The sequence below is a fragment of the Protopterus annectens genome, chromosome 10.part0, assembly GCF_019279795.1.
Source record: "Protopterus annectens isolate FY-2018-M chromosome 10.part0, PAN1.0, whole genome shotgun sequence".
NCBI classification, from domain to species: domain Eukaryota; kingdom Metazoa; phylum Chordata; order Ceratodontiformes; family Protopteridae; genus Protopterus; species Protopterus annectens.
This window is the reverse complement of record NC_056744.1, coordinates 976314492-976386580: the sequence shown is the minus strand read 5'-3', so window position 1 is coordinate 976386580 and position 72089 is coordinate 976314492.

The window sequence follows — 72089 nt, the reverse complement described above, 5'->3', positions numbered from 1 at the left end:
CATAAACCTCATCATAGGCCTTCCTCTTTTCCTGAAACCTGGTAGCTTCATCCTTAGCATCTTTTTCCCAATATACTCAGCATCCCTCCTCAGCACATGTCCAAACCAACGTAATCTTGCCTCTCTGGCTTTGTCTCCAAACCTTCCAACCTGGGCTGACCCTCTAATATACTTATTCCTAATCCTGTCCACCCTCATCACACCCATTGCAAATCTTAACATCTTTAACTCTGCCACATCTAGCTCTAACTCCTGCCTTTTGCCACTGTCTCCAACCTATATAACATAGCTGGTCTCACTACCCACTTGTAGACCTTCCCTTTCACTCTTACTGGTACTTGTCTGCCACAAATCACTCCTGACACTCTTCTCCACCCAATCCTATATATCAGGTTGCATGAACACTTTAGAGCATAAACAAGTGTATCTTCCTATTGTTTTAAATGACTTGACATCAATTTATTTTTTCATAGTCATGCAATATTTGCAACTGATACACTTGCTACAGGGATATGTATCCCTGTCATTTAAATTAATAATTCTAACTTCTGAAACACTAAAATTACTGTGTACTAAATAATCAAACATATTTTGCCTCTTTTATAAGAAAATACAAACCAAATCAGAGATAGCCACCCAACAGCATAGACCCAGGCTTCAGATGATTGTTACTGTTGGAGACCCCCAACCCCATGTGCAACAATGGGAAAAAGGGGTTGCAGATGGATGGATAGATAAGAAATAACAGACATACTAGGAGATAAACTTTTTAAATTATCTTCCTTCACAATACTACAAGCCTTCATTACAATTTGTTTCAAATATATAGGGAGCAAATCATATTCCAAAACATAATATCACTTATTGATGTCCTTCTATTCCCATGTTATAGTATTCATAACATGAGGGAGATCCCTGCCTAGGTAACCCAAACTTCCAGCCAGTATACCAATGACTTAAGCTACTGCAAGGTACATGCAACATTGCACATAGAATAGCTGATGTCAGCCATAAAAGTGACATCTGCAAGTACCATGATCAGAACTTCTCTCCCACCAGTCGAAACTACAGCTTCCACCATTCATCTGATTGCCAAAAGTTTTTCTACTAATTCAGATAAGCACCCTATTGGGGAAAACCTTATTACACTTTTGCTACTGCATGCTTGATAGAGGTTAATGCCATCCAAAAAGGGCAAGTGCCACTGTGGAAGTCAGATTCCACACAAAGACAACCATGATCAGTGTCTTGTCTGTCTGGGTTCCGATCATGACTACATGTCCTGTGCCATCTGTCAGGTGTCCATCCCTAAAACACTCTGCAGTCATCTGGCTGCCCTTAATATATATCTTGAAAACCAGAGACTAAAGTAACTAGTGCTTAGTATGGAAGGTACTCTAGGTCCATCAGGTGAGCCCCTGAAAAACAAGATGGAAAAAGGTAACGCCAGAATCTTCAGCTTCACCTCTGATCCTGGATGTCCCCCTTGAGTCCAGTAAAGGCCCATAGATACATACAGTGTCGGCTCCTCCTCCTTTGGTGGGCACTGATTTAGAAGCTGTTAGGAGGGTTCCTTCAGCACATCCACAGAGATATTGCAGAGGTCCTTTATGGATGGTAAGGGGGAACCACAGCTTACTACTTTAAATGTTCCTTGTAGTACCTCTCCTCCCCCTTCCATTGAGGTTTTGCTGATGTCAGGTCCAGAGCCAAGGCCAACATCAGCCCTTTTATCCCAGCCTAAGGTAGGCCTTCCTGTCAAGAGAAAATGCAAACAAAAACATGTCTCTCCTAGTCAGGAGTCTTCCCCAGACTGGCAAGCCTTTTCTCAAGGGATTTTGAATGCCTTCCTGGCATTTAGGCCTTCCACTTTGCAACCACAAATTCCAGCATGTCCTATTTTCCCTCCACCTAGGAGTACATCTGCTGAACAAGAGACCTCCGAAGAAGATGAATCATCTCCAGATGAGTCCCTGGCCTACTCCACTCAAATAGACTCTCGTCTGGGATATGCCTCCTCTGAAATTTCAGATATACAGTGAGAAAATCATATTCCAAAACATAATATCATTTATTGTTATCCAGCTCTAAGTACTTCTTATTTGAAAATAAGTCAGACTTACCACAAATGTTCTAGTATGCTTCTTCATCATTAAGACTATGACTATCTTACTGAATCTTTAGCTTTAGAAGTAGATTCTTTTTTGAAGCTATGTGTCCTTTTTTGACTGATTCAAAGATATATAATAAAATGGGAAATTATGAGAATTTTAGTAACCCTGCCATCAATAACTAGATTAAAGATAGAATGACCATTAACAACAATGTTTAGTCCAGCTGATTGAATAATTAGTTCCGTGTCAGTTAAGTGTCTAGTAATGTCACAGATGGAGAGGCCTAGTAGGTTGACACTGAAGTTTTTGATTTGAAGGAGGCTTGTTTTTTTAGAGAAAAAAAAGTAGATAATTGCTTGAGAAGCTTAACACAGATGATCAAAGTGGCTGAGGGTAAAGTATACTAGGACTATGACAATGTGTTGGCTTAGAGTTAGGTCAATTGTTGTGTGATAACTTATCCATAAGAGAAGAAGTCGTAATGGTAGTATATGCAAGACGCTTATTGTCTACAAATATTTCTGCCAGAGTGATCCAAAGATAGTATTTAAGCTAAGAAAGTACAGCATTATACTCTGGGATTCAGGTTTCCACCATGTCGTATAAATGGTTGCCACAAAAAGGTTATATTGTAATAACATGCTAAATGTAGTCAACATTATTATTTATTCCTCCTACATTTATTAATCCAATATTATGACCAGAATTGTTATATGGGAATGGAGTTAGTTTTTTTAGTGCTGATCTGTGATTTATTGAGCTTTGCTACATTAACAGGATTTTGTTTGAATCTATTTACTTTGTGTCACCTGGGATCGGACCTGCTATATCAATTGAATTTTATCTGCCCTTGTTTCATCTGAGTCTGAACCAGTCAGCAGGTGAGTTACTTGGGATTGACTGTTGCTGATTTTATACCTAATGGTTGTGATGGCTGTATCTATTCATACCACTGCTTGCCTGACTTAGCTACCATTTGACTTGTATCTTTCAACTGCTTGGCTGTTTTTCCTTTGTAGACAGTTTCTGCTTCCCCCATTAAGGCAGGGGCTTGCCTAGTATATAAGAAGGTTATCACAACATCACTCTGCTAATCTGGCTGAATGATTTATAAGACAATAAAGACTCCCTTTAAAAATAAAAAAAACAGTTTAATTCTCACTTAGAATTTGAAATTAGTGCTTTCATCCTGTTTAACAGAACTTCGTCAGATTCAATTAAAACAAGATGAGCAACTTCCTTTTATAGTTTCTAGAAACAGAAAATGACATCATACTTCCCTAAAACACTTCCTGTAGCAAAGAATAAAATAAAAAATAAAAAAAATTACAACAATGAAGGCTTCCCTTACAAAAACCATAACATATCTGAAGTGGAATAATACAAAAATGAAATAAGCATGAAAATGAGTTATAATTAATCATTTTCAAGAGAAACACTTTATATTATAGCCTCTAATACTGGCTTTAGTGCAATAAAATCATTAAGTCCTGGGGGGTTTCAAGCATTTACTTTTAGCTGCCAAAAATCTTCTTTTTCTATTAATAATAACTTACAATTGTCACCCCTCGGGTTAATGTATACCCTTTCCAAAATGGCAAATCTGAATGTATTACAGGTGTTACTTTCCATGTGCCTGTACAAAGCATTTTTCCTGTTTTGTTTCCTAATTTCATAGTAGTGCTCGTAAATTCTGTTTTTTAGGAACCTGTCAGTTTTCCCAACATAAAATGCCGGACAGGTAGAGCACATGGCCAAATAAACTACACCCTTTGTACTACAGTTCCCATACTGAAAGATGACCTTAGTCTGATTCATATTTTCTAACTGTATTTCTCCTTTGAGATATATATATATATATATATATATATATATATATATATATATATATATATACTCACACTGATAACAACAGTCACACGTCTTGGTCCCCTTGTCTCATGCATACTCTCCTTTATTCTTACTGTCCTCTAAGTTAGCCTTAATAGTCCTACCTGTTTTATATACAAAAGTTGGGCTATTTCCGAGGAATTTATAAAGTTCAGTGTCACTCCTTGGTATATTCCAGTTCTTTGTTATCACTTCTTTTACCATAGGAGAATAAGGGCAATATTTCAAAACCATAGCTCTACTAAAATTATTTTCAGATGCATTTTCGTGTACGGGGGTAAAATCCGTTCCCAATAAGGGTTTGTACAAAGTTCACCATTTAGACAAAGTGTAGTCAATGGTCTCTCTAATACATTTCTTGGGTACCCCCTTTCCAAAAACATACTACCCACTGTACCTAGTTCTTTAACCGCTTCAGTATAGCCCAATGTCATTCTTGCTGCCCTAATACATTGTCCTTTAAGTATGATTTTTTTCTGTGAATAGAGATGACAGCTATTAAATTCCAAGTAAGAATTACTAAAGGTGGGTTTACGGTGGATGTTGGATTTAAAACCTCTGTCAGTGTGTGAGATGTAACAATCTAAATAAGCTAAACCTTCCAAATCATAAGTGTGAGTGAACTTAAAATAGGAACATCTGTTGTTAAGATATATAACAAACTTCTATATCCTCAGTTTCTTCTTCCCATAAAATTAATACATCATCAAGGAAACGTACATATAGTTTGAGATTCTTTTTGAAGGTACTATTAAATACATGTTGATGTTCCCATTCAGTTAAAACTAAATTCACAAATATGGGGGCACAAGAGGCCCCCATAGCAACCTCTTTTATTTGCTTAAAGTATTCACCCTCATAAAAGATAAAGTTATTTTCTAATACAATAGCCATAAACTCTAATGCAGTAAATATCTTAACATTGTCTAAATTGGAGTGCTTAACCATTGACTGGTGAAATCATTCCAACCCCTTAACTTTGGGTATGGAATTAAATAAACCCACTACATCAATGATAGCAAATTTTAAATATTTGTTCCAAAGTTCATGTTTCAATCTCCCTAAAAAATCCTATGAGTCTCTGAGTATGTGGGGGATATTGTCATATGTGTGTTTTAACCAACTATCCACCACTACACCAAAAGGGAATGTTTTGGACTTACTCCCAGAGACTATCGGTCAGAACGGGGGATGTAAAATGTCTTTATGCACTTTAGGCACTCCAAAGATAGTGGCTAAGACAGGATGTTTGACTTTCAAAAAATTATAAGTGTCGAAAGAAATTCTTAGGTCCAACAAAAATTCTTCCAGCCATAAATCAATGCATCTGTGCATTATATTGATCTCATTTAATGAAATAGTTTCATATACTAAAGCATTGTTCAAAATATCGTGCATTTTGTTGGAATAATCCATCTGATCATATAACACAATCCCCCTCCATTGTCAGGTTTCATTACCTGACCTCTGTATCATTACATATCTTTCAAAATAAATCTCTTTCTGTTCTGTTTAAATTAAAAACTTTATTATTTTTACCCTTTAACTCTTCTAGAATTCATAAGAAGATTAGTTACACAGGCTGGGACTTTATAGAGCTGAGCTGTGATTTTATTGTACTTCATGGAGTCCTGCTATACTAAGTGGATTCTGTTTGCTTATTGCATTTGTTTCCCCCTACATTTAAATCTGCTGCATTTGCACCAAGTTTTGTTTTACTCATAGTACCATGATAGTTAATTTTATGCTCATAGCTTAGAATTATTCCACCAAGTTGTGTTGTATTTACAGCACCACAATAGTCAATTTCATTCACTTAGCTTGGAATTATTAGGTATGAAAATAGTTTGGGGGCACTTCCTGCTATTTTTTCTAAAGTCTTTTTAGTTAAAACTTAAACTAGTTACGTGCTTCATTCTCTTAATTGCAGGATAGTCTTTCTACTTAAATGTTGTTGTAGAAAGAACCAGCTCATGGTCAAATGGAGCCCTTACAGGGTAATAGACCGTGGCCTCAATAGCATCCTTTCACTTGGTCATTTCTCCTCAGTTACCAAAAAATAGTGTTGAAATAAATAAAGACAGATGATACCCTACAAAGTGATGTCCTGCAATGTATTGATGGTGACCTGTTTACCAAAACCAAACCACAAAGGGAATCAGAAGCAGTCAGTGTATATGGACATTTGTCAATACCCCCAAAACTATTAGGTTATATAATTTTCTACAGAACATGTTTACCAGAACCACTCCACCAGCTGCACATGCTCACATAACATACATTATATTTTCATAACACTTTAAAAGTATTATTTATTTATTAACCAGGATAGTCCATTGTGCAGAAATGTGCCCCTTTTCAGTAGAGTCCAAAGAAGAAAATCTCTATTTCATACAAGTTAAGATTACAATTACATTTTTCTTGTACATAAAGCAAGGTATAATTGTGTACTGTTTCATGAACACTTGAGATTACATAGTTTAGTACAGAGATTACAATGCAGATATATTCATTTATAAACATTTCATTAAAGACATATACAGTGGATATAAAAAGAGTACAAACCCCTGTTAAAATCTCAGGTTTTTGTGATATAAAAAATGAGACCACAATAAATCTTTTCAAAACTTTTCTCACCTTTAATGTGACCTATATCCTGTACAATTCAATTGAAAAACAGAAATCGGTTAGGGGAAAAAAATTAAAAAATAAAAAACGTACAATAAGCTGGTTGCATAAATGTGCACACCTTTAAACTAATAATTTGTTGAAGCACGTTTTGATTTAATTACACAATTCAGTCTTTTTGGGTAGGAGTCTAACTGCATGGTACATCTTGACTTGGCAATATTTGCCCACTCTTCTTTGCAAAAGTGCTCCAAATCTGTCTGATTGTGAGGGCATCTCTTGTGCACAGCCCTCTTCACCCCACAGATTTTCTATAGGATTTAGGTCTGGGCTCTGGCTAGGCCATTCCAAAACTTTAATTTTCTTCTGGTGAAGCCATTCTTTTGTTGATGTGGATGTATGCTTGGGGTCATTGTCATGTTGAAAGGTGAAGTTCCTCTTCATCTTTAGCTTTCTAGTAGACACCTGAAGGTTTTGGGCCAAGAGTGACTGGTATTTGGAACTGTTCATAATTCCCTCCACCTTGACTAAAGCCCCAGTTCCAGCTGAAGAAAAACAACCCCAAAGCATAATACTGCCACCACCATGCTTCACCTTGGGGGTGGTGTTCTTTTGGTGATGTGAAGTGTTGTTTTTGCACCAAACGTACCTTTTGGAATTGTGGCCAAAAAGTTCAGCCTTGTTCTCATCAGACCATAACATATTTTCCCACATGCTTTTGGAAGACTTGTATTGTTTTCCAAATTGTAGCCAGGCCTGGATGTTTTTCTGTGTAAGAAAAGGCTTCCTTCTTGCAACCCTACCCCATAGTCCAGACATATGGAGAATATGGGAGATTGTTGTCACATGTAGTACACAACCAGTACTTATCAGAAATTCCTGTAGCTCCTTTAGTGTTGCTGTAGGTCTCTTGGCAGCCTCCCTGTCCAGTTTTCATCTTGTCTTTTCATCAATTTTGGAGGGACATCCAGTTCTTTGCAACATCACTGTTGTCCCATATTTTCTCCACTTTTTGATGACTGTTTCCAGTGTGTTCCATGGTATAGCCAATACTGTGAAATTTTTTTTGTACCCTTCTCCTGACTGATACCTTTCAACGAGATCCCTTTGATGCTTTGTAAGCTCTCTGTGAACCATGGCTTTTGCTGTACAGGCAACTGAGTAAATGTCAGGAAAATCCTACTAGGACAGCTGAACTTTATTTGGGGTTAGATAGTGGGCAAACTGTACATAAATGCCCTGATTGGAGAACGAGCATTCTCCAGCAGGGTATTAATGTACAAGTAATGCCTACTGAGAAGAAAGAGTCCGCCACTTCACGACTGCTTATCAAGCCTCTGTGGAGCTCAGACTGAAGAAACGGAATGGCCACCATTATTTTACGCTCACTGAGCAGCGGTTTTGCTGTTTAGCAAGTGTAAAATATTAAAAAGAAGAGAAAAAGGTGTGTGTCTGCGGGTGTGTGTGTGTGTTTATGTCTGTGTGTGAGTGTATGCATGCATGTCAGTGAGAGTGAGTGAGACAATATTTTACACTCGCTAAGCAGCACTTTTTCTATTTAGCGAGTGTAAAATAGAACAAAAAAGAAAATGCAGTGTGTGTGTGAGAGTATGCATGTATGTAAGTAAGAGAGCGAGAGAGAGTCATTGTGTATGTGTTTCTACCTGCATGCATGGGTGAATGGGTGCATTATAGCAGAGAGACTGTGCGTGTGTGTGCATGTGTGTGTGTGTGTATGTGAGAGAGAGAGAGAAGGATGGAGAGAGTGAGAGAAAGCAAGAGTGATGTGTGATGTGAGTGAGTGCATGTATGTAAGCAGAGGAGACTGTGTGAGAGATTGAGAGAGAGTGAGGCTGAATGTGTGTATGAAAGCAGTTGGAGACTGAGAGACTGAGAAAAAGGGTGAGACAGATCTTGTGTGAGTGAATGTGTGTATGAATGAAAGCAGAGGAGTCTGTTTGTGTGTGTATATGTATGTGTGTGAAAGCAGAAGAGACCGTATGTGTGAATGGGAGAGAAAATGGACTGTATGTAAAATTGTTGTTTCACTTACTTATTTTTTTTAAGGACTATATTAGTTCTTTTATAAATATTTGATGTAAAATGCTTCCTCCAATACCATTAATATATACTACAGCAAGTCTGAAACAGTAGGCAGAGAAACTATTTTGCATTAAAAATATATATAAAAAAATAATATAGTCCTTAAAAAATAAATAAACAAGTAAAACACAGCAATTTTACAGTGAGCCCATTGTTGAAGCACAATAATGCCCTCCAGGGTAGGTGCTAATGTGTAATTAATGCCCTTCTAGGGGTGTAGAGGCCCGACGCCGCAACACCCCTGTGTGGGCATTAATTGCCCATTAACACACACCCTGTCATGCGTTATTGCTTGCTTAATCAGAGTCTCTGTAATTGATGGCAGGTGTGTACCCAAGAAGACTGAATGCTGCAATTAAATCAAAAGTTGCTTCAAAAAAGTATTAGTTTAAGGATGTGCACACTTATGCAACCAGCTTTTTGTAATTTTTTTATTTTTTATATTTTCCCCTAACAAATTTGTTTTTCAATTGAATTGTAGATGTTATAGGCCACATTAAAGGTGGGAAAAGTTTTGAAATTATTTATTGTGGTCTCATTTTTTTATATCACAATAATCTGGCATTTTAACAGGGGTGTGTACACTTTTTATATCCTCTGTAAATATTATATTCAATAAAAATATATGAGCAGTACGTTTTGTTGGTTATCCTCTTCTATACAAACAAATTGCTAGCTATACATTTAATGTTATTCAAGTATTGGATGGCATAGTTTTTGAATAAGTGATACATGGTCAGTTTTGAGTTAACAAGGTTGATAGACTGAATATACATTTAGGTTTATAGGCTTTATGAAAGATTTATGAGATTAATGCAGTGTATTGTGGAGTAGGTAGGTATATCAGGTGTGTAAGGAAGTTAATTAGCCAGGGTTTGAGCAAGAGGAGTACCTTGAGTCCATGTATAATTTTTTAGCTCTGTTGTGAAGGTTGCAGTGCGTTTCATTTGCCTGAAAATTTGCAGGATAGAATTCCAGATTTTAGAGATTTGTGAAGAGTGCAAAGCATTTCCTGAAAGGTTTTTGAATATGGTTACTACTAGGAGGGACTTCTCATCTGATAGAATGTGGCAGTTTGATTGGTAAAGTTGTAAGAGATGATTTAGGCTAGGGCAGTTTTTGGGTTTGTAGATAATGTTATGCATTTTGGTTAGTTGTGAGGCAGTTAAGTAGAGAGAGAAATAGTTCAGCCCACTGTAGTTGCGTGAGGACTACAGAGAGATGAGTTCTATGAAGCATATTGGTAGCAAATCTTGCTTTTTTGTTATAGCACTATAACAACATATTTTAGTTTTGACAGATTGCAGCTCCACAGATATAGGCACAGTATATAGTAGTGTCGGCAGTAGGAGCATTGATACGATAGCTATCTTTTGTTGTATCAGTTGTGAGGAATTGCTCATCTATGTACAGGACACCAAGTTTATGATTTTTTTTTCTACTTCAGTGAGGAGGTGACTGAATTTCAGATCATTTATCATAACTCGTAGAAGCTTTGTAGAGATTATTATGTCAATTCTGGTATTGTTACAGGATGTTAGACTGAAAAGGGCAGTAGCATAGCTAGGCGGGGGCGAGAGGGGCAACTGCCCCAGCCTTGTTTCCAAATGTTGGGGACACGAACAGCTGATCCCAATCTTTCATTAATGCAATACCAGCTTTTAAAGGCCGGTATTGCATTTGCAGTCAAACCTGAGCACTGTAGCACTTAGTATATGGTCTAAACTATAGCAACTGTTTGCTACATTGTAGCAAGCAGTTTGCTGCAGTTCAAAAGTAAACAAAAAATCTTTTTTTAACTAAACCTTAGTGCTGTAAGGTTCATTGCAGGCAGGATGTAAGCTGTAGCAACTGTTTGCTACATTTGTAGCAAGCAAATTGCTGCAGTTTAAAAATATTTTTTTTACTAAAACATGAGCACTGTAGCTCTCTCTGCAGGTAGGGTATAAATTGTAGCAACTGTTTCCTGTATTTGTAGCAAGGAATTTGCTACAATTTAAAAAAGGAGAATTTATTTTTAGCTAAAGCAGAAGCGCTGTAGTGCTTTGGGCAGGGTTGGGGGCAGGACACAGAAATGGGACCTGAATGGCTGGGGCAGGAGATAACGGGGCATGTCATGCATCTTGCCAGTTGGCTGGTGTGCCAATAAAAGGAATGTCCATTTTTTTTTTTTTTTTTTGCTCTTCAATGGAACAACTGGCTGGGAAGGTCATAAATTTAACTGCAATAAGTCCATTGATTACAAAGTACTATGTATGGATCGGCTTATTAGAGTGAAGTGCCTTTTTTTCACTCTTAACTTGAAGAGTGAAAGGTGAAGGTGCACTCAATCACAGTCCTGGCCCAAAGTGCCGGATGAACCGGCTATGCTTCTGGAAAAGGGATTTTACGAGGTGACTTGTTTAGGGGTAAATACTATGAGGGTAATTATTTTTATATTTAGGGCTCTATATATGTGAAAGAGTGTTGTTTTTTTATTGCAGGTCATGTATATTTTTGACAGAGCATATGAGGGTGCCATCATTAACATATTGGATTAGAGTGGCTTGTTTGCAGACTGAGTGAAGGTCACTTATAAATATATTGAAGAGTTTTGGGGCCAAGAATAGATCCTTGGAGGACTCCCACTGATACAGCAAAAAAGGAGGAGCTATGACTTTTCCATCTGACCTCTTATTGTCTGTTTGATAGGGTGATAGGGTGTACATTTTCTGGATTAGTTTTCAGTATGAGACTGTGTCAAGGGCTTTGGAAAGGCCCAGAAATACTGCTGACCAAGTTACTTGCACTGCTTTGATTTATGGCCGTTGAAAAGCTGAGGAGAGCAATTATGCTAATGTGGTGAGGGCAAAATTCATCTTGTATTGGTATGAATATGTTATTTTGAGCGATAAAAGTTTGCAGTTAGGATGGAATGCATTCTTCCATGATTTTTGATACTGGAGATATTATAGCTATTGGTCTATAGTTGGTAAAAGTCTGTGGACTTACTTCTTTTTGTAGGATTAAGATGAAGGATTTTTTCCAGGATTCATGAGTATAACTTTCCTTCAGAGGTCGGTTTATTAGCATGGAAACTCGATATCCCAGTGCATCTGCTGCTATTTTAGGTATTTCACTGGGAGGTTGTGAACTTAAGGTAGTAGGCTTTAGTTTTTGCAATAGCTTTTTGATGGCTGTAGGGCATGTAAGCTCTCTGTGAACCATGGCTTTTGCTGTACAGACAACTGAGTAGATGTCAGGAAAATCTTACTAGGACAGCTGAACTTTATTTGTCAATTTACTGTCTCTGCAATATTTCTGGGCCTTTTCAAAGCCCTTGACAAAGGAGAAGAGCTTGGGGGTTGGGTGAGGGGTTGGAGGTGGTGCTGTGGTAGAAGAGATATTGAGGTTATGGAGGGAGGTTGCTCAGGGTAGGTTGAGGAGGCGGATGAGAAATCAGTATTAAATTAGGCTGCAATGGATTTTATGGATGTATACTTTGTTGGCATTGGTTGCTTAACGTCACCAGGTTTTAGTAGCTTACTTACTGATGACCAGAAAAGCTTTGGATTATTATAAATTGAGGTCTGCAGTTTTGACTAATAGAATTTTTTGTCTGACCTGATTTGTTGTTTGGTATGTTTTCTCAGCTGATTATACTTCTTGCAGGTTTAATTCCATGGTGTTTATTCCTGAGTGGGCCGGGCCAAAGTGTGGATGAATGTCTCCACATAGCTTCAAGGTTATTAGGTAGATGAGCAATCTGATTACGTTCAAGTTTAATTTGGAACCAGTTTTTCTCTGTAGGGTATTTGTATGAGGGTTGCACATTTATGTTTGTTGGATGATAAAGTAAAAAAAAACCTCAGAAATACTGGGATGTAGGACTGGGTGTTATTTTGTGATAGAGAGCTTCTGACTGTAGAAGGCAGTGTGTTTGTGGTGTTTGGGTGTTATAAAAGGTTAGATGGGAGATAAGTATTAGTGGAAGTAAGAGAAGGATTTGGATTAGAAACATTGTTAGTTTTGGTTGTGATGATATAGTAACCATTCACTGGTTTTGATAGCAGAGGAGAAGAGATTAATAGTGTACTTAAGAGGTTTTTTTTAAAGTGAGTTTGATATGGGCAGTTTTAGTTGTTTTTTAATATTTTAGTTGAAAGTTTGGTTAAAGAGACTTGATTGATTGCCTAAATATTTATAAGCATGAAAAGTATAAGTATAACCACCTATCAGCATCAAGCTCGCCCTGGGAAACTACTTGTACACCAACCACTACATATACAGAGATGCTGAAGACCACACCCACAAAAGTCTCAGATGTATATCAAGAAGCCACAAATTCACTACAGTCAATGCCTCAGTTCATAAATGTGGCATATCACACAGACATCCCACTGACTACAGTAAAACAAACATACAGAATCTCAAACCCTCCCAAACTCTGTCCAAGAGTGTGAAAAATACTGAGAATACCACTGAATATGTTAAAAAAATGGAAATGCAAGACACTGCATATGTAGCACTTTTGTCTCTTTAATGACATAAGATCTCATTAAAAGCACTAATTACATAAAATGTTTTCCTTTTCAAATTTTCAGTGTGCTCAGTGGAAAAGATACAGAATTATCATACTGTGAAAGTGGAGAGAGTAACAAAATATCTGGGATTACACCAAACCAAACCAGATTAAAAAGTACATAAAGCAGACTTTATGACTGGGAAATCCCCCCAAAAACATCTCAAACATCTGGTGACTCCAGTGTAAGTAAAACAGACACATATCTCTTTAAACTTCTGACAGAGCCCTCTCCTCCCAATGCCAAAATTGGAGCCACATCAACTAGGTTAGGATGACTTGGGCACTGCCACTTTTCACATTGAAATGAACAATCTAATAAGTTCCTCTTTGTTGGAAATGCAGCAGGATATGATGAGATTATTGAAAGTCCTATTAATAAGCATGAGAAAAACACATCCGATTAGTGAAAGTCTTCCATCACCTAATATGGCTCCCAGTATAATGACATGTTCCCCTTCATTCACTGGATAAGGATCTAATATCTTACACTGGAATTCAGTTTTTGTCACAATTCAGAAGGATGTAGGACCAGCCAGAGTATTTTGCCTTCAATAATCTTCAACTCTCTCTCTGGGAATACAAGTAAAGAAAATAAAGTTTTCCATCTTCATACTTTCTTTTTTAGATCTTAAAATTTTAAGACAATAAGAAATGAAAATGTTGCCATTGGTATCAAGTCAGTTTTACCCCAATTTGTATATGGTGTCGAGATGTCACATCAACAATGATCATCTCCTAGAGCTCACACCATTGGGTGGCTTGTCCTGTCACGGTCATTTTTCCATACAACACAAACAAAAAATCAAACTATACAAGAGAAAAAAAATCAGAGGTGAATGTGGATTTACCAAATATCAGAGGACTCAACAATAAAATGAATGACATAAAAGCTTTCCTCTGCTTAGAGAATGTTAATATTGGTGCCACTTCTGAAACATGATTTGAAGATCTCTATATATATATCAAACATTCTGTTAGACTAAGTGGCACTGTCTCAGTCTTTGTAAAAGAAAACCTACAGCCAAAAGCCAAGAAAATATATCAGGACTAGAAATTACTTCAAATAATTAATATCAATGGCATTCTCTCTCTCTCTCTTTCCCATTTACACACCATGTGGTACATTGGGCAACAAGCACCTTTCAGGCCACATTGTTTGTGTAGCAGTTAGGGGGTTTACAGGCTCAGATTGCTAGCCTAAGGCCCAACCCTCTTCAGAGGGTGTACCACACACACTCACACCTAGGGCCAATTTAGAGTGTTCAATCCACCTATTGCATGTCTTTGGAATGTGGGAGGAAACCGGAGCACCCGGAGGAAACCACCATTAATGCAGGGAGGACATGCAGACTCCACATAGAAGACACCCCAGCTGAGAATTGAACCAGAGAACCTCTTGCTGTGAGGTGACAATGCTAGCTGCTATACCACTGCACCATCCGTCAATGGTATTAAATATAGTATTATGGGACTCTACTGTACACACTCTTTTTCCCCCCTGCAGAGTTTGAAAGATTAAATGAAGGCCAAAGAGTTGCACATCAGGCAAAGGTCGAATATACCCACAAACAAACATAGAGATGATGCCACATGGATCTGCAGTCTGTGGGCTTTGTGGGTGCAGCAGTCCACTTGTTACTGAAACACTCAAAAATGTGTATTTAGTTGTTTTATTTAGCTACAGTTTCAACTGATGTCAAACCAATAGAAATAGTTGATTTGTGCGGGACTAGAACGCTGCACCTTGTATCTGTGGGGCTGAAGCATTAACCATTATGCCAGTTTTCAATGTGATCTTTTGACCTGTTTGTAGTAAATTACATAGAAGGGTGTACATTTAAATGAAGTGTCAACAGCCATTTTGCTATTGGATTTTGCAGAGAACACCAATTGTTTATTGGTTGTTAGCTAGTTTCTCCCTTAGACACATATTGTTACTGCATATTTATGACAACAGTGAATTTTATTGATGTATGAATTAACTCTTATAATTTTATTGGTTGTTAACCTGATTCTAGAATTGTCACAACATGTAAAAGATGCTCACCGGGATACAGCAAACTTCTGTGCAAGAATAGCTTATTCTTGCACGGAAGGGACCGTTCCCATGCAGCATACATATTGATGAAGGTGTGCTGCTGTGCTGTAATACGGACACGGTTCTGTGTAAGAGTGCAGGGGGTGTGTCTGAGAGCAGTGCTCTCACAATACACATGCCCCCTGCACACCAGAATTGCCGTATGGCAATTTAGAGTGAGATCATTCATTACACTTCTCAACCCGTCAGAGTAAGAAATCTGGACAAAGTCATAAGGGACAACTCCAAAATGTTGCCATTACAAACTTATAGAAAGTTGACAGAATAACAGGTTTAGCATTAGCATGGATATACTGAAGGGTATGAAGTAAAAAACGCAACAAATAATTTTTTTTTCACATCTGCAATAAAGTTTAAGCATAGCTGCGTGGATGTGCCCATTACTTAGCTATGCTCAGCCCAGCTGAAACAGCAATATAAGTGAAATAGCAATAGACATCCAACATAAGCAGTAGTGCAATAGTGTAGCACTTAGAGCATATGCTTTGCATGTAGTCATTCATGGTTCTAGCTTTATCAAAGCCATTTCCATTTTGTATGTGAAATCATTACAATTTTAATTATTTGTATATTATGCAGGAAGTAACATATTTCTCAATCAGAGTGCCCCATACAGTATAGTCACACAAGAATAAATGCAATGAAAGCACATTGGGGGATGTCAGGGAAGGTAAACAAATGTATAATATGTAATGAATGATGAATCAATCCCATACAGGTGGTAGTCCAATAAAATAAAACATAAGTAATGCTAAGCATTGCACAGCTATGCTGACCGGGTGTAAGCATTGTGTAAATATGAATGCTAAGCAATGAGTAGCCCAGCTAAGTGGATTTGCTATTGGTAAGCAGTGCTGAACCTGCCCATTTAAGCACTGCCAACCTTAGCTAAGCAGGTTTGCCTGTAGCTTAGCTTAGCTCAGCATATTCAAAACTGTCCAATCACGGCAAAGGGCAGGAAATTGGCCATATTTAAACCTCTCAGGTGGGAATACAGCTCATAACTGGTTGTAGCTCCCCACTGTAGGCAGTATGGCAAGTGTTGGAGAGGGTATGTTCTTTCAGGCGCAGCACTGGGGCATACAGGAGTCCAAGGTCATGGTAGGACTCCTTGCAAAGAAACATAATGTGAGACTGCTGCAGGACCAGTATCAGGGCTCCCAATACAAAGTGAAAGCCTGGGAAAGTCTTGCCCATGATCTCACCAGTGCCACTGGTATCCCTCAGACTGGTGAGCAAGTCCAACACCACTATGCCGACTTGAAGAGAAGGAAGAGGGAGCTCTTGGAACAGTGAGTCCAAGAAGCAAGAGAGGGGTGATGTCCCAGCAGTGTGTAAGTATTCATAGCAATAACTGTTTACCAAAGTCCAGCCTGTGTATGTGATAGATAGGTATGCATAAATGTTTCTCTATTTTCATTACAACTCCAGCTGAGTTGGTTGCGAACCAGGAAGCCCATGTCAGTAGGTTGCAAAGGCTGTGTTGCAATGCTGGTGAGTAACAGTATAGCTTGTACTATACATATCAAATAAATATAAAAGAGTAGAATGTCACCTGGCATTATTAAAACTGGGTATGGTTTAAACTGAATAAAGCAGACAATATTTCATTAATAGTCTCTTATAGGTCATATAAAATGTAATTGCCTGTGAATAAAAATCTAAACCCTGGACTGGTTGTGTTTACTCTGGTATGATATGATTTGAAATGTGTACATGTTATGCATAGCAACTATAGCTCTGAAAGCATTAAACAATCAAGTCTCATCTGACAAAGTTAGTCAGTCTATAACACATGAGAATAACTGATATTACAAATGTCACACACCAAGATCTGATATCTGAATAGTAATGTTGTGTTAACCACTGTTTTCCACACCGTGCTATGTGAACAGGTATGTTATGTTGTAAATACAAAGTCAGATTGTACAACAAAGAGAGAATGGGAAAGAAATCATTCAAAGAAGAGACAGCAGTGTATCAATAGCTCCCTGTGATGAAACACACACTTGTCATATTTTTAGCAAAAACAGCCATGGGTTGACTCCCGGGAGTGGTAGTAAGCTGTATGCATAATTTCAACTAGGATTTTGTGAAAATGTGTAGAAACCATCAGGTAGTATTAACAAACATTCCCTCCACAGGTCTCTCAGGTAAGATAAGGTATAAAGTAGATATAAGAAGGCTGTAGTTATACTGTGTCCAACACCCATGATCCAACCCCAAGGTTGCAAATGACAGCAAGATAAGTACATACACCAAGTGGTCTCCCCAAGAAATATTTAAAAGTGTCATGGGCTTCAGGTCCCTGCTAACAACAACCAGGGTGACTGATAGAAATCAAGGCAGAGTGTGTCAGTAGCACACACACACACACACACGCACACACGCACACACGCACACACACACACACACACACACACACACACACACACACACACACACACACAGTATGAGTGCACATATGTAACCCTGTCAATGGGAATAGGGGTAGAAACAGTCATGTAGTATTAACAAACATTCCCCCACAGGTCTACCAATTAAGAGAAAGTTAAAAGTAGCTATAACAAGGCTGTTATTATACTGTGTACATACATACCACTGTCCAGCCCAAGGCTATAGTTGTAATAATACCTGTAGAGTAATGAGTTGAGCAATGATCATTAAAGCTGTGACCACTGTAAGAATCTACATTTGTTAACTGACATCTCCCCCCCACCTTATCTTCACCAATAATGTAAACACATAAATGAACGGGTATTTTTTCCACCAAACCTACTGTTGGGACATGTGTCCTATTGTTCTAAAAACATTGAAACTTTATTCCAATTAATGTTCCGTGTTCAAATACCATCATTGGTGGCCTGTTGCTATCAAACTAATCTGCATGCTGGTGTAATGCCCACTGTGGTTCCATATATTCATGTGTTCTGTTTGATATGCAAATGTTACAAAAGTGTTATATTGGGTTAATGGGAATACTCATGCATGCTGTTATAACTAATCCTGGAATGTGTTAACCGTTACTAACCAACATATGTTCTAAAACAGCAACACCATAGCATGTCAGGGAAGGCTGATCCTAGCAGATCTGTCCCTCCTGCCTCATTTGGCTGTGGCACCAGGCCCCAGCACATCTGGAACCCACCCCAGGACCTCCACATCCACTGCTCCTGCACCACCTTCGGGTGGAACCACATCAGGGGATGGGGCTTTCCCCCTCCAGGTGCGGACAGGATTCTGTCAACCAAATATAGGTCCAGGGTCTGGTGCATAGCGAGCTCCACAAGGAATTTGGAGATCTGCTATGCGAGCTTGAGGCCAGCATGGTGCATTTAGAGGGTCAGCCTGCCCCTCTTCCTCAGCCCTCAGCAGAGCCACCTTTGGGGCTGTGAAGGTGCACTGGTGGCTGCCTATAGGTGAGGACCTCAGACCCACTGTATCCATTTGGGGGCTCGTGGGCTTCTGATTACCAAAGACCCTCCCCATCCAAGGTGTTTACCCCCACATGTGTCATATACCACCCCTGTATGCTGTCTTGTCTGTCTTCCTACCCCACCTACCTCCCCAAATGTACCTACTATCCTTCCCCAACATCCCACTTTCACTTTAAAAAAGGGCAATCTGTTCCCAAAAAAGGTTTGCCCCATACATACCTGTTCATTTCACACACATGTCCACTGGACATGTAATCTTATCTAATTGGCTTCACAGTACATTACTGTTGTCCTCACCCCTCTCTCAGGGGTTTGAGTGTCCAAATATACCTCCAAATTCAGTATATATGCACAGCTGTTGCTGTAGAAGAAATGGACAGCCATGGACCTTCCCTACACCTGTCCTGCACATCCCTAGCTACTTTCCCTATTGTCTTTCCCTCTGCATGCCCCCTTTTTCACCACTTTCCTATCACCCTTTTTTCTTTTCTTTTAAAGAAATTAGCGCGGGGTAAGTGGGAGTAAGTTGTTTTAAGCAGTAGTAAGTGGGATTAAGCCTGTTTGTGTAGAGCTAAGCAATGCCTACACATATAAAGCACTTTTAAGGCTAACTGTCTGTAAGCATATTTAACCAGAAATTAGCATTGCTTACCACCACAGAAACCCATGTATACCTGCTTACAACTGCTTAAAAGTGACTTAATCACTCTGTATCCAACAGCCCTTGTTCTGCCCAGCAACAAAATAATCAGCTCTTACAAGTCTTGAACCCAAGACCCTGCACATCATAGCCACAGCAATTTACTACTAAGCCATCTCAGCTGTAGATATGTCTGATGTTTTCAAACATATCATGCAGCACAGTCATTCAACAGTAGGGAAAATGTGTTTTATATATATATATATATATATATATATATATATATATATATATATATATATATATATATATATATATATATATATATATATATATATATATATATATATATATATATATATATATATATATATATCTAAACATATGTGGTATTAACCTATGGTGAGACATCACAATGTGTTAAAACCAAATAATAGTCAACTCTGCACACACACACACACACACACACACATATATATATATAGATATATATATGTATATATATATAGATATATATATATATATACATATATATATATATATAGTGTGTGTTTGTGTGTGTGTATATATATATATATATATATATATATATATATATGTATGTATATGTATATATATGCGTCACCTTAATTTGCCTCACAGTTCATTTGCCTGACAGAAATTTCAGGCAGCCCAATTGCCTGACAGTTCATTTGCCAGACATTTAATTTCCCCGACAATTAAAAAAAGGCAAATAAAAGGTATATGTCCCTTTCCCCACAGTTGTGTGATCCTGGAATTAGAATATATAGTTAGGGGGGATGTGAACATAGCAAAGAAAAATACAACCTGCCAGTAATTCACACATGTTTATTATACTCTGATGTCTTCAAGGAGTAAACATTAGCAGAAATACATGCCTTAATCACAAGAAGCAATTAACACCTAATTACATAATTGAATACACAACCTCCAATTACACTTGTCATTTAACCCCCTACGGGATAACTTATCACAGTTAATATTAATACACTGAGTCTGTACATAACAATTGTCCTTTTATGAATGTTTCATCACACTGAGGAACAGACATTTTCAGAAACAGTACCTTGAGACCCACTATTGTCCCCTTGGTGAGATTTATTCAAATCTACAGCTATAGAACTGACATATTTCTTATCAGTAATATGTCGGACATGTTCTAACAGCCTAGTTTTAAAACATGTGTTACTGTCTCCCACATAAAATATGTTACAAGGCCATCTAAGAGCATTCTCTATACACCAATCACCAACCTATTGAATGTACAGACTTCAACATGTTTCCCAGCCATTCCCCTCAGCAGGAATCACAGCACTAAATAATGATGGACCAGTATACCTATCCACCTACTACTGTATGACAACTGGACAAAGCCTGACATAATTGGTGGACAGAAGCCCAAATACAAAGCCATACATGAAATATTGCTGTTATACACTGAGAATGTTGCTAGTGTTACAGGGTTTGCTGTAACATATCTTTTCTGAGGGATAAAAAATCAGAAAAACAAATGGAAGTTACCATCTACATAATGCAATCACCAAAGTATGCTACTGATTTGCCAAGGACAACACCTGTCTAGGGAACAGTCCATACATAACAGGCTAACCTGTGGCCATTATGTGGATGGCCCTACAGTTGAGACCTATGCAGCGACAGGACTTTGTCAGACTGAAACCCATGCAGAAGTAGCATGTGCAGACAAACCCTGTTAAACTAGCAGTATTCCAAACATATAACAGCAATACTCATATTCTGCCCCTGTCTTGAACCTTCCCCACCATTTAGTTGGCTTGTCTCCACAAGTTTTGTTGTAAGAGGTAGTAGCTCACACAGTTCCAGGATGTCTTCCTCACAAGTAAGGAAAAGGGCCAATGCCCACATGGAGTACTCATTTATAGTAGTGTGTTGCCATGACATTGGCTATTGGAAGAACTGCACAGCTGCTCTGCATGCAATTAGCAATTGGGAAACCCCAGCAGGTGCAGAGGCCATCACCTGGTCATGAGCATCACCTACAAAAGCCATGCTGCCACCTAGTCATACCAGCTCTATCCCTGTATTGCACAGAGAGTGAGAGAGAGAGAGAGACAGAGAGAGAGAGAGAGAAAAATAAATGAAACATAGAGTGGAAAACAGAAGAAAGAAAAAAGGTAAGTAGAACATGTAAGCAAGTAATTGAATGTAGTACTTGGTCTGTAATAATGGGAAACATGATTTGGAGGATTATATGTCCCAACAAGACACGCTGTACTAATGTCCTGCTAAACAGCTGCTATGGCCATAGCATCTGGCCCTCTCTGCAGTGGGAGATATCAAGATATACTTCTCAACTGTAGAGATCTTCAGAGAATGTCCACATTTTACCATCATGTATCTTTGTCTGTTCCTGCTGAGATCTGTACTTTTCTGGCAAATTGCTGAGGATTGAAGTCATCGGGTAATGACAAACACTTGAGTTTAGGACTCCACATCCTTAAGAATATTCACCGTGATGCTAAATGTATCATTCTATGAACTTCCTATGTTTGTAACAGGGATATTTAAAGTCTGCCCCTGTTTATCCCATCATTTTAGGCATTGGCCAGATGTGATGCTCTGAGAGGTTGTGAGGTGGGATCACAGCTCAGGAGCCTGACTCACCCTGGGAAAGGTCAGCTCATATATGACAACCACGGGGGTGTCTGTCAAACAGTTGTGACTGTGCCACTGCTAGGCCAGTTAATGGGATGTTTTCCATATCCATGTTATCTGTGATTATGAGTATGACACGTTTGCCTTGTAAAGCTAAGAGATCTATAGGGGGCATGCGCATAGTAAAGTACTGTGGCAGACATGTGTGCTGAACTCCATGTGATATATTGAATTAATAAGATTCGTCTGTACAGTGTTCTTCTGGAAAATGAGCACATTTGTGACTGATATCTGCAGTCACATACACATATACCTGTGTTATGTCAGCCAAACCATTGGCAGGTCTGTGAGCAATGACATTGCAACATAATAGCCTACTTATGACTGTTGGACATCTTCCAGGTTATCACATTGATGTCAAACCCTACTGTGCAATCAACATACTAATGTATGATGCAGCTATATTAATGCAATATCAGTACCGATGTCCCCTTTGACACCCATTTATGTGTGCCATTGTCCAGATGTACTGCTGTAACAGGTTGAGAAGTATGATTGAGCGGCAAGACTGTAACTACAGTGTGCCATACTAACATACAACAGATATGTATACCAGATATCCCCTGAGGAGATATCCTCACTCCGCTCCCCTCCCTACCCCCATATCCCACCCGCCCCTGGGACCTCTATATTTATCCCCACATAACCACACCCACCACATTCCCTAGCCAATCGGAACATATTCTTCTCTCCACCCACTCCATAGCAGTCCAATCCCACACCCACCCTTTCCCTCTCTGAACACATACCTACTATATACAATCCCCACTCATCTCAACATGTCCTACACTCACCTTCCTCTCCTACTACTAACTCTTCTAACTATTCTTACCTCTACCTACCTCATAACCTACTATGAGCAACCTTTAAATCCTACCTTTTGTACTCCACACAAACATACCCTAGCTACCCCCAACTACACTCACAACCCATCACAGTCCCATATACAGCAACTCATATCTTGAACCTAAATATCATCGTCTCACACATCAAATACCTTATTCTTGACTCACAAAACACTTGCACAGCATCAAAACCTCACAACTAACTAACCTTATTCATGGTTTATCATTAATTGATGGGGACATCCACCCCAACCCAGGCCCAAACACAGACATACCATCCCCTAATTCCCAAACTATGAAACCTATGTCTACACCACAAACTAAACCTCCCAAATCTCTCACAATAGCTCATCTTAACATCCGTAGCATATGTAACAAACTTCCTGCTCTTCATGCCCTACTAGAAGTCCAACAGTTTGACATTCTCTGTCTTACTGAAACCTGGCTGAAACCCACAATAAAAGATAACGAAATTATCCCCCCTGGCTATAACATCCTAAGAGAAGATCGTCTTAACAAAAAAGGTGGAGGAGTAGCTATACTCTTCAAAACTGGTCTGGAAATAAGTAAATCAGCCCTTACCCCACCACATGACTCTAATGTTGAACTGATTATTTCCAAACTCTCCTAAACTCACACAAAACTATTAATATTATCTGCACTTATCTTCCCCAGGCAACAATTCCCCATATTAGAAGACCTACTAAACTGGTTTTCAATTAATCTCCTTCAAGAAACAATACTACTAGGCGACTTTAATATTGAGTTGGAACATGTGCAAACAAACTAATCCATCTACCATTATTAACCTGCACGGATTCCATCAAACCATTAACTCCACAACTAGAACAAATAAAAACAATAACAAAGAAACCATTCTCGACTGGATCTTGACTAATAGTCCCCAACAAATGTATTCAACAGGTACCCTCCCAGACCTTAGCGACCACTCTCTCACATACATCATTAGGCACAAAACTCATCTAACAACACCTCCCTAATTCGCTCATCTCGCAGCAAAAACATTTTAACCTTCAGCAGTTTCAAAATGAACTCAGCTTGATTAACTGGTCACCTCTAAAAACTCTCCCAATAGATGAAGCTGTTAACCACTTTAATAATACCTTTCTTACTATTCTCGATCATCATGCCCCCATCCGTTCTATACGAATGAAATCTAAGACAGCTCAATGGCTAACAACCAACACCAAACAACTTATCCTTAGTAAGAATAAAGCATGGACTAAATGGAGAACCACGAAAGACTCTTTTGATCACCTTAGCTTCAAACAAAAGGAACAAGACTAAGCTTGCTATCAAACAAGATAAAAGGAACTATTACACCAAACTACAGCAATCCTCCCACCAGCAACCACAAAAATTTTGGAAATCAATTAACTCACTACTATCCCCTGGCAAGGTTGAAACCCCCAACCCACTAGGCTCCTGCCTGACTCTCCCCTACAAACAGCTAACGATTCAATAACTTCTTTACTTCAACCATACTTAAACTGGCCAACCAACAAAGCCCTGACCCCTCTTTACTAGGTAATACTAACTGCACTCCACCTCTATTTCAACAAACCCATACCTACTTCCTATATTCTTAATTTACTTCAGAAACTCAAACCCTCAACCCCTCAGCTGACAAATTGCCAGCAGAATATCTCCAGCTAGGTGCTAAAGCTATTGCCTACCCTATCTCTATTCTAATCAACAGAACCATAAAAGAAAGCACTATACCCTCACTCTGGAAAATCTCCCACATCATCCCTCTCTTCAAAGGCGATTCATTTGAGTACTCGAACTACAGCCTATAGCACTGCTATCTCCTATTGCTAAAATAATGGAGAAATGCATCCACAAACAGCTTTTAAATCACCTCCTATCTAATAACCTTTAGCTACTTGCCAACATGGCTTCGTCCCTACCATAGCACCACAACAGCCTTATTATCCTTCATAGACTCCATTAATATAAACCGGAATAACAATCTTCTTTCATCTGCATTCTTTGTAGACCTGTCCAAAGCCTTTGACATGGTGAATCACCAACTCCTCCTACATTGTTTAAAATCTCTCTCTCTCAATAATCTTGCTTTAAGCTGGTTTACTTCCTATCTTCAGAATCGGAAACAAGCTGTTTTATGGAACAACAATCTTTCCGAACTTCTCCCTACCACTTTAGGAGTACCTCAAGGCTCCATCTTAGGTCCTCTTTTATTTTCCATCTTTATTAATGACCTGTATCTAGCCACCCACTAACTACTTGCATTCAGTACGATGACACCACCATCATCTGCTCTGCCACAACCCAAGCTGACCTCCACTCACTTACTCAAAAACTTTTACCACCATAGAACAATGGTTCTCCAATCACTGCCTTCTCTTAAACCTAAGAAAACTAAACTTCTCCTCTTCTCACCCACACACCTGTCTCCCCTATTAGTTTCACACTTACTTCTAACAATGGCACCCTTATCTCTCCTGACCAAACAACCAAACTTCTAGGAGTTACTATCGACAACCTACTAAAATTTGATTTTCATATCCACTCTATCATAAAAGCAACTAACAAAAATTAGGTTCTCTCTACAGAATCAAATCTTTCTTAACTCCTGAAGCAAGAACTACCATAGCCAGAACTTATCTTATCTCTACTCTACTATATGTATCCCCATATATACTAATCTTTCTAAACATAACATCAATAGGCTTACAACAGCCTATAACAACATTGCCAAATTTGCCACTGCCTCTCCATATAAAACACATCACTGCCTGAACCTCCTTAACCTAGGGTGGCTGGAGTTACCTCACCTAATTCAATACTATCAGCTTACAACTGCCCATAAAGCCCTTCACCACCCAGAAAAGATACCAATGCTCTCCACCCTGATAAAACCCTATAACAACCTAAAACCCTCACGCTCTTCCAATAAAATACTGATTCAAACCTCTCTATCAAAGAATACAGCAGGTGACTCTATATTTTCCAACTCAGTTGGTAAAATTTGGAATCAACTTCCTACAGACCTCTTAGCCCAAACTTCTATCACACTATTTAAAACTCAACTGAAACATTTTCTAACCAATCACTGGCTTTGCTCTTGCAATAACCCTAGCTGATCACGTACCTCCTACCTTCTCCTGCACTCTTTGCACTGTCTCCCAACTCTATTTCTCCATTTTATTTTTCATCTCTACCTGAGAAATTGACTCTCTCAACTTCAAACTAAAATTTTCTAGTAACTCTATCTTTGGCTTTTAAACTACTTAATTATTTCTGTCTCACATTTTATAAACCTGTACTGAAGAAATTTGATAGTCTCTGTTTTCACCTTTTGAACTTACTGAAAAGATAGCCTAAATGCCTGTTTTAGTTGAGTCTTAAATTCCCTATGTAATTATGAATGCCTGTTTTAGTTGAATCTCAAATTACCTTTGTACTTTGACCTGTACTGTAGAAATTTGATAGTCTCTGTATTCACCTTTTTGAACTTACTGAAAGGAAAGCCTATATGCCTGTTTTACTTGTGTCTTAATTCCCTATGTAATTTTAAATCCCTGTTTTAGTTGCGTCTTAAATTACCTATGTACTTTGAATGTATTTTTTGTTATTATGCATTAGATAGTGGAGCTTTTCTCCTCGGGCCTCCACTGAAAATGGACATGTATCCAGTTGGACTAGCCCGGTTAACAAATGTAAAATAAAATAAAATAAATAAAATAAAATAAATAAAATAAAATGTATGATTATGTTCAGCTGGAAGGCACAAAACTAAATCACATGGGTGTTAAGCATTCAGGTACATAGGTTGTGCATGTTGCACATGTATAATATCAGTATCAGTGCATACAACAGACAGAAATGTGTACAGCTACTGGTTGTTGCAGTGCCCTGACACTAATATGGGTACTAGAGTAGGCATGATAGTCAGCTATTAATCAGAGAAGTATCCACCTGTGTTATGACCCTCTGTCCATGCCTACCACTACCAGCTATATCCACAACTATATACAGTGGATATCACAAGTGTACACACCCCTGTTAGAATGCCAGGTATGTGTGCTGTATGACAATCAGACCGCAGAAGATCATTTCATAATGTTTCTCATCTTTATGTGACCCCTAACATGTGCAATTCCATTGAAATACAATCAAAGGTGTTTCTAGGAAGGTGACCAACTATTGCCAAGTGAAGATGTGCCATGATGTTAGAATCCAGACCAAGACAGATGAATGCTGTAACCATCTCAAGAGGTGCATACACAACATATCAGTTTAAGGGTGTGCACTCTCATTCAACTGGCTTATTGTACTGAAGATTATTTCCATATGTTTCCACAGACCCAATTGTTATGTTTCCAATTGAATTGTACAGGCTATATGTCACACTACAGGTGGGAATTGTTATGAAATTAGCTATTGTGGTGTCATGTTCCAATTGCACAAATACCAGGCAGTGTATCAGGGGTGTGTACTCTTTATATCCACTATAGCTATATCGACACAGCAGTACCTGACCTGTATATCCAGCCTCCACCAAGGTAGGGTAATCCCCTTTGGTGGACAGCAGCAATACACAAACCACATAATAGGTTGCTACATTGGCTGTACAGGGACACATAGGTGCAGGCAACAACTTTGAAGCAAGTCCGCCTATATCTGAGCAAGCATGTAAGTTCACAGGTGACTTCCTGTACGGCTGATTATGACTATGAATTGGACATATCCACACCACCAAGGACAATTGCAATCGTGTATCCACATATGTTGTAAGTCTAAGATGAAACAACACAATTCACCCTGTATTGGGGATAAAGAACACCTCATACTCACATGCCATGGATATAGGCAACCTGCATCACACAGGTTAGGTGGAAACATCACAGCCCTCTCCATCCCAGTTGTACAGGGAGATATGCACATCAACCACAGTCCTCCCCTCAGCAATGGTGAGCATGTACATATTGCCTACTGGTGGCAACAACAGCATATCTCCATGGGGCATAATAACATGAGTGTCTGCCTCCTACATGAACACAGGCATGTGCTCAGAACTCCATCACACACCATAGTCAAGCACAGATCTGCCACCATCCACACACCATCTACATGGAAGATGCCCCCACTGTCAACCCTCTACACAGAAATGAATGGAGGATAGAGGATTGTGCAATCAAGTGTCCAACATTTAGGGGAATAAGATAGCTCAGGGACAGGCGTGTAATGCAAGCTTCTATAGCCATGATAGCTTGGAGGGTTTTGGCATAGTGTGGACTATTTGCAAGTAATATCCACTGTTGATGTGTATTTTGACAACCGTATGAGCTCCTGTGACTTTTTTCCTGTTTATGTCTTCCAAGTAACATGCAGAGTCCTCGCCTATCAGCATTCTCTGTTGGGGAAACAGACACCATCACCCAGTATGTGATTGGACATTTTGTCCTGTCATTTAGACAGACAACAGAAGATGTGTGGGAAAGGACTGCCCTGTGGATCAGTGTAGGGTAAATGATGCCTACCTGCACAACAGAACTTATGAGCATGTGCACCCCTCTTAAGATGCAAGGTGTTCCTGTTACATACTAATTAGGACCACAATATGAAAGTCCACACCTCTTCTAGCCTTTAATGTGGCCCATAACAGGTACAGTTCACTTGTAAAACCAAGCATCTGGACTCATATATTGCACCTACAAGGCTGGCCACCTGTGAGGGCGGCAGACATCCTATCAGCATGATGTTTCAGTCAGGTATGATACATCATGCTGCCATATGTGTCAGTACATTCAGCGTGGCTTATTTGGCTATAATATCACTTACATGGGCATTGTTAAGGCACACAGACCACTTCTGACCATGTATAGGTTTCAAAGATATGGATATTCCAGACACAGCTGTACAGCGGACTGTACAATGGTTTAACCTGCTGCATGTGAGGCAGATGCTGTTACAACACTATATAAAGTAATGGCAGTGGGAGGTGGTCACCAGCCATGTATGGTATGCACATCAAAATGGTATAAGACACACAAGATATGATCCTCACACACAAACAGTTGCCAGCATTATGATTAGAACTCCTGTCCATTGAGGTATTCCTGACACAGCTCTACACAGTTATGAGACACACCACAGATGTTATACATGTCCATCTCTTCCAAAGGTACTTCTAAGGTGGATGACATCAATAGGTCTATGAAATTGGAGTTAAGGGAAGTGTAAAGGGTAGTACACAGATCAAAAATGGTATGAGCCAAATAGTACATGATTCACACACACATACACTTGCCAGTATTGGGATTAGAACTCCTGCTTATCTAGGTACTCCTACTATAGGGATTCACAGTTATCAGACACACCACATAGCTTATACATTTCCACCTTTTCCAAAGGTACTTCTAAGGTGAATGACATCAACAGGTCTACTAAATTGGAGTGAAGGAAAGTGTAAAGGGTAGTACACAAGTCAAAAGTGGTATGAGCCAGACAGTACATAATTCACACACACATACATACATACATACACACATACTTGTCAATATTGGGATTAGAACACCTGCCTTTCTAGGTATGTCTATTATAGTGTTATACAGTTACCACATGCGTTACAGAGCTTACTGAACTGTCACCTGGCCAAAGCTGCTGATAACTGCACAGCTGTGGTAAAGTATTTGTATTAGACAGTCTGCCTTCTGTTCCACCCATACATCATGCTAGTTCATTGTGTCTTGCACTTCAACGAGCACTATGGCTTGGCACTTCACCAGGTTATTGTATCAAGAACTGTGACACATATGTGAGCCATCACCAGTACTTGTTCATCACAGATGTAGCCCCAGTACTTACTAGTTAGGTCCACCCCTCCTGGCATGTTTGAAGGGTGGTTATATGTGCTTTAATCCATTAACCTTGTGCACTTGTCCATTATGGGGCACTGTTGCAACTGCCTCATGTACATAGACAACCCTCCCCTCTAAACTCCAAATACTCAGACCTGTGAGGGTTACCCATATATCACCCAATGTGAACATATGCACTCTCCAGCAAAGATTGGACTAGCAGGTCAAGAAGATAAGATAAACACCTGCACTACACCATGTGGAACACATAGCTCACCATGATACCCACTTTGACAGCCATGCCATACAGTGAAAAGCAACACACCCACCTTCCCACAGGCACAAATGGACATTTACCCAAACAGCAGAGACCAGCAAGGTAGACACCCACTCAGACTCCACAACATGGCACATGCCAAGTGGCACATATTTACCCTACACAATGTACCCCCAACCTAAGCTGCTAAGGCTAACCACCTTGCACAATACAGTGATCATGGGTAACTCAATACTGAGGCACACACATCCCACTCACTAAGTTGAATATGTTGCAGGTAACAGCCAAATGTCTATCACATGCCAGCATCTAACACATGACACAACCAGTCATGTCACTCCACAACAACTACGAGTATCACTCCGTATCCATGCGGGTGTGAATGACCTGGGACACAACTCCCTGGACTACATGACAGGAGACATGGTTGAACTGTCTGATTATGGAGTCCAGGCAGGTGTGACAGTAGCCCTGGGCAGTGTACCGCTGTCACACAGAATGATGCTGCGGTACTATCAACAGATGATTGACTGCAACATTGGCTTATGTGTTATGTGTCATTCTCAGGGGATCCAGAAACTCTCTGCTTGGAGTGTCATGATTGACAGAACCCAATGACTTGCCACAGATGTCCTACATCTGTCACAGCTGGGTTGCCAGGTACTGGCTAAGTGTCTTGCCACCCCTATGGTGCCTTATTAGGCAGTGTTCCTTATGTTATTACCACAACAGCTACAAATGTATACAATCTGAGGGTCATGCTGCTCAACAGTGGACATCTAACTGTCAGGCTGCAGTCACTCATAGCAGTCATTGGTGTGGTGGACATATGCCTGCTGTAATGGATAGGTAGTTCACAGCAGCAGACAGCAGACCTGCAGTATCAGGCTATGATGCATTCCACAGCTGTCAGCCCCCAAACATGGACCACACCACACCTCCACAGGTAGTGTTGTCTCCATTATGGATAGGAACAACTCCAGACTAGTATCCCATCATAATGCATTGGAGATACTTCCAGTACAACTGCTTTGGGGTAATAGTAAAATCCAGACCATAGCCTGCTATGGGTCCACATCTATGTCCTTAGACTGTCAATGCACATTCCTCAACACCCTGCCATCTATGCTGGTCTAAAGCAACACTGACATAGTACAAGTCTTCAACTACACCTCCATCACCTGGGGAATGTAGCCAAGCACCACTACAGTGGCCCAACACTTCTGGGATTCATCATTTCCATTGCTCTAGACCAGCTCATACTGCCCTCTGGTAGAGGATGCAAGAACCTTGGCCTGTGTTCACCACTTAAATATGGGACTGTTGCTCATCCACAGATGTCAATCCCTGCATGGTGTGATTCACACAGGCTGTAATCAACATGGAACTCAACATGTCAGCCACATCCCCCACAAAGATAACCACCTGGCAAAACCTCTCCAAAGCTGACTTTGCAGCCATAAAAACAGGGGTGGATGTCTTCACTGCACCCATGGTAATGGGAAATAGCTGCATGACTGTGTAATCATACACGTAGGCACTGTACAAACAGGTACATGAATGCATAGTACTAGCCAGATCCAACAGAACCCAAACACTGTTCTCCAAACACTGGAAGGCAATGTGATGGTCCCCTGCCATTATTAAAATGTACATCAGAAGTAGGACACTGTTGCAGGGAAAGGTGGTGTCCCATGACTGTTGAACTCCCTTATTAGTCTCAAACACAACTTTGGCTCCCTCATAGAGTCCCCAACAGGCATCTATGGCAGCAGAGATGCAGCAGACACTGATGATCATCACAACAGCCTTTGATAGTTGCATCAACAATCTCCACAGCATTAAACAAAAGTGCTGTGAGTTACTGTACAATGCTGATACCTATCCTGAGACAACAGATATTGGCCATGGTCTTAGCAACACATTCAGTGCCAGCTTTACGCCTCTCTCCCCCAACTAGTGAAGTGCTGAGTGAATGTGTTAGCACATGCTGTATCCCATTTCCATATGGCAGTGTGGTAACACATGCACCACGTCATAGGCAGGGTAAAATATGTGCACGGTAATTCCCGGTCTTTAACACAGTGATTGCATATGCCTCACAGATTACAGGGCTGAGGCTTTTACATAGGTATATGTTGATCTACAGCATCTGTTGTAGAATGGAGAATGGTATGTGTTCTGGTTTGGACACACCACCGATTGTTAATAACCACAGCCACAGGGGATATTCATTAAGCAAACACACTGGGATTACTATTCACACACACACACACACACACACACACACACACACACACACACACACACACACACACACACACACACACACACACACACACACACACACACACACACACACACACACACACACACACACACACACACACACACAAACACATTTGCCAGTACTGACATCCATTGGTTCATTGCTTCATATGTGTGTAGTAGTTGAATGGGCCTGAAGGCACTACAAGGCTAGCCCAAGGTAGTACCCTGGCATCAGGTCACATGAAAATAGTCCCCAGTGTGGCACAGGAATATAATCACTGGAGTGGTCCCGAGGTGTGGGTATTGTATTCCCCATCCATTCATCCAGATTTCTATTGTGGGTGGCCAGTGATGTGCACTGCTTCCCATGTATGTGATTTATATTCCATAACATGGATGGTGTCTGGGTTGTGCACATGTCCCACATGCATGCATGTTCTTTGAAATGTGGTAGTGTGCTTGAGGTCTCTGGGGCATGTTGTGTGGATAGATTGATATACTCTGATGTAGCATTCCTGACCTCATTTGGTGAGACCTGGCTATGTAACTGAGGTAGTGATTGCACCTACATTGACAGTATGATACGGGTATTCATTGAAGTTATTGGCATCTGCCCATACAGGGCATGCATATAAGGCATGGTATTCCCTTTGTGGGGTGCAGTTGCAGACTCTACAGTTGTTGCAGGTGTCCAGTGGGGAACATGGCAAAAGGGCCACTGTACACATTGATTGGGCTACTGAGGGGATGGAACAGGGTGCCATGTCCTTTTACTTGCTGGATAACATACACTCAGTCAGGACACATCAAAGTACTTTCTGATGTCAATGGCACTGTTGTGGTCAACAGGGATATAGTCCACTGCAATCACACTTTGGGTACTATCTGTGAGGCAATATGCAGGGGAACTACCAATATAGTGGTTGTTGCCTAGCCAAGTGTGTTTGTGTATGATTTGTGGGTGGAGAGTGGTCTCTGAGTATTAGAAGGGTTGCCTATATTGCTCACTAATCCATACTGTCACATAGTCATTGCACATGGCACTAGATATTTAGGGCTGTGGATTGTCTACACCAGCTTCTACAGTGTTTGACAACTGTTGGCCTTGTAATGTGGACATTGTGACATATACTATATGCTCAACATAATAATTTAGCAAACCCACCCCCCAATGGATCCTGTTATTACACAATCACACCAACCCCCACACAGGATACTGATCACACACACACACACACACACACACACACACGCTTGCCAGTACTGAGTTTTGAACCCCTACCTAGCTATGTATTGCTACTACAGTGTTACACATTTATTGCACGTGCCACAGAGCTTATAGGAGGGATGTTGTCCCAAGTTACTTTTAAGGTGAGGAACATCACCAGCCCTTGTAAATACTGGCATTGGGTGATGTAGTGGGTGAGAGAATCCACAAAATATTTTACCCTACACACACATTTATATTTGCCAGGAGTGAGGGTCAAACCTCTATCTAACTATCTTTTCGGACCATTATGTTACACATTTACCACATGCACCACTGACCTTACATGGTTTAGGGTTGCCAACAGGTACTTCTAAGGTGAATGATATTTACAGGACTGCTAAAATCAGGCACTGAGATGTGTACTGGGTTTAAATGGGGCCAAAATATTTGAGGTACGGACATATATTGGAGAACTGTGCAATGGTATCTTTGAAGGTGAGTGACATCAGCAGCAGTGCTAAAGGAGGGCTAAGGGAAGTGTTGTAAGTGTGAATGAACACAAAATTAGGTCTCTACAAAGATACACACACTCTCTCACACAAACAATCACATTTACGCAGTTGCCAGGATCAGGAATGGAACACCTACCTAACTAGTTTGCTACACTAGAGTATTACGCAGTTATCACAAGCACCACAGAGCTTATTTGTTAGAGAGCTGTCCAAAGGTATCTTTGAAGGTAAGTGACATCAGCACAGTGCTAAAGGAGGGATATGGCAAGTGTTGTAAGTGTGAATGACCACAAAATCAGGTCTCTGCAAGGATACACACACTCTCTCACATAAACACTCACATTTACACAGTTGCCAGGATCAGGACTGAAACTCCTTCTTAACTAGTTTGCTACACTATAGTATTACACAGTTATCACAAGCACCACAGAGCTTATATGTTGGAGAGCTATCCAAAGGTATATTTTAAGGTGAGTGACATCAGCAGCAGTGCTGAAGGAGGGGTAAGGGAAGTCTAGTGAGTGAGAATGGCCTCAACCACATTAATCTAGTAAGACACACTCACACACAACTTTACATTTAACAGGACTGAGATTACAACTGCTACATGGATACCTATTTGTACTGTAGCATTACACAGTTATCACAAGCACCACTGAGACTATAGGGCTGAGGGCTAACCAAAGGTATTTCTACAGTGAATGACAGCAGCACATCATATGTTATAGGCCAATGGGATGTGTAGTGGGTTGGAGAGGCTTCATAATGGGATTCTCTCTCTGTCACTGTCTTTCTCTTCCCATGTCTCTGTGTGTATGTTTGACATATTATATTATGTTGGCCTTAGATATGTGTGAGTATTCCTATCCAATGTGTGTGTATAGTATCAATGGTGTACAATTTGGTGTGTGAGCACAGACAGCTGTGAATAACCAATATCTGCAGTCCACTGTGTTGTGCGACATGGGCTTCATTTCTCTAAGCAACATGGGCTTAATTTCTCTAGGTGTAGGAGCATGCCCAGTATGACCTTCTATATTGAATGTGTGCATCCATTCCAGAGAAGGTTGGACTCCAGTTCAGGGTTTTTTTGTGCTACAGTTACACCTAGCAAATTGTTTCTGCAGGATATCTGTAGATATGTTGCCAATATGGAGATACAATGAGCTTAACATACGGGGGATACTGTAACTATTGCTGTCTGTGCTGCTTGTGTGACATGTTTGGTTGTAGCATAGATTTTCTGACATATGTACTGTTTTACACTGTGATGTGTCATGTCATCAACTACTGACAGTTATCATTCTTTGCTCACAGTTATTTACTGGGAAATACAAGATGAATGAAGCTGAGACCAATATTCTGAGGCATATAGACTACACATTCTGGCACATACCTGCCATTGTGGAGGGGTAGCTACAAACAATAGACTGCTGGTTCTGTGTAAATGGTCCAGCACCTTGTTAGTATGCTGGCTGGGAATCCCCTCCTTGTGCTTTTCTCAACTTCATGGAATGGGCATATTCTGCTGGGGCCATACAACTCAGCTGTATAGATACACCCAGGTTATCCAGAGGCAGGACTCATATATCTGGTCAGTTTACCTTCACATTGTGGTTTACAAGTGGTTTTGTGGCTATTCATTCATGGGTTTGCAGTTGGGAGTAGTATGGGCAGACATTAGAGTTTCAGACCTCACACACTCCATGGCAGCCATACATCTACACCCCCCGTTATTCTCTCCTCCACCTAACATTTTGTAAGCAATATCTCAGAGGTATCCCTATAGTTGGGCCTTTATCCCAGTAGTATTTATGGCCTGATCCACAGTCCTTGCAGTAGGACATGGGGAGGCATGCTACTGACATTTGTTAACATGGCCTTGCATTTGTTTTCTGTTTACTGTGTTAGGTTGTTAGTTGGGGACCCTGACATTCCGTACATTGGCACTATGGGTGAGGCATGGGCCTTTGCCAGAGGACTGTAGGCCATTTGAGAGTGCTGCAGGCCATCTGTTACTGCATTTCTACATGGGATTGTGGAGGGGGGTGCACACCTGCAGACTTTAACATTTGCAATGGCTGTACTGGTATTTTGATTACTCTGTTGGCTTCCATTTCATATTGTATTGTGACCTATCATGCAGACAGGAGGCATATCAGTAGAGTACACATCTTAGATCTTAATAGCATATATTTCAGTTTCAGACATCTTACCCTTCAGAACTGGAATGCAACTGCCAGACCTGTTGTAGTATATCTGTGTAGGTCTGGTGGGGGGGGCTGTTCACCATTGCCATAATTTTGGGGCCTTAGCCTGGCCTTTCTTCATGGTCATCTATACCTGTCCTGCTGGGTGAGGCTGGTGGTGGATATGTGACCCTCATTGACATCCATGTGTGTGACCTATTGACACCCACAGTTCTTTGGGCTATCACATGTACTGCGGTGGGTGCTGCCTAGTATGTTGACACTAGTATTTGTTATGAATTTTTTGCTGTCCCATATAGCTGTTTGCTGCTATCCCATTCAGTCACCCAATTCCCTTGCATGCTTGCATCCATATCATACATGCAAGTATGAGAACATACTACTCTATTCACTAACTGATAGGAAGAGTGATTTGCTGGGTCAGTATTGAGGACAGTGCTGGAGGGCTGACTATGTTGGATGCACATAGTACACTCCCTGTACATGGTAAAGCTCAGGTAGTGTCAGGTTTGGCATCTCTTTTACAGTATGTGTGAGTCAGAGAGAGGTATCAGTCCCTGGGCCCCTATAGTGTCAGTGTGTGTGCTATGCGTTACCTCTTTGCCAAGGCCTGGGCAAACTGTGCATGCCCCTTCTGCCTACAGGGGCAAGCTCAAGTTGTTCCTCCTCCGAGTCCCTCTGTGCCTGTGGTGGCCTTGGCAATGGTGGGGGGCTGTGTGGCCCTGCCCCATGCTGTTCCTGCTGCAGCTGTTTCCACAGGATCATATTGTATAGCATGGTGCATACTATGAACATTTGTGTACATGTAGCCGGAGAGTACAAGGCAGCAGAACCACAACTTGAGCATCCCAAACACATGCTCTACAATGATCCTGGTTTGTGTGTGTGCCTCATTATGGTGTTCTTGTTCAGGTGTGTGTGCATTTCTGATGGGTGTCATCAGCCATGGCTCCAGTGCATAGCCAGCATCCCCCACTAGATGGCCATATGGGATATCCCTCCTGGCAATGCCTGATACAGCTGTGAGCAATACCAGATGTGGGAGTCATGGTAGCTTCCAGGGCTGCCAGCACACACATTCATGATAATGCCTTGGGCATCGCACATTACCTGGCAGTTGATGGAGGGGAAGCCTTTGTGGTTTATGTAGACCCTGCCCCACTTACCAGGTGGTGCTTTGATGAATATGTGCGTGCAGTCTATCGCACAAACTACCTCAGGGTATTCTGCTATATGGTGGAAGAGACGCATACATTTGGTCAGTGCCTCACAGGCAATGGGGAAATATATGTGCTCATTGGCATGTTGTGCCATGGTATCCAGGAAATGGTGGAGTACTCTGGATGCTGATGCCTGTGAGACCCCCATGATATCCCCAGTTGGTCTTTGGAAGGTACCTGTGGCTAGTATTCTTAAGCCTAGACATACCTTGGTATCCACTGGGATGGGTTCCCCTCTATTAGTTCTGTGTGTGAGGTGTGGCTGGCTCAGCTCAACGATTTGCTGTAGAATGTCCCTGTCCACCCTATAGCGCTCTACTATCTCCAACTCATGAAGGCCCTGGTAGGTTACCCTGGGTCTGTACACTCTTCTCCTCCTCCTCACTGTGGGTTGGTTGTCAGCATTCTCCTCCTCACCACCCTCAGTCTTTAGCACATATTGATGGAGTAAAGCAGCAGCAGCCTCTAACATTGTTAGTTAGTTTTTTTAGTTAAAAATCCCCCATCTGTGTACACCGGTGGTGTAGAGTTTGTGGGGAAAACCAGTCTGTAGGGTGTTTGTATAGTTTATAGTAGTGTGCTGGGCTGCTGCATGTGTAATTGGCTGACTCTGATACAGTCCACCTGCCAGCTATGCTAGTTCTCCTTGATTGCCTTCCTAGTGCTGTTTCCCCTTCCCAGTTCCTCCCTATTTAAGCCCCGAGGCACGCCGCACATACCCATTGCTCATATGTAAACAGCGCTGCTATTTCCTCTTTTTTTTTTCTTTGGTTTAAATCCCGGTGCGCAGCTGTATACACAGTGCTATATACACAGTGCTCAGGCACATCTGACACACACCCTTCCTTAGCTGTGCTTAGCTAAGGGCAAACATGGGCCACAGAGCTCCAATGAGCTTACAGTAAGCATGACACACACCCTTATGAAGCCATTCAGCTCTTACACTTGCACTGTTGTATTGCTGCACCTACATGGTTGGGTACAAGCTGATACTTTGAAGAATTCTGTGATTCAGTATAACTCTCCTCATTTGCATACCCCAATGTGTAGGTCATTAGTTACTGCACTTAAATAGACCCTTTCCCTTGACAACCAGTGCTCCCTGGTATTGTTCTGCATGCCATTGACTATGATGGCAAAATGAAGAATTAACTTAAAACTGACTTTTCTCATTTTTTACTTTCGGCACAATCCCGTTTGCGCGCTGCTGCCCTAAACTTAAACGGTCGAGATCGGCCAAAAAAAAAAAAGTTTAATTTTAAAGAAAAATAAACTGTTTTTTAATGCCAGTGGCCTTATATTTGGCCATTGGCATGTGTATTAAACATAATACATGCTTTTACATGAGCTGTCATGCCTCCATTTTGTCAGATGCAGAAATGTATTCGGTTGCTAGCCGAATACATTTCTGCACTGACACTGTTCTAGCATGGAGACCTGGCAGCTTGGTGGATCGCAACATCCCCTCATTTGCATGGTTTTCACCAGCAAATGAGATGATTTGCAAATTTGCCATTTTTCCGTGCTAGAACAGTGTAGGGCCGCTTGTACATGTGAAAACGGCACTTTCCTGGATTGCTCCGTGGCCATTTTCCATGCAGGAGTTCTTACACTGTTCCTGCATGGAAAATTGGCCTTCGTGAATCCCGGGGCTGGTTTTTGATGGTATCTGATTGGATGTTCAGTTAATGTTTAGTAACATTGATCGGTCAATTATATTTTTAAATTTCTATATGAAAAGATAGTTTACTAGGTTCTGAATGGTCTGAAGAAGTGGTATTTTATTGCTGCAAAAGCACAAATCTTTTTATTTTTTACATCAATAGATTTAGGTGTGGTGTTTAGCCACGGTGGTCAGAGCCTGGATTTTTTTCTCTCTTAGAGCGTGAAAGATTCTCAACTAAATTCCAAGATGTAAAAGTCAGGGAAATATAGTATTTATGTGGAATTTTAAACATGAAACCAATGTCTGGCTAAGCTAGTAAACCTCACATAAATATGTCCAAATATTAATTGACTACATGAATCAAAACAATTTGGAATAAAACAGTGTGAAATCCAATTATGGATGACAAAATGTTATGTAATGTACTGACAAACTTATGATCTTTCAGCTATCCACCCACGGTTACATTCAGAAAACAAGGAAAATGTATAAGCTGGAAGTTTTCAGTGACTGACATGTTCATAGGGTCATAGGCATGTAGTAGGATAACTACCACTAGTGTCTTTTTACACCTAGCTATGTATCCCAAATCTCTGACAAGTTCTGGTACCCTTGGTAAGTATAAGCAGGGGGTTGGGAGATAAAAGATTTATAAACAGGGGCCTGGGAGATGTACCATTAACAGACGGCCTGTATCCATTAGAGACATAGTTGCCAAACCAGGGATGAATTTCCTGTTCCCCATCCAATTGTCCAGGTTATACTTGAACTGGGTTAGAGAGGAACTCTGTTTCACATTGATGGGGAGCTTGTTCCAGAGATGGGTAGTCTCTGGGATGCAACCTGAGTCTATAGCTGGTCCTACTTATATCACAGACAAGGTTTAAGTCTTTAGAATGGGTAATTCTGGTGCTGTTTGTTTTACAGATATGCAGGAGATCCATCTCTCCTCAACAGCATGTAGGTGACAGAATTCAGAGATAGGGCTTTGAGGTAGTCAACATAGGACATGTTATTTATGCCTTATGTTATTTAATTGAGGACATAACAGGATATGAGGTCTTCCTGGGACCACATGGGTGGGGCAACAGGAATAAAGAAGGCGATGCCATTCTAGACTTTTGTCTGGCAAATGGCTTGATGGTAGCTAACACATGGTTCAGAAACAGAGTCAGTCACAACTCCACATACAAGAGTGGCCAGCATGCAACTCAGGTAGATGTCCTCCTGGTAAAGAAAGGACACTGGGGTAGAATCAGTGATTGCAAAGTTATCCCGAGTGAAACAGTCAGTCCACAGCATAAACACTGGTTACCACAATCAGCTGCAAGCAGTGGTCAGACAAGGCTCTAAGGTCAACAGAGACTAGGCTGAACACCTGGAAGTTGACTGGAGAGAAAGTACAACAGTTCAGGGAATTATTCAGGGCTTTAGCACCCCAAAATGAGGAGGAAATAGGTGGAATTGAAAAAGAATGGCAGGCGTTCCATGAAAGTTCTGGATTGGGTGACTGATAGATGAATCCGCAGAGTAGTAGAAAGTAAGATGGGAAATAAGCAGTCCAGATTCAGATCAGGATGCAGCACAACTGACCCAATGTTTGCAGTGAGACAGATAGTTGAGAAGAGGCTAGAGATGAGGAAAGAGCCCAACTGGGCATTCCTAGACAGGAAAAGAAAGCATATGACAAGGTCCCAAGAAGGCTGATTTGGCCAATACTGTGGTGGTTCAAAGTCACAGAAACATTGGTAAAATTAGTGCAGGCTATGTACAAGGACACAATGACTCAAGAATGAACAGTGTTTGGTCTCATAAGGTGTTCCCAGTGGGAGTGGGTGCACCCCAGGGTTCAGATCTGAGCCCACTGCTGTTCAAACTGGTGATGGATGTTCAAACAGGTCAGAGGAGACAAATCAATAAACTTGCTGTATGCAAACAATGTGATACTGCAGGCAGATTGTGAGCAAGAACTTCAGCATAGGATAGGGCTATGGAAAGCAAAGCAGAAGGCACACGGGATGAAAGTGAGTACACATAAGACAGTGGTAATGGCAGCAGATTGGGAAAATCAGAAGAAGTTGAGAATTGAGAGAGAAGGGAAGATAGTGAAACAGGTTAATAGCTTCAAGTATCTGGGAGAGGTGGTTGAGGAGAACAGAACTCTGAATGAAGAGGTCAAAGCTAGAGTCATAGTGGCTGCAACCAACTGGCATGGAGTGTTAGGTGTAGTGTATGGCAGACGAATGCCAAAGAAACTGAAAAGTAAGGTGTACAAAACAGTGTCACAGCCAGTAATACTGACTAATACAGAAACCTAGGCAGTAAAGGCAGAGCAGATGAGGAAGCTGGAGATGATGGAAATGAAGTGCCTGAGACAGGAGGTAGGATGCACACTGTGGGACAGACAAAGAAATGAGGACATAAGAGTAGAAGCCAAAGTAGCTCCAGTTGTAGAAAATATCAAAGAGAACAGATTATAGTGGTTCAAACACATGTGCAGAAAAGCAGAAGACAATCTGGTGAAGAAGATTTGGGACAGACAGGAAGAAGGTAAGAATAAATGAGGGCATCCAGCAAAGATGTGGATGGATTGTGGGGTCTATATCACATAGTCGAAGTTCCATAACTCCGAACACCTAATGATCGAACCATTATGTTCGAAGTTACCGAACTTCGACTATGTAAAAAAAAAATAAAAACAACGGACAGCGCCCCCACACACCCCGCTACTTAAATATACCAACTCCAAGATTGCACCACACTGAAGTGAATGGAAACCTGCACTTATGGAAATTTCCATTCAAATGCTCGAACGTTTACAAGTTGGAATGTATGGTCTCGACCATATGTGGTTCAAACTTGTAAAAGTTCGACTACGTGATAGAAACCCTGAATTGTGTGAGTGTCGAAGAAGGAAGAAGTGTGGCACTTAATCAAGAGGGATGGTGACAGTTAATGCTCCATGTAGAAAATGGGGAAAAAAGGGGGTTGATGATGATGATGATTCTTTAAATGAGGGAACTCCATGGACACTACAACTGTTGCATGTGTCTGGTTAGGTACATACCAAATGGGGCATTCTACTCAATGATAGGTCAGATGAGTGCCAAATACAATGGAACAATGACCTCCTTGGACCTAGATGCCATACCTTTGTTTATAAGTTGTACAGCATAGAATGATTTCCTCACTACTGTAGACACGTGATGGTCAAAGGCTAGATTACTGTATGTACCTCAAAGTTCCTGACTATTGGGTCATCTCTTGGGAGTATATTGTCAATATGAAAGTTACCAGGGTGGCTGATTTCCTGATGGATACTATTAGACATTTCTTGTCATTTAGTTTTAATCCATGGCTCTGACACCAGTTATTTGTCTGTGTCAGCCCTTCTTGAAGAACATTGGTATCTGTGGGAGATTCCATGCATACTCCTAATTTGCAATCATCTGCAAATTTGGTCAGCCAGAGGCCCTTGATGTTGGACTTGATTTCAGAGAAGTAGATGCCAAAAAGGAGCAGTCCCAGGACCAATCTCTAAGGGACTCTTCTGTTGACTGGCCTCTTTATAGAGGTGGACTTCCCATTTCTATCTTCCTGGGTCTTGTCTGTGAGCCAACTGGAAATCTACAGTGAGACATAAAGATTTATACCTAGCCTCTTGAGTTTGTTAACAATGCCAGAGTGGGGTATTGTGTCAAATGCCTTGTCCAGGTCAAGGTAGGCAATATGAACGATTTTGCCCTCTTCCATTGCTTTGATGACCTTCTCAAAGAAATCCACCAGGTTGAGTAGGCATTACCTGCCCTTGATAAACCCAAACTGGGTTGGGTCCAGTGTCTGGAGGATTCTTATGTCATTATTGATCATTTCCATGATAATTCTTTCCATGGCTTTGAATATGATACTAATGATAGTCATGTGTCTGTAGTTGCCAGGATCTGTAGATGACCCACCTTTGTGCAGAGGGATGATGGTTACTGTTCTCCACTTGTGAGGCATGAAGCCTGTTTGGAGGCTATGGTCAAATAGTGAATCCACAGAATGTGATAGGTCATGGTTCATGCTATTTAGAAGGCAGCCTGGGATATTGTCAGGGCCCAAACATGCAGTGTTCTTGACCTGAGAGATAGAGAGACAGCATTGAGGAACTGTTTCCTAGTGATAGTGTGGGGAGGGTTATGTTTGATGGTATTTTCTGAAGGCTGAGGGAGAGGGAGGATTAAATTTAGAGATGAATTTGTCTGGCCGTAGGTTCTTCATATCTTCTGGCTCAGTATAGGTGGTTCCATTAACTATGGCTCTGCACACAATTGTATATTGTGTTTGAGGTTTCAGACATAGCAAAACGATGCCTTGTGGTCATCCTTGGCACAGTATGTCAAATTTCCTTCACATCTGGCTTTGATAGACTTTAATTGCCCTCTGAGTTGTTTGTTTAGTTTAGTTTGATGAGAGTGTTGTTATACTGCTGGGTGCTGCACCTACTAATTTTTACCATGATTTTCTTCCTTCTGTTATACTGCCAGGGTGGCTTGTTTTTTGAGATAGTTCTGTACTTATTCCTGGTGCATAAGAAATGAACCCAGTGGGGCTAAAATGACACAAAAGCTAAATTAGAGTTAGTACAAGTAGGTGTGCAATGATGAAAGAACAAGCTGATAGGATAAGAGGGACAGAGAACATTAGATGACAGCAGTATTGATCGAGTAGATGTGAGAAAGGGTATTTTGACCTCATTGGGATAGAAACAGTCAGGATACAGTGGAAGACAATGTCAGAATTAAGGAGATGTCAAAGGAAGGTAAATACAGGAAACAATGCAGAAACAAAGATGGAGAACACCTTATGTAGATAATGAGGAGTTTTACTACACATTTAAAAGCATCAAGCTAACATGATGTCAACCCCTTAGAGGGTCTATTGGTCCCACCATGCTGTCTGTTTCCTAGTAGCACTTTTAGGCAAGTGATTGGCAGCTGGCACAAATGACTGAGGCTATGAGCTGTTAAAGAGTGATTTCCTGTAGTCCAAAGTTTGATTCGCACATCCTCCATTTGTCTCCTGTGTGATTCTGAGCAATTCACTTAACCGGACTGTCCTCTAAATTAATTGGGAAATTGGCATAAGCTCCTCAGTGGTCCCCTTGACTGCATACCTATGACATAGTCATTGACAGCACTGTACTATTTATTTCTTACTTCCACAGACTCACATTTGTTTCTGAGCCATTTTACTTCACTGGCTCCCATTTAGTATGCTTGTAGTGGTTCAGCAGGACAGTAGCTGCCAGCTTCACTTCACTCACATTGCCCAAACAAGTGTGCCCACATCACTATCATTAGACTAGCACATGCCTCACAACTTCCCTGCTCAAGAATTCCAGACAAAGTCAAAAAATAATAGGGAAACAAAGACGTAAAATCAGAAACAATTTTATACATTATTCTAATTCACTTAAACATTACTATAACAGCAGCTTCTGCATCAAGATGCATTTTCTGAACAAAAAGCCGTGCATATCCTTAATTCCCATTTTCTGAATAAGAATAAGAAGAATGAAACTCTGATATCTAGCTGTCATTACTGACTGACTGTAATCATCAGTGATTTTGCAGAAAATCAGAAATTTTATGCAGGACATGGCAAAAACATGAGGCAAAAGCCAAAATCACAGACAGTTGAGAAAGGGATGAATTAGCATCTTACTACCTGATGACTCCGTAAAAAGAAACCATATATTTAATTATTATAACTTAGAATAGCCTTTCTTTAGAATTTTATTTCATTTTATTTTATTTTCGTTTTAATAACTTAAAGACTGTTGCTGCCTTTTGCTCAGAGCAAGATCATTGATTGGAAAGAAAATGAGCAATCTTATAAAATATACTCTTTTAAATGTGTTATTTTTTGTTTTAAAATGTTTTCAAGCAAAAACTACACTAGTGCAACATCTAGGAGCCACTATGTTAAGAAAAAGACTGTAGATAATGTATTCCATTTCATAATTTTACATGCATGCGCGCACAAACACACACACAGACATACACACACCACACACACGCACGTGCGCACGCACACATACACAACACACAAAAAACAGAATGGTAACACCTGGAAAAACAGTTAAACCTGAGGGGAGTGTTAGAACATGTATGCAACAGCAAGTCAACCAGATGAACAGTTTAGTGTTGATACTTTATCAGTAATAATGTTTGTTATATTTTACACATCCTGTGGGGATGAAAATCATCATGCATTTTTTTTATAATTCTCTTACTTACTGCTGTTACTGAGAGATGCTTGTGCTTCAGTAACTTGTACAGGCTATTGCCACAAATCCCTTAAATTATTGATGAAAGCATATTAATAACTGGCGACTCTTATGGGGCCCCCAGCTAGCACTGGGCACTAGGCAGATGCCTAGGGAGCCTTGTGTTAGATGCAGTTCCAAGGCAAAGAGAAAATGTGGCAAGTATTTGCCCCACACCATCTTGAACTGGACTGCAAATGGGTCTATATTATATCATTGACCATTTAGGTTGTCGAACGCCTAAATGTCAACACTTAACTGTTGACAACTTAAAATCATGAACGGCCATTTCCACTTAGGGAAACAATGCCGTTGGCCAAACTGAAAAAAAAAAATTTAAACAGAAATCAAGTGGGGGGGCTTCATCCCCCCATACCCCCCATGTGGGGAGCACCCCTCCTAACTAAATATACCAACTCCGAGATTGCTGTACGTTGTAAACAGGGCAAAATCCACGTAATGGCCAAATGGCATGTTTCCCTGTGTGGAAGCAGCCGTTCGCGATTTTAAGTCATCGATGTTTAGGTGTCAGTGTTTAGGCATTCAACAACCTAAGTGGGTGACTATTTAATATAGACCCACTGCAAATGCCCTCAAAATGGTTTTCAGTGTAGAGTTAAACCTGTCCATCAGATCACTTGTTTACAGATGATAAAGGATAGCATTCAAATACTTCACCACACAGCACTTCCGCAAACATACTCAGAGGTCTGATGTAAACTTATCACCTCTATCTGTCAGAATATATGTAGGAAAACCTACCCTACTGAAAATATCTATCAAAGCATTTGCCACCGTCTCTGCTTCGATGAAGGATGGAGCCACCATCTTTGGATATCTAGTGGCACAATCCACAACTACCAGAATATTTTTCTTACCTAGGGATCTTGTGGTACTCAGGGGTCCCTCAATAACCATAGCTACCCTCTAAAATGCTTTTTTCATTAACAGGCAAAGACATCAAAGTGGCCTTGGTTTTGTCTCCAGCTTTAGTAACTCTTTGGTGTTGTTCATAGATCCTGTGGAACTTTGTTATATCCGTTGCGATCCCTAACCAATAAAAAGTTTGCATGAGCTGCTTTTTAGTATGTATTATCCCCATATGTCTTGTAAAAAGAATATTGTGGATTATCATTCAAAGTGCCTGTCAGTATGCCATGGGTGCTACCAGCTGCTGCACAACTTTTCTCTTGAAGGAAATAAAGGTGGGCAACATTCAAGGAGGAAGACGGGAATGGTATAAAAAATAGTGGAAGAAAATATACTGGTATATCCATAGGAGCAGCTTGGAGAACAGGTGAAGGTTGTAAGGAAGGGAAGGAAACATGATTTGAAAAATATTTCAAAATTAATGATTCTTGTGGTTATTATTATTACATAAATTGCCTGTAAGGGCAAGTATGAGGTATAAAGTACAAGAAGAGAGGCTGAATAATTTGTTGGGTAGAGGAGACATCAGAACATGTGTTTTTAAAATGTAAAATGTTACATGGTTTGGGGAAATTATTTAAATTTGAATGTTTAAAAAATGATTTGAGTATGATACAAAATGAACAGTATAAAAAGAGAAAAGCGAACAACATGAATAAATGGGACAAGATTATATTTTCAGCTGTATGCATTTTGCGAAAAAAGATGTGATGAGTTGTATAACAAAGTGGAAAATAATGAAGATGTAATAAACTCTGTAAAATGTGGTTTGGATGAAAGGTTTTGGTATTTGAGAGGATATAGATAATTAACATTATGTTTTGATATGAAAGTATTTATAAATGAAAATATCTGGCATATAATGTAATCAAATAGATGACAATAAAGCACTATTATTCTTTCTGATAAGTGACATGGGATCTTTTTCCTCCATCTGAGCTATCACCAACTCAGGCAGGTGGGGGTCCTCGATTTAACATCCCACCCAAAGAATGACACTCTCAGAAATGTAACACCCCTTTTATGCTGCACTGCAGTGGCAGTACTGAAAATTAATCCAAGCTTTGGGTATGAGAACAAAGATGGTCCCAGTCACCCAGGACACCTGAGGAGAATCACCAGCAAGTTAAGGGCATATTAGTAAGTATATTACTAAGTTTAGATGGTGTATGAAAATATTTGAATTGACATTGTCAACCCAAGTACCTAAACGTGTGGAATTGGGTAGTACAATTAGGTACTAAAATCATTCTTTATTAACACTTTTGAATGTTACTGTATTCAGGTCTCATGCCCACATGAGGCTGTACTCCTTCAGTAAGTTTTCTTTAGGGATAATAAACACCTTATAAAGAAACATATTATCATTTGTCTTAAAGTGAGAACCTATGGAGTCAGCTAGAAACAATTCACCAAGGGCAATATGTTTTCTAAGTTTAAATATTTTAGTATTTTTGAACTGGCCATATGTTTCATGTAAAATACTCATTTCTCTTGAAGTAGCTTGTGAGATACTTGGAATTCATTCCATGCTAAAGGAAGACCGTCATTAACCAGTTGCCCCAAGTAATGCAAGCTCTCTTAGATTCCTGGCTGTGGCTGTTGTACAGACACCCCAGTGCCAAGAGTTACACATGGGAAGAATGTCAGCCATCTGTTTTGTCATACAAGTACGATTAAATCCCCATGCAAACTGCAGTAGTAAAATAAGACTTTAGCATAAGGACTCATTTGGGATTCTTATAAGTTAATTTTTCAACTCTTTCCTTTAATATCAACAGAGAGCTACAACATATAACTTGTTTATTCAAGTTTGTAATTCCCCCAAAATTTTAAGCATCACTGTCACAGCATAATATTCCATACCAGGTAGGCCCAGCTCGTATCCCACTCCCACATAGAAAAAGGAAGGGAAATTTGCTATAACCTGGCCTTATTCTCTGCCAAAATAAACTCACTGAGACAGGATCTAATCTTGGACTAGAAGTGTGGGAAAGGGGATAGAAAACAAGATATTGCCTATATTCTTTGTATCCTGTCGAGACCATACCACTCAACCTCTTAAAGCAAGAAATCTGGACAAAGCCATAAGTAATGTGGGGACAAAGTCTCAAAAATAGGGACTTTTTAAAATATTGCTCTTACAAACTTAGAAAGTTGATAGAATAACAGGTTTTACAATAACATGTATTTTTGAAGGGTATGAAGTTTGAAACTAAAATGTTTATCATTATTTTCTGACATCAGTTCTCAACTATTTGCCAGTGATTTGGCAGAAAAACAACTTTTTATGAGAAACAGTCCAAAAATATGAGGCAAAAATCTGGACAGATGAGAGGTATGGTCAAGAATGAGGTGATTTCAGCTTTTGGCAGTAATTTGAATTTCCTTAATATTTCATCACAAGTACTTTCTAATGAGCCATACAAAGTTGACCTGAGATGAATTCCCAAGTAGGTAACATCTCCATGTAGGAAGGGAAATTATGCTTTAATATGGAAGAATAGAAGATAATTAATCTTAATAACTGAAGTTTTGGAGGCATTCACCTTAACCAAAGAGGGAAACAATCTTACAAAGTTGCAGAAATAAGAGTGGAAGCTCCCCGTCTGGTGTATTGAGAAATACTAAGAGGTCATCTGTACATAATGGTAGCTTTGGAGATTACCCCTGCCTCCAAGGGATAACCTTCCAGGGGCATCTGCCACACATGTGCAATTAAAGGTTTCACATAAATTGCAAAAAGGAGTAGGGAAATAAAAATATATTAAATTAAATATTAATTAAATTATATTATAAAATATTATAAAAAACTTTGTTTAAAAACTGTGCTAAATAATTACTTGAAGTGTAAAATGAGCAATTCATTTAACATAAGCAATTCATTCAAATGAAATACCCTCAAAAGAAATACCCACTAGTAAAATCAACTCAGCCTGTCAGTTAACTAATATAATACAAAAAGTACAAAGAGTATAAAAAAGTATAAAAAAAGTAATTCTAGTAGTAATAGTAATAGTTGAATTTACTAGTGGGTATTTCTTTTGAAGGTATTTCTTTTGAATGAATTGCTTCTTTTAAATGAATTGCTTATATATATATATATATATATATATATATATATATATATATATATACATATAAAATATTTTTTAAATCAGGTCATCCTCAGTGTGCATGTGCATTCGTGGTCAGTTTTATTCATGCTTGCTTATTTATTCATGCTTGCTTATTTAGCATTTGTATTTATATTGAAATATTTTTAAATATCTGTAACTTTTGCTTTTAGAAGCTAATTGATGTTCAGCAAGTGTTTGTCTGATGAAGTCTTGCTCACAGAAGCAAGACGAACATGCTTACATTACTTGTTTTTATGAATTAAAACTTGTCTCTGTGGATTATATTTTGTTCCTTGGATTTGTCTTGCCACCTGTGGTTGTTTTTCAGCATTTTTTATTAACTAAATCCCACAAAATCTTCTATTTTCCCATTAAATCCTCGTAAACACATGGAATTCTACTTCCCCTTGTCTGACATACTTGTATTCAATCAAATATCTTCGATAAACTTTATGCACACACATCAGGATTTAATTAAAGCTAAGTTGATTAGAGTCTGGTAACAAATCAACAATGACCTATTCAGATGGAAAACTATCAATTTATCCTTACTGTCAAAAACTGCTGTTGTTAAAATGAACATTCTGCCCAGGATATAATTTCATATAAACTCCATAAACTTAAATATACCCCAACATTTTTTCAATAAAATGCAAACCACCTTCCCAAAATTCCTCTGGTTCCCTAAATCAACCAGAATCTATTATAAAAAATTAATATTTCCAAAGGAAGAAGGTGCATTGAGCCTCCCCGATTTTAGTTTTTATTATAATATAATAAATGCAAGCCGTTTAATCCAAATTGCAAACTATGAACCATTGGTCGATACATGTACCCAAATATGGGTCAAAATCTAGTGCAAGTATATACAATCACTCAAATTAAACCATCACCCTATCCCATATTTAATGCTTGACAGTAAATACAAATCTAAAATTTGACCTACATTAGAAAATAAAATTAATATCTTTTAAGCATTGCTATGTTCTATTAATCTATATGATACACTCCTTGTTCTCTAACCAATTCACCTAAACTCAAATATAAAAATTAATAATAAATTGATAGACCTATCTAGCCTTCCCATAATTAAAATGCCATGGTATGGCATTTTTACCATTCTAAGAACTTTGCTGCTGTTAAAGAACTTTTTGGGGCCCCAGGTAGATATGACCCCATGTTAAGACAACTTAATTTATTAATAAAACAAAAATTCACAAACACCAAAGTGAGTGAACAAGACGTAACTATAGCACAATCAATTATCAAAATCCTTTCCCTTAGGAACAAAATGATATCTCATGCCTACAAGCTCTTAATAAACATCAAATATCAACAATCGCTCTTATACTCCAAATACTGGGATGACATTCAAAGTGAAATTTCTACTGAGTCCATATATGAAGCTATTTGGAATACCCTTAATGTAACCCCATTCAAGAATTTGATTTATACCCAACTTATGATCAATAACAACTCCTACTATACTCCTGCTTTTCTATTAAAATTTGGGTACAACAAAAACATAACATGTCCTTTTTGTTCCCTTCAGCATGCAGACTTATTCCACATCTTTTGGAGTTGCAAAAATATATATAAATTATGATGCTTTTTTAGAGCTCAACTGGAAAAAATGGGGTACGAGAAGACCACCTTTTCCTGACAAACCACAATCCTGAATATTATTCCTAAACCTATAACAGGTGTTTGGAGACACATCTTAATAACTGTGTGTGCTCTTCCCAAATACTTTATAGCTAAGAACTGGGTAAATCCCTCAGTAATCTCTTGGGAGAATTTTAAAACTATGGCAATTCAGTATATATCTGCACATAAATTTTGCTCTAGCATTAAAAAGAAAAAAGACTATTTCCAGAAATACTGGTAGAATCGACTTAATTCAAAGTAATTGTCATACAACAATTACTACCATTAACTAAATCTGTGAAGACCTTTGTGTTCTTACTTTTCAGTCCTATAACAAATAAATGCAGATGATACTCTATTGTCAATCACACTAGTATGATGTCCCTTTACACATCTGTTAAGGCATTCAAGTTGTAAATAGTTGTAAATATTGGGAATAGTGTTTCCTCAAAATATTCCCCTTTTTCTTCTTTATTCTACTCATAAATCAAACGTGCATTCTTTCCTCTAAACATCGCTAATTTTCCTGTTAAACATGGACAAATTATATCTTTTCTTATATCACATTAGATTCTTATAAGGGGGTCTCTTCACTACTTTCTATCCTTAAGGTTCATGTTTTTGATATTGCTACCCAGGGTGTTTAGGATAGAAGTTATTCCTTTATCCCCTTTTCTTTTTATTTTCTTTTTCTTTTATTTTCTATTGCCTTGCTATGATAGAATATGTCTGCTTGTTTACATGGTTGCAATCCTTTTGTATAGCAACACTGATAATTATATATAATGTATTATGTTGTGCCTTGGTATGTTTTTTTTTTTCTGTTATAAATCTTGCAAAACTAATAAAAATTATATTTGAAAAAAAATGAATAAACTTATGATTTGGTAAGACAGAACAAAGCCAGTTCCCTTTACAAGCATTTCATTTCTTGTCCAAGTTTTTTGCAAATTTTAGTTTGGCATTTTGAAAATTATTCCAAGGAATGAATGTGGGGGCTCCTTGGAATTACTTTTAGAACAAAGGGAACTATTTTGGCAAATTAAACTTAATGCATAAATTCACTCAGGTACCAGCGAACATATTTTCATAATCCCTGACCAGAAACTTAACTCATTAAAGCTTTATATTATTGGAGCATTTGTTCATTTATTTATTTATTTATTTTCTTATTTTTTTCCATGTTCAATATTATATTTTAGTATATTTTAGAATGTTAACTTCAGCTATTATCCTTCAGTATTATGTAATCCATATGTGTATCATGATGCATGCCAATTTGTCTCTCCTTGACTCATATTTCTTTAAGCATTTTTTTATCATTATATATTTAAATGTATTTACTTTTATTGTTTGTTATACAAGTCACATGATGTTTACTTGCCTATTTTAACTTTGGTTTTCGTGAATTTTCAGGTTCTGAAGAAGTCCTGATAGTTTTTTAGGGATTAAAGTGATTAACTAGTATCTTTTAAGTTATTTATGATAGTGTTTTATGGATGAAAGTGATTAACTAGTATCTTTTAAGTTATTTATTTAATAAACAGCTGCCTTGTACTGAATTTGTTCATTCTTTGAGATCGGTTGTCATTCGGTGAACTTTTTCCTTATTATTTCATAGGAAGAAGGAGTTCATGGAATTTTTCATTCATTACACACACCCTATCACACTATGTGTGCTTTTTCTTGTGTTGTAGTTAGTTTTTTGAGCTGCATGGGCACACACTTGTACTACAGTTTCTTAGGTTTAAAACATAATGAACCTTGGCCATAACTAAAATGGAAGTATACCTTTTTAACAGTCTAGTGGTGAAAGGAAAAATGTTATTCTAAGATCATATGATAATAAAACTAGGTTCTTTTGCCACTCTAGAATGCTATTTCCTCCTGAAAGGACACCCATAGCCTACCAAGATAAGTATAATCCTGGGAGGAAAAAACTGGTGGAAGCTGGTAAATAAATATTATTAAGACAATTCATATAAAGACCCTTTGTCATAAAGAATCTGCAATCATCATCAATTCTGAAAAAAAAAATAATGAAAAGATGTTCATTCTTATTAATGTAGTTATTCCTCTCCTGTGATCTGATAGAAATGCGCAAACATAACCCATCAAATAAGCACATTTAATAATTGTAGAATATTCCACTTACAGCAACTGAATTTCCTTTAAAAAATAAAATTGGGACAACACCTGGTTATGTAGCAAACCTTTTTCCTTTTATAATGTTGATGATTCTATTTATGCTCCAGGATAAAATGGTAATGCACAACATAGATGTAAAATACAGATTTTTATCTCTTTACCAGTGCAAAATCCACAGTGAATAATTACAGCCTTTATGAAAACATTCACATCATGCAAATAAATTATATTATTGAAGCCATCATTGTTAAAATAAATCCCTGTGCAACCAACCACCACAGCAGAAGAATATAATAAACAAATCCCGATTTAATTAACTACATACAAATAAGAAATCAGAAACAGCAGGGAATCAAAGCTGAGGCAGAGAGCAACAAGTAACTGCTCACCAGTCTGCATAAACTACAAAAAGCAGTAATGCTATAATCTAATAATCAAGCCTCTTATTCAACCAAATATTTAAACACATTTGGTTAATACAGCAGCAGTTTACCAACTTTTTTACCATAGCTGTTGCAAAAAGAATTTTAACTGTGTATATAAGCAGAGAGACAGTGAACTGCATGATGATATTTTAAGTTATTCTGCTAACCATCAGAAAATTGAAAGATGGTCAAGTGGTCACTTCCTGATCATATACATCAATAGTCCAAAAACAAAAGAAGGTTCTACAGTGTTGTACCAATGTACTTTTAATAAAAAACAAAGCTTTCAGACATAAGTCCTTCTTCAGTGTTAATATAATTCCTATACAGATAACATATCCTTTATACATAAAAATCAGTCATCACATGACACAGCCTACCTATCATAAATAAAGCTTAATTAAGCCATTAAAAACAGCAATTAATCAACTTTTTCTGAATGATGGATTGGAGATGGTTAAAAATTAGGTTCTAGCTATGAGACAAGAAAAAGCAAGGCCCTATTTTTCTGAGCAGGATAATGCTATACCTACACAATTAAGATCTGATAATAATTTAAGATATCTAATGATCTATAGCAGAACAAGTAGAAATATATAACAAGTTATTAGAAACAATTGGTAAATTCTGAAGGCCTTACCAGGCTATGGGAAATGGATCCCAGATAAGTCATATTTCACTTACAGAAATTGCAATAGTATAAAGAAACGTCTATGCTACAAAGATTTTGACTTAAATAGAACAGAATATATACAATATAATAAGAAAGGGACTTATCTCTGTCATAACTGTGCATGTTGTGTTAATATAATTACAGCTACTGAGTTTATACATCCCACTAGTGGAAAGAGATTTGATATACACTGTACAGCCATATGTAATACTCATAATGTGGTGTACTTAGCGTTACATAAGCAATGTCCATGTTTTTATGTTGGTAAATTAACGAGGAGGCTGAGAGATAGGATAACCGTACATAAATCAGAGATGAGAAGGAAAGTGGTAACAAATTCTCTAGCCCAACATATACAAGAGACAGATGTATCACATTATTTTTCTTTTTGTGTAATAGACATTCTGACTGCTAATATTAGGCATGGGGACTTAGTAAATAGATTTGACAATAGAGAATATGAATGGATTACTCATTTACATGCTGACAAACACCCTGGTCTAAATAAGCAAATTACTATTAAACCTATTTTGAAGAAGAAACAACAACAAATAAAGTGATTGAGTAATGTATATATTTACATGTTATGCATATATTTATTGATATGGTATATTGTTTATTAGAATGATTTATTTACATCGATGAGAACTACTACTGCTGCTCAGCCTTTTGTATGTATCTATGTTACATCAAGTGCAAGTTATACAGTATATTTGTTATTTTAGACATAGTAATCTTCTTGGTTATATAATTTTACATTTATGTAGGTATATGCATATATATTATGCATACATATAGCTTTACATATATTTTGGGTTATTTATGAAATATATATGGAAGTGAATTAATTGTATATGTTTGTCTTTAGTTTATTTGGCAGCAATACATACATTTTTATGAGTCACTGAATAGGATATTATATGTCCCTTTAAGATCCTTCAGTGAAAAAGTTGAATAATTGCTGTTTTTAATGGCTTGATTAAGCTTTATTTATGATAGGTAGGCTGCGTCATGCGATGACTGATTTTATGTATAAAGGATATGTTATCTGTATAGGAATTTTATTAACACTGAAGGACGTATGTCTGAAGGCTTTGTTTTTTATTAAAAGTACATTGGTGCAACACTGTGGAACCTTCTTTTGTTTTTGGACTTTTATGTTTTTACTGTTGTTTCCACTTTATCATTGGTTCACTTTGTGACTGCATATACAGCAATAGCCACTGCATGTACTGCCTTTGTTTTGTCCAACAGCTTCTTCATGCATAATGAAAAAGGCTCTGCAGATTTTTGAGGGTAGATCAATTCTTTCCTGGAAAACAGGGTTGTTTGGGAAAGCATGTCAGACTACTTCCCTGGTATAGCAATTGTTGAGGACTGTTGTAGCTTTTTTGCAGCAGCTTCTGGCCCAACAAATGAAACGGAACTATCTAGCAATGTCAACTACAGCTGGTTAGATAAAACTACATTTCCAGCCATTATAGTTTACAAATGTTAATTGCTAGGTGAAAATCAGACCTTCTTTGCAGAGTGTCAACTGAATACTCCTACTCCACAAAAAACATATAGCCTCCAGTCATGAGGTGATTACCCAGTAACCATAGCATCGTCAGGACCTTCTCCTTTTCAGAAAATCTGTGGAATCTATTACAGGCCTGAGGAAGTGAGATCTGAGCTGTTGAAGAAGTCGAACTTGGTGGGTTCAACCACTCCAGTATTTTTGATTCTCACCTGTGCTAAAGAGGCCTGCCTTCTGATTTTTTTTGGAATACACAGAATCTATAAATTCTTATGATAACTGCTACCTTCAAACTCAACCAGATTATTTTCTAGCAGCTCCACTTTAGCTTCTGCATGTTGCAGCATTTGCTTCAAGTCTTGTATCTCGTGATCTTATGCCATTAACTAGTCAGAGTGGACTGTAACCACCATCTTAATGTCTTTGATTTTGGTACTGACATAGATATATAGTCAAAGTACTGTTTATTTAATGCAGTTCAAGCATCAATGTATCAAATTTGACCTCCATAATGTTGGCCGAGATCTGTCCCTTTTCTGTTAATGGACTCAGCTGCACTTCAGGACTTGTCTGTTAATGAAGTACTGAGCTCTTATTTTTTTCATGGAAAATCGCAACTCATTCACCACTCACTAATTCAAGACCATACCAACTTCAAAAATAACTCTTTTAATATATTCTAATAGCCACTACATCTTAAAAAATCAGTATAAACCAGAGAGATGTACAGAGCAGTTAATTAACGTGACTCACATGTCCATGGTTAAACTAAAAGTCAATAATATTATAAGATTTTTGAATGTTGCATCAACAGAACAAAATGAACATCTTTATCAGTAAATTAAAAATAATGCACACACAAAATTCCAGGCAAGACTGTTTTTATCCCCAGTTTTAAAACTACTTTTTAAATATGGATACACAAAAAAAATCTTGCTGTCAGTGTTTTGCACAGAAAAATAAGAACAAACATATATGTTGTTCAGTATTTTATAGTATATGAAAAAAGATCAAATGTCACTATTTGATGAAAATATGTTTTAAGATTATTTAGTTCACTGAACATTTTTCTGGTTTCAATACACATTCCAAATTGGTTCCATGCTATAAAGTAACAGAGAAAAATTTATACAAAACCAGTTGTAACTATGAAATAAATATATATTTCTTGGTTTAGATTTATGCAGTTACAAAACTGGTCCCTAAATCAAGTTAGAGTCATGTTAAAAGAATTTGACAAATGAAATTATGCTATTTTAGTGCTTGTACATTAAGACTTAACTTCATTGTCTAAGTTCCTTGGATCTTCTGTAAGCAGACACAAACAAACCATTAACTCTGTATGCCTTTTAGGATACTTCAAGTTTGCATTTTGATAGATGGCAACATGACAATAGAATATTTTAGAAATGAACATCTAAAATATGTTCATTATTGAGAATAAAAATGATCTCAATAGTGTAAAATCTAGCATCTGATTTTTCTCTTATGTAATGGAACACACTTTTTAAATATTTTGACACAATTTTTTTCACAAAACCTACAGAAAACACACACATTTAGTCCAAACCACATACACCTTAAATAATTATATACCCATCATTCCTAAGCCAGTGATGAGTACTGCAAGAACATTTCTTCAAAAAGGCAGCAAATTTCACATGCATTGGAATTTAAAATTTAATCACTTCCTCATCAAATCAGAAAAAATACAACAGGTTGAAATCCCCCAGTCACTCTTTGAAAAAACTATATTGGTTCAAATTACTGCCATGTTGTTTAAATGCAGATTTCTGATTTTAGTATAGTAGTATATTATGTAGCCTAAGTACTAGGAGTGAAATGACATATAATGTTTCTTTAAAAATGCTAAAATACTGCAATACATGTTCAGTGACTAATGCATAATATTAATCATTATACACACAACTTGCATGATTTGCACTTGTGTGTTGTTACCACAGAGTTTACCAGGTTTGTTGAAATTTTTATCAATTTTTGGAGAAATGTGCAAGTGAGCATACATATTTAGATTTCCCCAATGTGACACAAAATGGTGGATGTTATGTGAGAGCATTCCTTCTTTTGAATTTACATCTATTTTCCTTGTCAGTTATAATTGCACATACTGTAACTATTGGGTGCCATGTTCTGAGGTATTCTGTTAGAAAATGTAATATTACCATCACAACAGAAATAAGCCAAAGAATAGGATTTAGATCGGCATTTTGGCAAAAACTCAAATGAAATATGGTACACAAAAATGCATATGGCATCAAACAAGCATGGAATGAAAGAAAATATAGAGCAGAATGAGCAAGTACTCAAAAAAATGAAACTATATCCAATAAGGGTAAAACTAATAAGAAATGACAAAAAAAAAAACACAAACGGACTCAAAAAATGTTTGCATGTGGACTGGAATGCAACACTTGCCAAACACAGGCCCAGACTTAGAAAAGTTTGCCACATTGTTGTCAGTGAATTTGTGTGACAAGTGGCCACTCACAGAGTGTAGCGATTCAGAAAACCCAGCTACACAAAGTGACTAAACCAAATAATTTGTCAGTAGGGTTATATTCAAATGATCATATAATAAAATGCAGCACACGATAATGAGGCAAAACAAATGTCAGGAGTGATTCTTAAAAGTTTTAATGGCACTAAGCAATGCTGCACTTACCTTAGATTTGAACTCAGGCATATGCCCGTGATCAGACAATACATATTAAACAAGATTGCCACAACCATTGTAAATGTATATTTGCAGGTGGCTCTGGTCAGAGCCGCTTTGCCCAATGACACACAACTTTGCCCCGGACAAAAAAAACATACAATATGAATATAATATATATATATATATATATATATATATATATATATATATATATATATATGCAATAATATTATGTATGTATGTAATGATAAACAGATATATTTGTCTATGTATGTGTGCATGTATACGTAGATGTATATATGCTAAAAATATATCAGTGTGTAGAGAACTATGCACACCCATAAGCAAACCAACTAAAAAAAATGAAAAAGGGCAGGGCACATTTATCATCAGTTACACAGGTGTGGAAGGGAGCAGGTTCTCCTAGTAAGTGCTTCTGTCACCCCACTCAATGGGGAACAGTACGATCACCACTACAGTGACTTGAGTTGATATAAGCCTGACCTCCTTGAACAATGGATGGCTGAAGTTAGGACACAGTCACCATCTCAGTGCTGTAGATATACCAATTTTTAACAAAACAAGTAACTTGCCATTACGTGCTATCATATAATTTCTCATTATGTTCTGTTTACATCTCTAGCTTCTGCAGAGATTCAAAGGAATAAGGAGATGGAGAGGAGCAGACTAGAGCACCTAAGAGAGCACTGGAGTGAGTAAATATGCTGTGGAGAAAGAATTTTCTGCTGGCGTTGTAACAGCTGTAGCCATTGAAAACAATTCTGTATAACCAGCAGTGCCACATCTGTCATACTGGCATAGATCAAGAGTGGTAGTATGACTGGACAATGTTAGAAGTACACAGTACAGGTCTGCTGCTCAAACTCTGATGTTGCAGACTTTCTCCTGTTTAGGTGGACAAGTGGGCCATCATGTGAAGTCTATGTGCACTGAGATTGTCAGATGGCTGTAGGTTCAATCCCCCTCCTAATAAAATATTTGTTGTCATGGCAAAGTACATTTGTCATTGCAGTAATATCAATGCACCATTACAAGGTGCATATATTTAATGTTTATAAATAATTTGCTCAGCATTTCTCAATATACAATAGAAGTACCTGTTTCTTATCTATCACCTGGGCTGGACACATTTATTGTGGGGTCAGTGTGTTTATTTTGTATATGTACAGTTTTAATATTGCCACTGACATACCTGTACAAGTTGTACTGTTAAAAGGTTATTATGCTTTACTGTATTTGCATTGTGTTTGTATTTCTCTTCCTCCCACACCCTTTGTTGCTATCCTTTCTCTTTCATGCATTTATATAGATTGTTTCTGTTTCTCTCTATCTCTTTTACTAGCATGGTAACCTGCACCTCTTCCACTGCCAATGATTTTTTTCCCCCAAAGGTGGCAGCAGTAGCACCACCACCACCAGCAGAAGCATCCAGCACATGTGGGTCCCAGACTGCCACAGCTACCTCCATACCTTCTGCCCTACCTGCATCAACTGCATCAGGTAGCCCTTTACTAGAGGAAGGTACACTGATACCCTCCAGTAACAGTGGAACTGGAGGTTACACTTTTGTCACCCATCAGGAGTTGGCAGATCTTGTGATGGAGATAATATATGAGAATATGGATGCTTCAGCTGCATGGAGGCAATGCTCCAGCAATTCATTGAATCACTTCCCTCCCCAGTGCTGACTCCACCTTCTGAGGCAGGAACCAGTGGTGATGGTTCCCACAGTGACAAGTAATCTCCTACTGAGTAGAAGCTGGCAGACACTGCATCTTTTATCACCCACTCCTATTTCCTAACCCAGTGTTCCCCTCCCTTTTGTGCCTGTGCCCACCCCTGTATGTTATACAACCCTCCCCTCACCACTGTCTTCCACCTTTTGGTCTAATGTCTCCTTCACCATTGTATACCCCCTTCCTCAATGTGTTACTCCACACCCTGTCAGTCACATGTGTCTTTCCCTGCTACATAACCCCTATCCTCTGACACACTTTTTATTCATTGACTTCCTTTCCCTTCTTAAAAATGAATAAATAAAATGGCACCTGTTCTACAAAAAGGGCTCCCACTCATACCTCATAATTTCCAAGGTATTTTACTAATGTACACATGACTGGATACAATTGTTCATCATAAAAAGTGTAGTGTTCTGACAAATCCTTGAGGATTTCAGTCAGTAAATAATTACAGTTATTGTTGTGATTTGCCACGATTATAGAGCTAAGATGTTGTTGGCATGCTCCTCTTCCATCTCTATTTGGCTCATTCATTAGTGGCTCACCATGTGTTCTACCTTCTGTTTGCTTCCCTTTTTCATTTCAGCTTACACTCCTATTTCCAACCTTTAATCTGGTCAAAAAATTAAATGCAACATACACCTGTCTCTAAAGAGTTAATAAAACAGAAATCACATTTCTGTGGGCATACATTGTCTGACGTGTCTCAAGAGAGCTACACATGCATATGTGCAACCAATGTGAAATGGTGCTCCTTGTTCTATGGCAAAAATGAAGTGCAGTCCTTGCAATGTGCTACAATCTTGCCATTGATCATGCAAATTACCTAAGCATCACTATGCATCACCATGCTAATCCGAAATAAAGTAAAGTGAATGCCTTTACTCAAACCACTTTGAAGGCTCAGTGTATTCATGAAATGATTTTTACTCTGTCAATGCACTGGATGGGGAGGGCATTGAAAGTCCTGAAGGTTATTATGTTGTTTTACATTCTTTGGCTTGTGATCTGCAAATGTGCTATATTTTCCCCTCTTTAATCTGACTGCATCTGTGTCTCCCCTTGTTAATGCACTAGTATAGAAAATATTACTAGGAAAGGCATAGATCCAAAACCCTTGGGTCCTATCTTTTTTTCTTTTTGTTTTTTTTTTTTGCTATTAGTCTGCAAATGTGTTGTACTTCCCTGATATTTGTGTTTTATGACCCTTTTTAGTCTGACTACTTTTGTGGCTCGCCTTGCAGGAGAACTGGGAATATAAGCCTGTCTGAACTGAACTAAGAGGTTGACTTCCCTGATAGTATCATATCTTCCTTTATCGGTGACATTCACATTATAGTACAGGTCCGCTGCTCAAACTCTGATGTTGCAGGACTGGTGCAGTTCACCACATTATCATGTTCCTTTACTGTATCCCACCTCTACTAAGTTTCACATTATTCTACATCCAGGTACTGTCATACCATCTTCCCATTGGGTTTTGCAGCCCTGCTTTGCTGGTCACCTCCCTTTGCAGTCTTCTGTGGCTTCTATTGCTATACTGAAACCTCTACTTCACCCTTAGCCTTCCATGACATTTTCCCATTTGTGGAATATTTCATTGCATATACATCGGTGTACATTACATCGACATTATGAATGTCATTTACCCATCTGTGCTTGTACACTCGTGATGAGTACCAGAGGTGATTGTGCACATTCAATGTTTACCTCACCTTTGGTACTTTAATGTAACAGTGAGGTGCTCTGACATATCTGGACATGGGGTCTGTGCTGCATCCATGGCATAATAGCCTAGCCGCATGCATATGAATAAAGACTGAGACTCATTGCTCATGCAATGTAAATAATGCTGGCATGGACACTGCATTTCTGAATTTCCAGGATACTGTATCAAAGCTGTCTTTATAGACATAGCAGAACTGCTTGAATAGCAGATCTATAAATGCTAGGCTAGAAGGCAGTAGCAGTTTTGCATAGTACAATGTACGTTGTGGATATTTGCTGATATGTCAACAAAATATGAGTAGCAAATGTAGATGATACATGCAACCTTAACTTCAGTATCATATATGCGAGGCACAGATGCAGACAAAGCAATGACGAAATATACTTTATTACATAGTTACACTTTCTTCTATCGTGGTGGTGCAGTGGTAGCATTGTTGTCTCACAGTAAGAGGTTCTCCCATTCGATTCTCGGCTGGAGTGTGGGGAGTGCCTTCTGTGTGGAGTCTGCATGTCCTCCCCTCGGTTGGGTAGGTGTTCGAAAGACATGCGTAAATGGGCATGCCTTCGTTGAAGGTTGAACGTCGAGCTGGCACCTCAGCGTTCATCAAAATCTACTGCCAATCATTAGTGGACCGGAGTTCCACTGTGGCGACCCCTAACTGGGAAAAGCCGAAACAACATAGTTACATTTTCTTCATAATACAGCAATGATAGAAAGCCAAATAGGGAAACACAGGTAAGGTTTACTGCAGATATATGCAAGATGTAATATTGGCACAGCCTGACTATGAGTCATTTGCTACAGTGTAGGTAAAGTTTTCTAGCTGAGCAGAAACACACAGATTAGGATGGGGTGCAGTGTGAAACAGCACCTGTGATAAGCTGGCACAACACAGGATGGTAAGACAGCTGTGCTTCTTACATGGTATACTGTAGCAGGAGTGACCACTGTTGTTATTCACATTCATTCTGTAGTGGTGGCTCAATGTCAGAGGTATTATTCCCTCATGAATATCCTGTTACAGAATGCTAAGCCTTTCATAGTCATACTGCATCACTTGGGGTACAGTGCTAATGAGCACACAGATCAGGACTTTATAGTTCATAGATGTGTGCCCCATACCTCAGCATTATTATGCATACTAGGTAACTTCACCATGATGAAGCCACATCTTGGTGAGATTGTCTGGCCTCCATCTATATGGTCAGCATTGACTTATCACACTTTCATAGGACCTGCCAAAAATAAATATGCCAATAAACCACTGAGAACTTCAGTAGTAGTGCTATCCCCTTTGGGAGGCCTTGGATGACACCAAAATATGGGATTGTGCTTTCAGGTATAGCCACTGTGAGTAATGTGGATTGCTGCAGTATGACCTTTGTTAAGCATAGAGTGGTATCAGATAAGATGCCCATGTATGCAACCCCCACACTGACTGAGACAGAACAGACAGTCCCCACATATGGAGGATTTCTGCCTGTGTGTCCAGCCAGGTCAGATTCTGACAATTACAGGCTGTGAGTGTTGGTCCATGAGGCGTTCATTTGCTGTAACATTAATAACAATGAGCAATATGTTGAAGGTGTAGTCTACTTCTGTGCTCATGAGTGTGTGTCTGGTGATGTCAGCTCTGAATCTCTCCCCTACATACAGGTACAAGAACTACATACAGCTCCTAACACAGGAATGGGTTTACTCTAAGGAACCTAGTATCCTGTGGCCTGTGTCATATGATTCACTGAGCTTCTCAGCCATGACTTCACAGTCACCATATTTCATGTACCGCATGATGCATACCATGCTGTTAGCAGCAGTACATCACATGTGAATATATGCTCATTTCATGGTGGTCTAATTCACTACCTCCTTCAAGGCCCTTTTTTTCAACATTTGGTGTAGACTCCTTGTTAGTGATGAAGGGCAGCCACATACCTGCAGATGTATATGCTATCTTTGGCAGTTATGTTAGGAACCTGGGTGGTAATTCCCAGATATGCTCAGAATTAGTCCAACATGACAAAAAATACACTGAACCCACAGACATTGCCAACATCCTAGCTGACAGGTTCAGTGCAAACTTCTCACCCCCCTCCCCACCAAAAGGGCAAATATCTATCCCAGCAGAGTGCTGCCCCCCCCCGACATCTCAGATGCTCAGGTAAGAGCCACCCTCTCCAAAGCAAAATACACAGCATCAATGGGACCAGATGGTGTCCCGGGCTGCGTCCTACATGAACTCCAAGAAGAGCTAAACCCAAACATAAAACTACTGTTCAATCTCAGCCTTACTACAGGATATGTGCCCAAAGAGTGGCATACAGCAACAGTGGTCCCTCTCCACAAAGGTGGTGCCTCAACGGATCCTGGAAACTATCGCCCCATAAGCCTGACTAGCTTGGTCTGCAAAGCTATGGAAAGGATCATCATGGACCTCATAAATAAAGATATTGGGGACCTACAGACACTGGATCCTACCCATTTCGGCTTTGTTAAGGGCAGATCCTGCCTCTTAAACCTGGTTGATTTCTTTGAAACAGTCACCAAGGCCATTGAAGAGGGGAAGGTGGTCCACACAGCCTACCTGGACCTCGCAAAAGCCTTTGTTACAATACCCCACTCGGGCATTATAGATAAGCTCACCAGCTTAAATATAAACCCCTATGTCACTAGATGGATTGCAAACTGGCTCAAGGACAGAACCCACATGGTTAGAATTGCTGGAGCCATGTCAGACTCCAAACCAGTTACAAGTGGTGTCCCACAAGGCTCAGTCCTGGGACCTCTCTTGTTTGGTATATATTTCTCGGAGGTACAGGCCAACACGGTAGGACTGTGGCTGACCAAGTTCGCAGATGACTGCAAACTGGGCACCATAATCAACTCTCCAGCCGACACAAGCATCCTCCAAAAGGGCCTCATAGAAACAGACAACTGGTGCCAGAGCCATGGCCTCAAGCTAAATGCCAAAAGTGTATGGTCATCCCCTTTGGCAAAAACAAAGTGCCCACAAATTACCACATAGGTGGTAATCCATTAAGTACAGAAGAAGTAATTAGGGACTTGGGGACCCAAGTTGATAGCAATCTCTCATTTGACAACCACGTGGCCAAAGTGGTTAGAAAAACATTTTATATAGCCCACCTAATCATGAAGGGATTCACATCTAGATCAGGGTGGTCATCATGCCTCTTTACTCATCCCTCATCAGGCCCATAATTGAGTACAATGCCCCTTTTGGGATGTACCTTACCAGACACCTGCAGCAACTGGAAAGACCCCAAAAGTACCCCACCAAGAGGATCAAAGGGCTCAAACAGATGCCATATGCTGCCGGTTAAAGAAACTCCAGCTCTACTCAGTGGCATACCGCCTGTTCAGAGGCGATCTGTGCCTGATGTATAAAGCCATGTCCAACCCGGAATTAATGGACATGCTGCACCTCAGAAAATCCAAATCCCATCGAGCTACGTGCTCGAGAGACTTGAACCTCAGCACTGAAATAAATAGGACATGCTGGAGGGACAGATTCATAACCCAGAGGCTCCCTTCACTCTGGAATAAAATCCCAGTCCAGGTTAGGCAGAGTCCCTCATTGACTCTCTTCAAGAGGAATCTTGATGAGTGGATGGGAGATCGTAGGTTTACCCCAAGTATCACTTCTGTGTCACTGTTAGACAGAGGCACAGTATACTAACCTCGAAAAAGGGCATAGCAAAATAAATTTAAAATGGGTGGCGAAAACCAAACACATTCTGGCTAGGCTTATAAATGCCCTAGGGCAGATAGCCTAGTATGAACCTATGAACCTATGAACCTATTTGTGTTTGCAAACCCCAACATAGCTGAGCTCTTCCTTTTTCTTTATGCACTGTGTGTGCCAAAAGTGCATTCAGTAAGTTCAGGTTGTGCTTTTATACAAAACTGCAAAGTGGGATATGGTTATTCTCATTCTTTTTAGTCACAACTGAGTCTTCGCATTATATGGCTGCCTTCCTGGTACAAAGTCATAATGGTCTCCTTTCCTGAAATGGTCACTGTAATAACTATAACCGACAATGTCTTCCTTTAACAGATGGTGTCACAGAATGTCTGCTCAAGCAGTGAGCTAGTCCCTTCTGTAGGTGCTCAGTCGGGGAGGACATATCCCTGGATGCTGACATTCAGGGGTAACATTTTATAACTCTGCTATGCTGCTCATTAATAACTGTGCTGTTGTCTAAACTGACCAGATTGCCACCCAGTATTCCTCATTTCTTTGTCTTTTTTTACATACAGCATTCTTTGTTCAGTGTGTTACACTTAAATACTTCCACATATTATACAGCCAGCAGAACATGCTGTGTTTACAGCATTCTTTGTACAGTGTGTTACACTTAAATACTCCCACATATTATACAGCCAGCAGATCATGCTGTGTTTACAGCATTCTTTGTACAATGTGTTACACTTAAATACTCCCACATATTATACAGCCAGCAGAACATGCTGTGTTTACAGCATTCTTTGTACAGAGCATTACACTTAAATACTCCCACATATACAGCCAGCAGAACATGCTGTGTTTACAACATTCTTTGTACACTTAAATACTCCCACATATTATACAGCCAGCAGAACATGCTGTGTTCACAGCATTCTTTGTACAATGTGTTACACTTAAATACTCCCACATATTATACAGCCAGCAGAACATGCTGTGTTTACAGCATTCTTTGTACAGAGCATTACACTTAAATACTCCCACATATACAGCCAGCAGAACATGCTGTGTTTACAGCATTCTTTGTACAGTGCGTTACACTTAAATACTCCCCACATATTATACAGCCAGCAGAACATGCTGTGTTTACAGCATTCTTTGTACAGTGCGTTACACTTAAATACTCCCCACATATTATACAGCCAGCAGAACATGCTGTGTTCACAGCATTCTTTGTACAGTGTGTTACACTTAAATACTCCCACATATTATCAGTGGTGGCTGGTGACTTCAAATCAAAGGGGGGCTGCAGGAGACAGTTGAATGTGTGGGGTCAATGGGAAGGGGTGTGGCTAACAAGAAAGGGGAGGAGCTATGCTCAAAACCATAAAGACTGTAACTTTAATTAAATACGCTGCCCTGGGTGCCAAACCGTTATTATGTGAGACCAATCAAGACAAAATGAAGTGTAGAAAAAAAAGATATTTCAGTGCATTGACTGCATGACAGCTTACTTAATATCTAGATGGAAACAAAAAGGTTGTGAGACATATAAAAATAAATTACATTTTAAATACATTACTGGAATGCCAGTCAAAATCAAGTATAAGAAAAACAAGCAGCACTCAACTCAAACCACTTCTCCTTGCACTGCAGTTCTAATTATAATGTATATTCACCTTTATTAAAGTACCAAGTAACATGCTGAAAGTAGCAATCTCTGTGATACCCCCACTTGTAAAAATGCTTCTTATCCAAAAAAGACCTGCTGCCTGACAACAACTATCTACTTGTTTCATGGGGAAAACATGATCAAAGTAAAAAAATGAAAAGCAAACAGGAAACAAGCTCAAGATACATTGCTTAAAGGATTACTGTACAGGTTATGGACCACACATGAATGGCATTCTGTTTAGTTTACGGGTAAAGCCTGCAAAGATGACTGCAAATCTCCAATAAATGTAATGAGCTTCTTAAAATAATGTAATTCTGTCCTTTATTACAAATACTGTCATATGCATTTCAATACCCAAGGCTTATAAGTTATATAGTTATGTAAGTATTCTCTGCATGGCAAGAAAAGAAAGGCTTTCAGTGTTGGCAATTCTTTAACAGTATGCTTATTAAAGCTTACTTGCATCTTACAATATCAGACAAGCCTACCTGATGGTCATTAAAGCATTGCTACTTAAACACAGAGCAACAGGCACTTTCTGAAAAATAATAATCATAAATCAACTGCATAAAAATATGACAGTAACCAGAACATTCTGCAAAATCAAGGACAGATGAAAAACCACTGTAGTACTTGTGTCTACCTTGGATGGGGGATACTCTGCACATTTACATTGCATAACTGCTCCTTGCCTTGCTTGGACACATCCAGAGTCATTACATGGGGGAGTGGGGTGAAACAAGTATGCCATAATTTGAAATGCCTCTGGCTGACTGTGATGCCCCTGACACGTGTCATACCTCTCAACCTCAGAGCAAGAAATCTGGACAAAGCCATACAAAGAAGTGGGACAAAGGCCCAAAAATAAGGACAATTTTTAAATATTTCTCTTATAAACTTAGAAAGATAATAGAATAGTAGGTATTGCATTAGTATGAATTTTCTGAAGGGTATGAAATCTGAAACTCAAATGTCTGTCATTATTTTCTAACTTCAGTCTTTAATGATTTGCCACCAATTTGCCAAAAAACACAATTTTATGAAAAATGGACCAAACTGTGTTGCAAAAATATAAAATGAATGGTGTTTATTAACACACATTATTGGTATTGACCAGACCTCATTATTATTCAGAGTGAGAGAATTTAATTCAAAATAATAAATATTTTATGTGATTTGGTCACCAGATCAAACAATATTAGACTTAACAAATACCCTTACGGTGGCATTTCTTAACCAACAGTTGTTAGAACAACCATTGGAGTTATGGTGGTTCCACTGATTGTAAGGGAAGGTGAATACTATAAAAATCTGGGTTCATTTATCCTTACGGTGGGTGATTATTAGACTACATCGAATCTGACTACACTTATTGTAAGGATATAAATATTAAAATCATCAAGTCTGACTTAGGTTGGTTGATAACAAAAATAAAATACAAAAAATTTAATAATAATTTGGTCAGGTGTAATGACAATAAACATAACAAACATATTATAAACATTCTTGGATATATCCAAAAATACATACTAAAACTATATATAATACTTGGATCAAGAATATTACAAAAAAACTAGTGAATTAACTGCCAGATTTATAGACAGAGGATATAATATAAACCGACTCAATCACACAGCTGCACAAATTGACCAAAAGGAGGATTTGCTTCAATATAATAAATCTAAACAACCGATTAGGTTAATTACTACATATGGTAATAATACCAAATGGTTCAGACAAATTGTTGACAAACATTGGGGTACCTTACAGTCCAATTCATTTCTTAGAGATATTCTTCCTGAAAACTGTTCATTTACGGACCATACAGTCGAATTTTGCACATTATAAACGCCACTTTCCTGGTATACAACACCAAACTACATTATTTGGAGACACATTGGTTGGTTGTTACCCATGTGGACACTGTAGTCTATGCCAACATATCCGGAAAACAAAAGAATTTACCAGCAAAAATACACCAAAAATTTTTAATATCAAAATCTTTGGCAACTGCAGTTCAGACTGGGTGACATATTTGGCACAATGCTCTTGCTCTGCTTTCTACGTAGGCCAGACTTCTAGGCCAATGAGGATCAGAATCAGCAAGCACTTAAGCACCATTCGAAACAGGCGTATAACCAATGCGTTATACAAACATACTAGACAACACACTACAGCCCAGTTCATTATTATAGACAGAATACAATCACATAGGAATTTCAAAATGGGTTGGCACAATAGACTAAATAATATGGAACAAAGATGGATTACAAACCTGGACTTAATGAATATCATGTACATGAAGGATAAATGTCACACAAGCTATATCTATAGCGGAGCTACATTGAGTTAAATCTGGTATTGTATTCCAGATATACTATTATTTCCTTCATTCATTTATAATATTCTCAATAATAATCTCCAGTACCCTACCATTATTCAAAACAGACACATAACCATCTGTTTTAGAACATGTACTTATAATTCTCAAAAATATTTTGAACATATTATAGTTTTTCATTAACAAAACACAATTCACAGTAATCCTATTATGTTTAATATTTGCTGTCTAAATTCACCATATGCTCACCATACTAATGATTACAATTTATAGGTTGATTGTAATAATAATATTTAAGCCATACTTTATTGTAAATAATAGGTCAATTTTGGTAAATCTATTTGTAAAATATGGTTATACTGTGTTTAGTTAAGTAGTCAGCACCACTGAATGAATATGGAATATACCACTTTAAGAAGTGAGTATAAATGGATTAGCTGGATGCATTATGGGCTGAATTTACACCATTTGGATAAGACACATTGAGAAAGGCATTGTTGGCCGAAACTGGTATGTGCATTTCATATTAGGTTGTTTTTACAATCTAATAAAAATATTTTAAATTGTTGCCTTCGAGTGCTGGTCCCTTCATTTTGCTTCAAAAATATAAAATAGCCACACAATACAGTTGGGAACCTGTCAAAGAAGGGACACTTTTTTAATATTAGTACTGCTAACTTGAGCAGCTGACAAAATAAAAGAATCTACATGCATTTTTGAAATAAAAGTAATCTATAACTCTGATTATTACAGTTATTTATTAATTGTAAATCCTCCATGTTTTCTTCCAAAATTGCCTTTTTGTGGAGGGATTATTAGGGGAAGACCAACATTTTGAGCCAAAATCAGGGACAGTTGAGAGGTTTGGATATGCCTAATTCTATAAAGCAGTTTACTTGCACGTACCTCTCAACCTGTTAATGCAGGAAATATGGACAAGGCCAAATATATTGGGGGAACATATAATCAGTACAAAAAATTGCTCTTGTATAAAACGAGACAGTTGATAGAATAACAGGTCTTGCTTTAGCATGCATTTTTCTGAAGGTTATGAAGTCTGAAACTTAGTGTCTGTCATTATTTAATGACTTAATTCCTAAATGATTTACCAGAAAACCACAAATTTTATGAGGAACAAACCAAAAATAAGAAGCAAAAATGTATTCATTCTGTGAAAATCTGGACAGTTGAAAGGTATAGTTCAGCTGGGGCTGTCTTTGAGTTTGTCGCCCTTCCCCCTTACAAAATCATGGTCAAATGGAGCCCCCCCTCCCCCGCAGACATTCCAATGAACCATTACTTGGCTATTTCACCCCATTTACCATAAACACTAATGTGCATACTGCTTTACTTCTGCGATGATTTGGACTTCATTTGAAAGTTTTATTTTGCACTTTACATCACAAACACTAAGACATCTGCTAAAGAAAGCAATGCAGTCTGACAATGAAAACAGACTTAGCATTAAAGCTTCTCTGCCCTTTAAACTCACATTCATTGAAACAGCATTGAAACCCACATTCAAAGAAAATACATTTGGCTAGTGGCAGATAAAGATTAACTTTGGGCTATTTTCAAATGATAGGCCCCTTGCACACAAAACATACATGTGTTCTGTGGTGCACCTTCCTGATTGCATTAAATTATATTCCTTGTATAATACAGTACAGTTATTAGAGGGTGTTTTAAATTTATTGTTTTGAACATTTTCCAGTAAACAATGAAACAAAATGCATGCACAAATAATGACAAAACTGCCCAGGTGAGAACTTTCCATCATAAAAGTCTACTCAAACTTATACAATCCACCAGTATCAGTAAATACACACAATCTCTGCAGAAGTAAAAGTCATCTAAATAATTCCACATTAAAAAGATCTGTAACTAATGAAGAGGTTGCTGCTAGCAAACAACTTTATATTTCATTGTTTCATCTACCTTGAGGAATAAATTGCCTATATTGCATTAAAAATGATAAGCTACTAATATTGCAATAGGGAATGGATGGCAAATAACAGCCTTGTTCATAGTTACTAGGTATCTTCGCCAAAGACGACATTCTCAAGATAGCAGCATCCACCCCATTTACAACACAGTACAATACCAGCAATGCATCTACATACTGTGGGAGTAGAACCCACAGCCTTCTGCATCAAAAGCAAGTACACTACCTGTTGTG